We start from the raw sequence: 66,301 nt of genomic DNA on the forward strand, positions 1-66,301 counted from the left end.
TTCTGTTCTGCCTTGGCAGCATTTGTCCTTCAGGGCTCAGCCTAGGTGCCACCTCCTCCAGGAAGTCTTGTCTGACTTCCTCTGCAGAGGGCTCGCAAAAGCCCAGTGCTTTTGTCTCTGAATTTTTGGCATGCCATGGGTGCTCAATACATGCTTCATGAGCAAAATGTTGGTACTGAGCCTCCTCCCAGGTATTCCTGCTGCTACGGGCTCTCTGCCCGCCCCGCCTACCCCCAGCGCCTGCTCACTGCAGCCAGGGCGCTCCAGTGTCTGTGTAGAGCCCACGGGGTCCCTATACCCGCCCCCCCCAAAGTCCTTCCCCTCTTGGAGTGGAAACCCTGCAGGCACTGGTTTCAGCCAGGGGCCACCTTCAGCAGGGCTGGGACTCAGACTCTCCCCTGCACGGGAGGGAGGGGACTGGGCCCGCCCTGCCTCAGCAACCCACAGAAGCCTCTTCCTTCTGTTGGCTAAATGTTTGTTTTCAAATTCCTGAGGTCTGCGTCACCCCCACCCCTGTCCCCGCTGGTCCCTGGCCTGGCCCTCTGCTGCTTCCTTCCTCCTCTTGCTTGGCCAGGCTGGTCTGCAGGGTGGGGTGCCAGGCCAAGTCTCTCTGTCCTGCTGCCCCCCAGCTAGGGTCGGCACTGTGAGCTGAGGGACGGGGGGACGCAAGCCAAGGAGCTCAGGGGCCCTCCGCAGCCCCTCTGAGCGCAGCCTGGAAAGGCCACCGCTTCTCTCTGCAGGGCACGGGGGTGAGGACTGTCAGCTGGTGACCAGGACTAGTTATCTCCGGGGCTGGCTTAGCTGGCTCGGGGATCCCCTAAGCAGCCTGGTCCCCTCCCAGGAGGCCCAGCACAGATCAGAGCTGCGTCAAACTCACCCCAGCGGGGAGTCTGGGACAAGAAGGGTGGTGCACCTCAGACTGGGACTACTGTGCGTTGGAATCGTCTGGGACTCTGCCAAAATACAGACCCCTGGGCCCCCCATTCGGTGGGTGTGATGTGGAGCCTGGGGATCCCCGGCAGTTCTGACACAGGAGGCCCACACTGTTGGAATTCAAGAGGCGAAAGCTTGAGGAAGACAGGTTAGGCCAACTTGGGCCCAGTGCTCACCCTCATGGGACTGAGCTTCTAGAACTGCACTGTCTAGTTCTACACTAGCCACAGTTGCCTATTTAAATGTAAACTAATTTTTAAAAAAGATTTTATTTATTTATGAAAGAGAGAGAGAAAGAGAGAGAGAGAAGGGCAAAGACACAGGCACTGCAGTGAGCCTGATGCAGGACTCGATCCCAGGGCCCCAGGATCACACCCTGAGCCAAAGGCAAATGCTCAACCACTGAGCCACCCTGGTGCCCCCCAAATTTAATTTAAAGGGAATAAAATCAAAGCCAGTTCCTGGGGGGCATTAGCCACATTTCAAGGACTCAGTAGCCCCTGTGGCTGGTGGCTTTCTTCCCCATGGCACAGAGCAGATATGGAACACTGCCATCCGCCCCTCCTTCCATCCACAGAAGGTTCTAGAATGTCAGCTCCATGAAGGCAGAGGTAATTGCTTTATTTACCGCTGTCCATGGGCACCAGCACAGTGCCTGGAACATAGCTGGGGATCAATCGCTATTTTTTTCAATGGTTTCGTTATTGTAGGCAAATGCACACCGCATAAAATTGACCACTGCATCCATTTTTAGGTGTGCGGCTCGGTGGCGTTCCATACGTGCACGTCGCGGTGCAACCGTCACCAGCGTCCCTGGGCAGGACTTTTCCATCCTCCCAAACTGAAGCTTCTGTCCCCAGGAAGCGGTACCTCCCCGTCACTGAGTATTTTTTGAATGAATGAGTGACCGTGGTCAAGTCACTTCCGCTGCCCTGGGCCCCAGCTGTGTTAGCTCCAGAAGGGTCCCGGCGGATACGGCGGGTCCTACCTCGGAGCTGTAGGAAAGGATTGACTGAGATAAGGCGGGCGCTTAGCGGGGCCGGGCACAGCAAGCCCTCGGCAGATCCATCAGGAAGTCCTGTCGCGGATCCCACACCTCCCTGCCTTCCCAACCCTGCGTCCAGATGAGCAGAAGCAAGGACACCACCGGCAGGAATCACATGGGCGTGTTTTTCTCTCCAGGGTGTGAGCCGCCCTGACCCTTTGCAGGCCGCTGCCTACCCTGAGGGCCATGTTTGCATTTCCCAGCTTCTCTGCCCAGGGCCTCCGGGGGATCTTGGAACAGCCCCAGGTGGGGAGAGGTTAGAAGGAGCCCCCGGGGTGGCTCCCGAAGCAGGTGACCGAGCCAGGGCTCCGAGCAGAAACCTTTCCGAGACGTCACCTGCTTGGCCCGCGGGAGCCACTGAGTGAGCGGGTGGACGTGGACGGACACTGTTAGGCGGATGAGCCCCCCACACCCCCGCCGCTCCCCCCCCCCCCACTGAAGAAACAGGCTCAGGGAGGTTAAATGAGGAGCTTGGTAAATATTTATGGAATTGATCGCATGGTGTCCGAGGGCAGGGCGGGCTGGCCGGCCTCTGACCCCTCAGTGCCTTTAATCGCTGCCCCGAGGGACGAGGGACGGCAGGGACAGCTCCTTGCCCTGGGTGGGATGTGATTCTGGAGGATGAGAAAGAAGCTAACTCTTGGCATCGCGAGGGGAGGAAGAACTTTCTTTGGCTTTGGAGTCAGCCTCAGATCTGTGATGTATCTGGAGACCAGGGTGCGGTCGGTCGTGGGAAGCTCTCAAACCTAGAGACCCTTCTGGAGACGTTATAAAAGCCATGGCCTCGGGGGACCCCTGGGGGGACTCAGCGGGTTAAGCAACCGCCTTCGGCCCAGGCTGTGATCCTGGGGTCCTGGGATCAAGTCCCATGTCAGGCTCCCTGCACGGAGCCTGCTTCTCCCTCTGCCTGTGTCTCTGCCTCTCTCTCTGTGTCTCTCATGAACAAATAAATAAAATCTTAAAAAAAAAAAAAAAAGCCGCGGCCTCCAGTCACTGGTAAAGGTTTAACCACCAACTGTCAGAGACGAATATGCAAAACAAACAGGCAAAACAAACAGGCAGACAAAAAACCATGCGAAACCTTGGTTTGTGTCCCTGGCCAATTGCTGGGGTGTAAATGCTCCCAGGCACAGCTGGTTTCAAGGTGCCAGTGACCTCCGGGTCGCAAGGTTCATGAAAATTGAACACCTCACCCCCCACCCCCACCCCGGAGCTGGTAGGAAGCAGCTCCAGCCCATCGCTAGGTGCCTGCAGCTCCGTGCCTCAGTGCTCTCTCCCGCACCTCCATGTCCCGACCCAGGCCCGAGGGGACCTGCAAGACTGGGGGGGACGGTGGGAGGGCAAAGCTTTCAGCCCTGGCTGGGGCGTGTTGGCAGGGCCCGGGCACAGAAAGGGGCATCGGTGGTGGGGAGCCAGCACCTCTTCCCTGTCTCACCCCCGGCTCCACGCCTGTTCTTCCCTCCTGGCCCCTGCCCAATGACCCTGGAGTGGCCCAGCAGAGGTGACCGTGTAGCCCCCTGCCCTTCCCTCTGGGCCACTTTCAGAAGTGGGGCAGAGGGGAGGGCAGGGCAGCCCAGCGGTGACGGTGATGGCAGAGTTTGCCCAAATCTGGGAAGACAGGCTCACCTGTCCCCCCGCCCCTCCGCTAATCCCCCTCATTTACCCTGGCTTAGTTCCTGGCACTGTAGGAGAGGGGAGAAATCCCCCTCCGCCACCCAGGCAGCTCCTCCTCTTCCGACCTGGGCTTTGGCAGGACCCTGGGTGCCCGCAGGGGCACACCTTTGACAAGGGTGCTAGGTCAGGTGACAGTCCCCACTTCCCTCTCTCCTCCTGCTCCCGGCATCTAAGGCATTTGCACCCAGGGAACAGCTGAAGGGGAGCTGGTTATGTTGGGAAGGGTCCTTCCCACTTGGGGAGGGAAGACTGCATTCCTGAACAGGTGTTCCAGAAGTTTCTTTCCATGAAGGGAAACAAGAACATATTAGGGTGAAATGGTGCCTAGTGATAAAAACAAGCCTTCTCGTGCAAAGATGGGGAAATGGAGGCCAGTGAGGGGAAAGGGCATGTCCACGGTCACATGAGGACTCGAGCTGAACTGGGACCAGGACACCGTATCTGAATGTTCATCTCTCTTCTTTGCCTGGTGAGCAGCAGAAGGGGCTGGAAGGTGGGGGCCTGCCACTTCCCGGGGGGGCCCTCGTGCTGGCGACCGCTCAGCGGATGTCTGTCACCCTCTGGAGCAGAGCACCCTCCTGGAAGACCTGGGGCCTGAGAAGTGCAGTGACTGGCAGGCTGGGGTGGGACACTCCGTGATGTGTAGGCCATGCTGCCCGCACCGCTGGGGACCTGGGTCTGTCCAGCTTTGCTCCCATTTTTCTGCGTTGTCCTGGGCAAGTCATGGTCCCTCTTGGCACTGGCCTCTCTGCTGCAAAATGAGAGGTGTAGACCGGATCGGTGGCTGAAAACTTGTTTTAGCTGCAGGATTATTTCCTAGATGCCCAGCACAGAAGATGGACAGAAGAGGGCAGATCTGGGCGACGCTGGAGCTTAGGAAGGAGGAGAGGAGGGGGGAGGATGTGGTTCTGGAGCCTCACGGCTGGGTTCGGAGGCTCAAACCCGCTCTCCCCTGGGTCTGGGGACTCCGCCCTCTTGGGGTCAGAACGCCTGCCTCGGGCTGTGGAGCCCCTTGAGGATTCCATCCTCCGGGAGTCCAGGCCACACGTACCCCGGGGGAGGAAGTCAGGTACCCCTCCAGACCCCTGATAGCCGGGGTGGGGGCAGAGAGAGAGAGAGGTCAAGAGATAGACAAAGACGGAGAGATAGACAGAGACAGAGATACAGAGATAGAGACAGATAGAGGGATAAAGACAGAGATACAGAGATAGAGACAGAGATAGAGGGATAGAGACAGAGATGGAGACAGAGATAGAGGGATAGAGACAGAGATGGAGACAGAGATAGAGGGATAGAGACAAAGACAGAGATACAGAGATAGAGACAGACAGAGATAGAGGAATAGAGGCAGAGATAGAGAGATAGAGACAGAGACAGAGAGATAGTGACAGAGACAGAGATAGGGCAAGATGGAGAAAAACAGAAAAGGCAGACACACACAAAAAAGAGAAATATTTGAGAATGAAATGGGGGGAGAAAGAGAGGGAGAGAGGGAGGGAGAGAAGGAGAGACACATGTTTCCACTCAAAGTTCTTGTTTAAAATAAAACCAAACCAACAATCTCGGCGGCTGATGTTTGGCCGGAGCCCAGGCCCCAGGCAGAGCGCGACCACGGGCCTCCTGGCCCCCTGCCTGGGGGACTCAAGTAACGGCCGCCTGGGGCCTGCGTCAGCGGCCGCCTCCGCCAGAGCCAGTCCCCCCCGACGGTGGCTCAGGCCGGAGGCTCCCGGGGAGAGAACCCCCAGAGCGGGGAGAGCCAAGGCTTCTCCCATAGGCCTCAGGGCGCTGCCGCTGCCCGACCGAGCATTTCAGGCCGGAGCAACCGAGCAACCGGCCACACGAGGCCTCGGCTGCGGGTCAGAGGGAAGCCCGAGGAGGGACAAACTCAGGCTCGGCTTCTGCGCGGGCCTGGTCAGCAGGGCCCGGCAGCTGGTCCCCCGCTCAGGCCCCAGGTGCTCAGGGGGCCCCCACCCCTGTCTAGGGACACCTCGCCAGCGCCTGCAGCCCCGGGCCCGGGGCACGTGGCTGGGAGCGAGCCGTGGGCCCCGGGCATTCCGGAGGGCGTCCCGGGAGGAGCAGCAGGCGGGCGGGTGGATCTAGGGCCTTGCCCCCCAGCACTCCCGGCCAGGCTGGCTCAGAGCCCCCACCTCTCGCTCTCGCTCTCGCTCTCCTTCTCTCTTTTACACACACACACACACACACACACACACACGTATATTTTGCACTCGGAGCCAAGATTTGATCTGGCTTATACCCCACGTACCTGGGCAGGAAGAAAAGCACTTTAATAGCAGCTTCCGTTTCTAGAGCACCTGCTGCGCCCTGGCCCTGCCAAGCCCTGAAGGCATCATCTTAGTGAATCCTCACAAGGCTGGAGCCACGATAACGCCCACTTTACAGATCATGAAACTGAGGCTCAGAGGAGCTCCTGCCCTTAACCAAGTGTCACAAGTGAGTTGCAGGATTTGAACCCAGGTGTGTTCACCCAACACAGCCCCACACCCCGAGGTAGTGAGGAGCTTCTCGGGTGTGGGGTCACCCCCCCACCACATCCCAGGGCCCACGGAGGGGGCCCAGTCCATCCTGAGGCCCAGACTCCCGTCCCTTCCGGAGCTGAGAGAGGCAGGTCTGAGAACAGCTGATCCCCTGGGTTTTGTTCTTGGCACAAAGGAGTCCGGATCCGGGCTTAGTGGTGAATGGCGAGGGGCCCGCAGCCCCCTCCCGCGGGCCGGCCTGGCAGGCTCTGCTCCTGCCTGCTTCCCCACAGCCCTGAGCCCTCAGCTTCCTATTCAGAACCCGCCTGAGCCCCGACAGGAGTATCAAAGGCCGGCAGATCTAGGGGGATTACGGGAGGCAGCGGGAGGCTGGGGGTGCTCGGCTGGAGGCGCTCCCACGGGACTCCCTGCTAGGTGCTGGCCTCTTCCTGATGTTGGGCAGGACTCACCGCCCCTGGCAGTGCAGGCGGGGAGGGGAAAGGCGAGGCTAGAGAAGGCAGGGGACTGTTCCAAGGTCACACAGCGATCAGAGCCAGGGCGTGAATCCAGGTAACCCGGCTCCCACTCGGGGCTTTTTCCATGAGACGAGGCTCCTCTGTGCTCAAGAAGCCCCTGTCCTGTGGCCTCTTCCAGAGTCAGAAAAGCACAATGTCGGGCAGCCCCGGTGGCTCAGCGGTTTAGCGCCACCTGCAGCCCAGGGTGTGATCCTGGAGACCCGGGATCAAGTCCCGTGGCTCGCTGCATGGAGCCTGCTTCTCCCTCTGCCTGGGTCTCTGCCTCTCTCTCTCTCTCTCTCTCTCTCTCTCTCTGAATGAATAAATAAATAAATCTTAAAAAAAAAAAAAAAAGAAAAGCACAAAGTCAGAGGGGAGAACGAGACCTGCTGGCAGGGGCGGAGGCAGGAGAGAAAGGGCCTCCTGTGGGGAGTCCCTTCCCTGGGCCACCTGAAGGAGGCGTGGGGGGCCCAGAGCTCGGGTGAGCCGTGGGGTCTGGGGACTCGGACTCGCCAAGGAGACCAGGGTGCCATGGGTCTTGCCAGTGAGGGCCCTGGGTGGATGGAGAGGACTGGGGACTGGCTCTGCTGTGTGGCCTCAGGGAGGTACAAATCCCTCTCTGGGGGGTCCCTGGGTGGCTCAGTGGTTAAGTGCCTGCCTTCAGCCCAGGGCATGATCCTGCGGTCCTGGAATCAAGTCCCAAGTCGGGCTCCTTGCCTGGAGCCTGCTTCTCCCTCTGCCTGTGTCCCTGCCTCTCTCTCTCTCTCTCTCTCTGTGTGTGTCTCTCCTGAATAAATAAAATCTTAAAAAAAACAAAACAAAAACAAATCCCTCTCTGGGCTTCCATCTCCCTCTAGGCCCCCAGAGTCAGGAGACCTCCCTCACTCTGCAGCGAGGCAGTGGGCTGTACCCGAGGGTCCCCGTCACCGAATCCCTGGGGTTGGGGGGTGGCTAGGCTCTGGGCCTGCGTTCCTTCCACCCGTCCTGGCGGTTCCACCAGGAGGCTGCTCTTCCTTAGTCTTTCCTGCCCACGTGACGGATGAGGAAACCGAGGCTCGGGGAGGCCTCGGCCAAGTTCACACCGCGTGTAAAGGCTTCAGAGCCTCCGGGCCCTCGCTCCTGCCCTCTCTCGTCGGGGCGCCCGCGGGGCGGTGGGCTGGGACCCCCAGGGCCCGGGCGGCTGTGGGACCCTGGGCGCCCAGCCCCGGCGCGAGGCCCTCCCCGCTGGTGCCAAGGTGGCAGGGGAAGGTGCCCACCTGCCCCTGCGCCGGCAGCCCCGAGGGACGAGGAATGCAGCGGCATTCCTGTGGCGGGGGTGTGGCGCCCCGGGCCTGCGGCCCCAGGCGGTGCCCGTTGCTAAGCGAGGCGAAGCCGCTGAGTCAGCAGCGCCAGCCCGTCACTCCCTGCCAAGCACCAGGAAGGTGGTGGCGGGGGAGGAGGAAGCCCCACTTCCCTCGGAGGAGGGGGAGGCCTCGGGGTCACGGCTGGGGCCGCAGGCTGGACAGAGCGGGGAGTCGGGGTGCAGGTGGAGGCCTCCCCGGGAGTGAGGCCTCCCCGCGGAGCAGCTGGGGCGGCGGGGCGCCCCCCCCAGGAGGACTTCAGATGGCCAGGGAGCATCTTCGGGGTGCCAGGTGCGGGCCGGCTGCGTCGTCTGGGTGTCGGGGTCCTTACCTCATATAATAAAACAAATTCACCATTGATAACCTCCATTGTTCGTTATGGGGAAACTGAGGTGCAGCCAGGTCCTCGGTGAGTAAAGGGCCTCACCTCGGTGAGTAAGTGGCCTGCGAACCACACCTGTGCTCAGCACACCGGGAGTGGGGACCGACCCCGCCAGGCCTGGCTCTTGGAGCCTGGATCAGGCTGGGCCTCAGTTGCCCTTCTCTGCTGGGGTCAGCCCAAGCGCCTCTCCCTGACACGGAAGGGAAGCCGGAGGCCCCACAACTTCCTCCTCGATTAGGGACAATCCCCTAGCGGGTCTCACTCCCCCACCTCCAGCCAGACTTTGATCTGGCGGTGCCTGCCTTCAGATTTCCTTATCTTTATGGGCGATGCCTGGGCCGCCACCCTCACCCACACCCACCCCATTCAGGCATCCTGGGCTGCATGAGACAGGTGGACAGACTGGCACCAGGACAGGGCCAGGACTAGAGGGGTCTGCATGCTGACCTCCTAGTGCCAGTTCTGTTCCCTCTCGGGCCTTCCTTGGTGGGTCATGGACACTGGGTGCCAGGGTGGGGGAGACAGGGTGAGGCAGGGTGAGGTATAGGTGTCAGAAGGCCAGGACTTTCCATGTCTGGTTTTGGGGGTTTTTGTTTGAAGATTTTATTTATTTACTTATTTATTTAAGAATGAGCGCAGGGGAGAGGCAGAGGGAGAGGGCGAGAGAATCTTAAGCCGACTCGAGCCCAGGATGGCCCAACGAAGGGGATGCAGAGCTCAACCTCATGCCCTTAAGATGGTGACCTGAGCCGAAACCAAGAGTCAGACGCTCTACTGATTGAGTGGTTTTGGTGGTTTCTGATAAGGGAAGGAAGCGGAGGTGACAGGGCCAGGAAGGGCGGGTGAGGGTGAAGGGCAGCAGGTCCCATCCCCAGCAGCCTGTCCCACTGCCCTGGCTCCCTTCTCAGGCTGTGGGAGGCGACTGGAACAGAAGACAATGATTTGGGGGGTTAGGGCTGAAAGGGGCAGAGTCTGTGAGACTTCCTCTGAGAGGGAGGGGCCCCTAGGGGGTGGGGGGCTGGGGGAGGCCCGGCCTCTGCCCCGGAAATGTCTCTACTCTGGTCAGAGGGCATACACTGCATCCCCGGGAAAGGACCCCAGCCTGCTGGGGGCGTCCCTGCCCCTTTCCCTCCGGGGGTTCCTTTGCCGTCTGAAGTCAGAGGCGGGCAGGCAGGGGCCTTGTGTTCAGAGTCCAGGTCGTGTCCCTGGGGGCCTGGTCGGGCCAGCCTGAAGGTGAGAAAGGCCGATCCACCTCCACCCCGTCGGGATCAGCCTGGGGTCAGACCCTGGCTGCGGGGGAGGTCTCCCCGGCAGACTGGCCCCGAGGCACACTTCCAGGCTGTGACAGGAGGCGGATCCCCCGGCAAAACAATTATTACTGCCTGCTCCTCCAGGCCTGGCGAGACAGGGAGGCTCTATTACAGGGTTGGAGCTGCAGGCGGCCCTCCCGCCCCACCCCACCCTGCCCACCCCCACATACACCCAGGCACAGACACACACACCTGCACACGCGTGCAGACAGACACGCTCGTTGTACAAGTGAGCCCCCCCGCCTCCCTAAGCCTCGGTTTCCAGGGCTTTTATGAGGATCATAATAGCGTGCGTGCCTGAGTGTACAGTATCTACACAGGCCAGCCCACCCCACGCCCTTGCACTAGGACAGGACAAACAGACCCGGGCATGCACGCATTCCTACACACTCACCTGGGTGCTCACCTATGCCCGTGCAGCCCTGCTCGGCTCCCCACTCACACTCACACAATGTGCCCACACATTGTCTTGCCCCAAGACCTGCACAGAGCTGCATGCACGCATGGATATGAAGTTGGGGGCCCTGGCGGGGTCCCGAGGACCCTGAAGAGAGGCCCCCACAACCACCCCCAGCAGCATTCTGTCTCTGGGGTAAAGCCCAAGTCACCCAGGCCCCAGGCAAGGTCCGCAGGCTTCAGGGAGGTAGTGCATGGGAGACATATAGTTCTGGTTTCAAATGCCAACTCTGCCCCCTGAGCCTCAGTTTCCTCATCTGTAAAATGGGGATATAACCAATCATTGAGAGATCACAGGGCAGGGGAGGGATTCCACGGGATGATCTAGATCAAGTGTGACATGCATAGAGGGCCAGAATATAGTAGATGCTCAGTGAGCACTGGCTGGACTGACATAGGGACGCAGAACCTACCCGGAGCGTGGTCGATGACAGGTATTACGGGTGTATTCAACAAACACCTTGTGTCCCAGGCCTTGAGCTGAGCGCTGGGGCCTCAGATTTAAGACAAAGCAAAAGAAAACCCTGTTTTCTCCTTTCCCTCAAGATGCTCACTCAACACTACAAACTCGTGGCACCTGCCCCTTTCAAGTCCGCATGAGTTATGCCGTGAGTTGAACAGAGAGGTAGCAGGGTGCTGGGGCAAGAATGGGGTTGCCCCTTATTGGGGGTGATCTTTGTCAAGTGACTTTTCTTCTTTGAGACTCAGTTTCCCAATCCATAAAATGGGCATGAAAATAACCAGCTCACAGGGCTGGTTCAAGTTCAAGACGTGTTGGACTCATAACTCACTAAGCAGAAGGGCTCATGACTCTGGTGTGGCTGCGGCCCAGAAGGTGTTCCCTGGGTCCCTTTCTCCTGTTCTGAGCCTGGGATGAGGGGGTCTGAGGGTCTGGGGCCAGTCTGCCCCAGTCTAAATAGCACAGCCTGCATTTCCTCCCAGGAACCCAGTCCTATGGGGCCTCATCTCTGGGGCAGGGTCACCCCCAGGACGTGCTTGTCCATGGACAGACGTGGTCCACCACCTGGATCTGTGCGTCTTTGGTGACCGTAGACCTGGAGAAGTGACAGAGGTGCACTGAGCCTTAGGGACACCCAGTCTAATGGGAGAGGCATCCCGTCAGAGCGGGAAGGTAGTACGTTAAGTCACTCCCTCTTCATAAAGCCGGAGTGGGGAGGCCCCTGGGAGATGTCTCTTGGGTCCCGGGGTGGGGGGGGAGTGGCGGTGTTGGGGTGGGGATTGGCCTGGGAGACCCACTCAGGACCACAAGGCTGGGACTCACCCTGGGGCACAGCACGGGGCCAAAGTGGGGCGAGCATGCCGGTCTATAGACCTTCGGAGCCGGGATGTTACTCAGCCCAAACCCAGACAAGCCTGTGGCCAGGCCCCTGCCCTCTGACTGGTCAGCTGGCGAGATCCAGGGGCGGCCTTCCCCTCCTCCAGGTGGGGAAACTGAGACCTGAATGAGGATGGGCTTTTCTTGCTGGAAGACCTTGCGCCCACTGGCTGCCAGCCTCAGTTTCCCCATCTGCTCTCCCTGCAGGGCTGGTTTGAGGGCCAAAGGCGATAAAGATGCTGAAGGAGAAGCGGCAGCCGTGCCAGGCGCTGAGACAGGGCTCAGGGCCACAGCGATCTCTGTTCATTGTTACTGTTGAGAGGCCGCCCGGAGGTGGTAGTGGCTGGAGGCTTCCTGGAGGAGGTGACTTATAAGCGGGGCGAGCCACGGCGGGGCCCAAGGGCAAGAACCAGCAAACTGTTTGCACACGGTGCACGGGGGAGCGGCTGTCGCCCACCGCGCCCCCAGACGCCCTGTCGCCGTCCCCAGGACCGCCCCTGTTTCCACGGCAACGGGGCCCCGCGACCCTCCAGGGCGGCACCTGCGGGCGGAAGCGGGGGCGGGGGGGGGGGGGCGCGAGACCCCAGGCCCCCCCCCGCCCCGCCCCTCCGTTGCCCGCCCCCGCCCGCCGGTCTCTCCCGCCTCCCGCCTCTCGGGGTCCACGTGGCCGGGCCCTCCGGGCCTTTCCTGGGCGCCCCCGCCTCGGCTCCGGCTCCGAGGGTGGCCTCAGCTGGGAAGAGCCGGCGGGGCCCCGGGGGGCCCGGGGGGCAGGGACCAGCCGGGCCGGGGCTGGGCCGGGTCCCTAAGGTTAGAGGCGGGCACTTCGTTCAAGCTGCGGGCTCCAGTTTGAAGAGCTCATTGATGTCTACGGTGCAAAATGCAAACAGAGCACAGCAAAGGAGGCAGTCACCCCCGCCCCCCAGGCCCCACCAAGGTTCCTAGTTTCTCTCTCTCTCACGCACACACACGCCAAGCACGTGCTTCTCAAGGCAGGGCTGAGTCCAGGTCTCCGGTCCCCTCTGGCTGCGCACAGGATCCAGCACATTGCAGGTCCCGGGTCACAGGGGTGGCTACAGAGGTGAGCTCCTGTGTTCATATGCACGCCACACCCCTGCCCCTGCCCGAGGCTGACAGAGGGGCACCTCAGGGGGCCTGACCAGGGGTATGTGAACGGTGGCAAGTGTGGACAAGTGGCTGTCGGGTGATGGATAGGATGGCAGACGGATGGATGGGCTGGGGACAGACAGATAGACAGCAGCTGCCAAGAGGTGACTACCTGGCTGGGCAGGACTGTCTGGGAAGTGATAGATGGGGCCGGGCCCATGGGGGAAGAAAGGAAGAAGGAAGGATGGATAGATGGATAGACTGACAGATCAGAGAGACAGATGAGGGGGTGGAGGTGGGCTGGCGGAGGGGATGTGTGAGTGATGAGGGACCCTGCCAAAGAGAAGGGACAGGGTCTTGCTGGGGAGGTTGTGGCAGAGATGATGCAGGGGACTGGGTGAGGACGGATTGTTCGCTGCTGGGCTGCCTACAAACAGCAAGACAGACAGATGGACTCATGGATGGGTGGGTGGGTAGATGGGAAGGGGAGTTGGGAAGGAGCGACCAGGGCCCCACTGGACTGGTTGATGGAGGTGGATAGACAGATGGAAGGAGACAGGATAGGCAGGAGGGGCAGGGCTGGGGAGGGTTAGGAGCCTTTCTGTCCGGCAGTGGTTCCTACAGAGACCCGTGTGCCTGGACAGGTGTGCGTGTGTGTGTGTGTGTGTTTGTGTGTTTGCACGCACCTGCACGTGCACATAGATATGTGTTGCTGGGGCTGTGGTTGTGTTCACAGCACTTCTTAATATGTGTGTAGACTCCTGAGGGTGCAGGCCTGATGCTGGGGAGGGGAATGAGGGCCTGGAGGGTGGGGTCTCTGCTCCTCCCTTAGGAGCTGGATGGGATCCTGGGAGGTTTACCCAGGGAGCATGGCCAGAGGGAGCAGGGCTCCCAGTGAATGGGACCTCAGACTTGGAGGACCTCAGGAAATAAGCAGAGCGGCCTCCCCACCCTTCCTCCCTTCTTCATCAGAGCCTCCACCAGGCCAGCAGCCAAACTGTCAGGATGCAGGAAGGGGGGTGGCACCTGGCAGGTACTGTGCCAGCCCTGGCCCCCAAATATGGTGTCAGTGATAAAAATAATCACAGCTGACATTTATGGAGGACTTGCCATGTGCCGGGCGTTGTGCCAAGAGTTTTTCACACTTTCATGGCTCCCCCCACAACGTGGGTATTATAATATTTTTATCCTCACTTGACCAAGGAAAAAACAGAAGCTCCTCATCCGGGGCTCACAGTAAGTGGTGGCTGTGGGAAGCCAGAAGCATGCCCTCTGCCCCTCGCCACCCACGGCGCAGGGGACCCTGGTTGTCTGGCTGGACCATCACAACTCACAACAGGGAGGGGACCAGGGTGGAGAAGAGACAAGAGGATCTCCAAAGGCCATGCTTAGTTCAGTAGTGCTGAGAGCATAGAGCCCAAGGGCTTGGATTCGGATCCTGGCTTTGGACTTAGTTGTGTGACTTTGGGCAGGTCACTGTACTGGCTAAACCTCAGTTTCCTTGTCTGTGAAATGGGGATGTACTGCTCCAGGAGCTGACGTGAGGATGAAATAAGATAATGTAGGAAAAGCACTTAGCAGGTCAGAACACCCCAGGGCTACAGAGGCATGGGTGGGGGGCAGGGAAGGAACCCTGGAAATTAGAGAAGCCCCCCACCTTCTACAGCAGCAGGAATCTCCCACTCGTCCCATCAGCTCCTGTCTCCCAAATTCATCCTGGGCCACTGAGTGTGGCTGAGCACTGCTCTTGGCACGTCGCGGCAGCTGTGCCATCCTTCTGCCTCCCTAAGAGGAAGAGCCCCCGTGTAGCAGTGAGGAAAATGGAGGGAAAGCGGGAGTAACCAGCCCAGATCACACTGGATTCTCTTACCATTGCAGTAGGAAGTGTGAAAAGTAATAAAAGGGGACCCCATATATATTTTAAGATTTTACTTATTTATTCCTGAAAGACACAGAGAGCGAGGCAGAGACACAGGCAGAGAGAGAAGCAGGCTCCCTGTGGGAGCCCGATGCGGGACTCGATCCCAGGACCCCGGGATCACAACCTGAGCCTAAGGCCGATGCTCAACCGCTGAGCCACCTGGGTGCCCCAAAAAGGGACCCCATCTGAAATGGAGTTGGGAGGGGGTACCTGGGTGGCTCAGCTGTTCAAGCATCTGACTCTTGATTTCGGCTCAGGTCACAATCACAGGGTCATGAGATCAGCTCTGCGCTGGGTGTGCAGCTTGCTTAAGATTCTCTCCCTTTGGCCTTCCCTACCTAAAATAATAAATAAATAAATAGATTAATTAATTAAAATGGAGCTGGGAAGCCCAAAGGGGGAGCCTTCATGCTCTACCACTCTGCCAGGAAGAGATGCACCTTGCAAGTCGATACTACTTTACCACTCGGGCCGGCCGGAAGGAAGATTTCCTTCCCTGATCAGCAGCTCAGCCAATGAGAAACTGTCACCGCCCAGAACCTTCCAGTGGACTTTGTTCAGAACAACCTCTCTCGACGTCCTCCTTTTTCTCCATCAAGTAACATTCCTCTCCTTTGCTTGTTGGACTTGCCTATGGCTTGCTTCTCCTCAATTCCAATTCTTTGCTATTCCTGAATAAACCCATTTACCCATTTTACTAGTAAAATAGTTAGCTGATTTTTGTTTGATGCTCATCAGAGGCTGTTTTATTATTTTAAAAAAAGAAAGATTTTATTTACTTATTTATTTGAGAGAAAGAGAGAGAGAGTGTGTGTGTGTGTGTGTGTGTGTGAGTGAGGAGAGGGGCATAGAGAGAGGGAGGGGGAGAGTCTCAAGCAGGCCCCATGCCCAGCTCAGAGCCCGATGAGGGGCTCCAACTCAGAACCCTGAGATCATGACCTGAGTTGAAATCTAGAGTCGGATGCTTCACTGAGTCCCCCCAGACACCTTTTTTATTTTTAAGATCAACCGAAGCCACCACATTTTATGCCCATTTGTTCAACAAAGCTCAATGCCATGAACCAAACAGGCAGTGCCAGCTCTCCTGGAGCTTACACACTAATGGGGCAGACAACAGACCAAAAACAATACTACGTAGGGTGTGGGGCTGGTGGTAAGTGCCATGGAGAAAAACACAGCAAGGAAGGGAGATAGGGAGTCCAGGTGTGGGGGTGCCCGATGCCCCGTTACACAGAATGGTCAGATAAAGTACGGCAAGGAACTGAGTGAACCTCTAGCAGGGACCTGAAGGAGGGGAGGGAGGAAGTGAGGGAGGGAGTGATCCAGGCAGAGGGAAGGTAAGTGCAAAAGCCCTGGGGCAGGGCTGCATATTTCTGTCTTTCAAATTCCTCAATCCACAGGCCCAGAGGGGGCACCTTCCTGGTACCGACAGCCTTTGAAGTCAGAAGGGGGGAGATTCCAGGCTTCATGCTGTTTCTGTGACTTCCACCAAGGCTTCTCCCCTCTATGGGCCTCAATTTAGTAAAATACAGAGGTTGAGCTTCATCTCCTGAGATTTTCTTTTGCAGGACATGCTGTGACTGGTTTCCCACACATGGTCAAGGGTGTGTGTGTGTGTGTGTGTGTGTGTGTGTGCGCGCGGAGAGGGACTGGGAGAGCAAGGACTTTGAGGATACTTCTGCCCCTTGAGCTCCTGACCTTCAGCAAGTGACTCAGACTTGCCTGAATCTCAGTGTTCTCATCTGTAAAATGGGAGTAGTGTCCCCACTTCTCCAGGCGCTTGAGTGCATGGGATGAGGTCCTTCCTGCTGCAAAGCTCTCAGCCAGGGCCTGGCTCGTCCCTGGTACTCACAAGTGGGCACTGCTTTCACTCTGCTGTTTAAGACGCCTGGTTAAAGACCGGCACTCAGGGAAGGGAGGAAGGCTGGGGGCCCAGGATGGTCAGGGAAGGCTTCCCGGAGTGGAGGGTCCAAGCTGAGTTTGGAAGGGGAGGAGGAGGATGTGGCCAGAGAGGGAAGGAAGGCCAAGAGAAATGAGGGGTGACAACCGGGAGCAAGAGTCCGGAGGAAGGGGGCTGTTAACCCAGGTGGGAGGTGGATGGAAGGCCGCAGGGCGGGCCCCCAGCCACCCAGGCAGGGGAGCCTCCAGCGCTGCCCTGGTTGAGGCCCCGCCCCTGCCGGGCCCCCAGAGCCCTGGGGCAGGATTTGGCAGCAACCCACTTCAAAGGGTCCCCGGAAGCTTGAGCAAGCCCCAAAGGAAGCAGCACAGCCTCTAACCCGGCTCTGGGATTGGGGGAAGCCCCGCAATTATATAAGGGGGGGCTCCCTCCCACGCTGCCCTCCTCTCCTCCAAATGCGGGAGCCTGCATTCACGTACCCCCTCCCCCAATCTCAGGCCTGTCCATGGGGGTCGGGGGAGGAGAGCTCATCGAAACTTCTACTGTGGCAAGTTCACCCCAAAAACCTCACCTGATAAACAACATCGAGTCCAATTGCGGCTGCAATTGAGAAATGTGTTATTTTGAAACAAAACCTGGAGTCCGGGCCGCCTGCGCGTGCACCCCCTAAGCATTTACTGACCGCCTGCTGCTCCCCGGGGCGCCGGGGCTCTACCGGGCCTGGCAAGGTGAAGCAAAGCGGCCTCTGGCCCTGGAGGAGCGCCCTGCCTACAGGGGAGGAGGTGAGGAAGTAATTATAACATGAGAGCTGAGGTTTGTTCCAGGGTGAAACAATTTGGCCTGGGGGAGCCCAGCGGCTTTTCAGAAGTCATTTTTGATTCTGAAGGTAACAAATAGCTAAGATTTAGTGCATATTCACTGTGTGCCAGACGCTGCGCCAAGAGCTTTACATTATGTATTCTCACCTAATCCAGCGGCAGTGCTGGCGGGTGGAAACCATTATTATTGTGCCCATTTTACAGACAGGCAGCTGAGGTTATAAGGCTCGGCCAAGGCCACAGAGTTGGTTAAGCAGCAGAATCCGGGTCCGCTGGACCCACCATCCATTCCTTCATTCGCCCCTTAAATCTGCTTCTGTGCACACTATAGCCCCGCACTCCCCCACATGCGGGGTTCCAGGGTTCCTTCTCCTGGGTTGCCCCAAGGTAAGTCTTACCGGATGTGTTGGGGTTGCCGAGGTGGACAGAGCGCCATGGAGATGGGGGATACAATTTGGACAAAGGCACACAGGCTTGAAAACACGTGGTGTGTTGAGGAAAGAGCAGGGGACTGGGCTCCGGGGTGAGATGCACTTGTCTGGTTCTACCTCGGCCGGTCGCAGCTGCAACATTAGACAAGCCGGTTCTCTCTGGGCCTCAGTCTTCATCCACAGCAACGGCCATAATTTTAGGTTTTCCTTCCCGGGCTGCTGGGAGGGTGAATGAGTTCTCCTGTGTGAAGGCGACTTGGCGCATAGGAGGCCTTCGAGAAATGTGAATTGAAACAAATGAAGGGAACTGACTTAGGCTGTCACCATTGGGGCGCCTGACTGGCTCAGTCGGTACAGCAGGAGACTCTTTCTTTCTTTCTTTCTTTCTTTCTTTCTTTCTTTCTTTCTTTCTTTCTTTCTTTCTTTTTTTTTAATTTTTATTTATTTATGATAGTCACACAGAGAGAGAGAGGCAGAGACACAGGCAGAGGGAGAAGCAGGCTCCATGCACAGGGAGCCCGACGTGGGATTCGATCCCGGGTCTCCAGGATCGTGCCCTGGGCCAAAGGCAGGCGCTAAACCGCTGCGCCACCCAGGGTTCCCTTTCTTTTTTTTTTAATACTTTCTCCATTTTCCAGGTTTTCTTTTTTTTTTTTTTTAAGATTTTATTTATTTATTCATGAGAGACAGACAGAGAGAGAGAGGCAGAGACACAGGCAGAGGAAGAAGCAGGCTCCTCGCTGGGAGCCGGATGTGGGACTCGATCTCGGGATTCTGAGATCACGCCCAGAGTCGAAGGCAGATGCTCAACCGCTGAGTCACCCAGGCATCCCAGCAGGAGACTCTTGATCTCAGGGTTCTGGGTTCGAGCCCTGCCAGGAAGGGAAAGGGGTGTCGACACCTTCCTTGCCTTGGAGAGCTTATCATCTAGTTGGAGAAGCAACAAAGAGCTCAGCTGACTGAGACCAGGATCCAGGGGGGCATGTGGTGTGGGGGCCCCAGGGGCTCAAGGGAAGGCCTGATCCTTGGGGTTTCACCGAAGAGAGAGTCATCAGACTGGCCTCGGAGACACTGGCTCGGAGACACAGCAGACACTGCTGATTGCACTCAGCAGGTGCATCACTCCAAGTCAGAGAACAGCTCTGGGGGGTTCTGGGGAGTTCAGCGCTTCCAGAAGCAGCGGACAAGACAGGTACCTGTGAGGGTGTGTGCCGGATCCAGACTGCCAGGGCTAGAGTACCAGCTCCAACTATTAGGTTTGCTCCTCTGTACAATGGGGACAGTATCAGTGCCCACCCTGCGGGGCTATCCTAGAACAAAGGGGGTCAGTATAGGTCAAGTGCCTAGAACTGGGCCTGGCGCTTAAGCGCTTTACGTAAGTGTTGGTTACAAAGATCGTTTTTTTCCTGCTGCTCTTGGCCAGAGGCAGGCACAGATCAAAGGTGGGGTGGGTGAAGCTATTGTTCAAATGTTGATCTTTGTGGTCTGCTTGTCCCCAGGCCACAGCCAAGTCCCAGCCTCGGTGGACACCTGAGCCAGGCTGGTGGGCTGGAGGTGGGGAGAGCAGGCGAGGCGGCGCAGCCGCACACAGACATACCCAGGCTCAACCTGCCTGTACCCGAAGCCTTGCTTCCTGCAGTGGCACTCAGGCCCCGCGGGCTTTTTGGGGCCTTTATGGGGTAATTCTATCTCCATTAGGGCTTATTATGTCACAATAAATACTACTTTTCCGTGCCGCTGCTTTGTAAGACTCACCAAAGAACTTTCCTTGTCAGCATCCAGTCACTCTGAGCGGGAAGGACTCGGGATGGGACAGGAAGAGAGGGAAGGGTGTGTCACCAGGTGAGTGACTAAAAAAATGGAGGAGCTGCCCCCGCCCCCCCTCCTCCTGCCAGCGCACACCACACCACACACCACCCCTTCCCACAGGCCTCTGCTCACATGTCAGAGGTGAGCGACACCTGTCTCTGCACTCTCGGTCAGTCCCCAGCTGGGCACATACCTCCAGGCACATGGCCTGGCCCTCAACCGGCAGGGCCTGCCCGCACCCCTGGCACGTGGGGCCATCCCCGTGGGGCCGTGCAAGGGCACCTCCACTACATGTGCCACACGAAGGATCTGCCAACGCAGCCCACAGAGACTTTCAGGAGATGCAGAAATTACCAACACCTTCATGCACTCATTACTTCGTTCACTCGGAGAAGGTTTGCTGAACCCCTGCCGCGTGTCCAGTGCTGTTTTCTTTCTTTTTTTTTTTTTTAAAGATTTTTATTTATTTATCATGATAGACACAGAGAGAGGCAGAGACACAGACAGAGGGAGAAGCAGGCTCCATGCAGGGAGCCTGATGCGGGACTCGATCCCAGGACCCCGGGATCACACCCTGGGCCGAAGGCAGACGCTCAACCACTGAACCACCCAGATGCCCTGCTGTCTGCTTTCTACAGACAAATGTCCCCCGCACTCTTGGAGCGGGATCTTCAACATTCAGAGCCTGCATGGCATGTAACACACGTGTACGGGCAGGGTCCTACATACAACACACTTGAAATCTTGTATTCACCAAGGCCCAGAGCATCCAACACCACATGCAAAACATTTATCCATATATTTACCACACACACACACACACACACTGTCCGTGTGCCATCGAGATGCCCGGTACATGCCACAGGCCCCGCCCAGCACAGATGCTACTTCCTCTGGCCTAACCTCCTGTAACTGTAGTCACAGCTGGGATTTAACAAGTGAGTCCCACAGTTATGAGCTGTGTGCTTGACCCACGCGACCTTCCTGGATCTTCACAATAACCCTCTGAAGTTAGTTTATACATATTTCCAATGAGCAGACTGAGCCTCAGAGAAGGGGAACGTCCAAACACCTGTGGGTTAGCTCTACAGCCTATGTTCTCCACCCTTGCCACATACAGCACAATCACACACACACCAACATGTCTATATGCATTCACACACATGTTCATATGTCAACGTGCCCCCCACACCCACATGCACTCACTCACACCAACACATCTGCACGCACTCACGCCCACATGCCCGCATGTACTCTCGCACACGCTTACTCTCATGGACATTTGCACGCTCACAGACTCTCAGAACACCAAGACGCTCCTATCATCTTGGTCAAAGGCTTTAATTACGCTACCCCAACACCTGTAATTAACCCTCCTCCTTCTCCAGAGGAGGTGTCTGGACCCGCTTCCCAAGGGCAGGCGCCAAGGCCGAGAGGCCAAGATGTCCACATCTGGCAGGGAGGACGTGGGTACTGGAGCAGCCCAGCATGGGTTTTGGGCAAATAGGTCGAGGAGGATCAAGGAGAGTCAAGGATGGGGTCAAAGAGAAGGAGGTGGACAGAAGGCCCTGGAGCCTCCCAGGGAATCAGGCCGCTACAGCTGCTCCACCTGGACTGGGCAAATGGCTCTTGGGCAACAGCTAGCCGTGGGTGGCCGACGGGAGGGTGAGAGGACATTTCCCGTTTGTTTCACAAAAGTCAGCCGCTTCCGACAGGAGGGGAGATGAGCTCACCTCTGAAGAAACTTTGGGGAGAGGCTCCTTGAAGGGGCAGGTGGGAGGCAGGTGCCCTGCAAAGTGTTGAAACAGTTGGACTGATTCAGCCGCAACGGGGGGTTGGGGATGGGGTGCACCACACAGCCGCGCCCTGCCTGCCCTTCCCCGGCACCTGGCCGCTCAGCGCTCAGCGTCTGAAGCAGAGACTAGGACCTGGCTTCCAATCCTGGCTCAGCTTTGGGCTTTGCAACCTTTGGACATGTGTCCTCTTCTGTAGAATGGGGATAAGGATACCTGCCTCCCAGCTGAGAGTTACAGCAGATAATGCTTTCTGACTCATTCCTAGAGGTGGTTGCTCTTAGATTGCGGAATTCTCAAAGGCTCCTGAGCGGAGATGCTCTCCTTGACCTCCGCCAGGTTGGTGCGCCCTTCCGAGTCCCAGGAAGAAGGCCCTCCGGGTCTGTTTCGCAGCTGCGCCCCAAGGCGGGCGGCTGAGGGCGCAAGGGCCTCTGCCCTCCCAGCCCCCCCAGCCCAGGCCTGCAGGCCGCCGTGGAGCCCCCTCCCCAAGGCCAAGGGCGAGAGGGTGCTCATGGCTCAGGGCCAACCATCCCTACGTCCCGGTCTGGGCCGAGGATCCGGAAACTTGGGAGGGCCCGGGGGTGCTGCAGGGAGTCCGGGGGGGCCCCCGGGTCCTCCCCAAACCCCTCGGGACTCTCCTCCCTCCTCGCCCGGTGCCAGCCCGGCCCCTTTAAAGACATTCCTGAGGGCGTGGCCTCGGTGACGTCAGCGCGGGGCATGAATGAACACGAGCCGGTTCTCACCCAACTTCCATTAAGGACCCGGGCAGGAGGCGAGAAGTTGCGCGCGGGCCGCGGGGGGAGCCGGCAGCGAGGCGGGCGCGCGGGCGGGAGCCGGGCGCGGAGCAGCGGGGCGCGGAGCCGGCGGCGGGAGCGGGGGGCGGCATGGAGCGGCCGGGGCCCCGCGCCTGCCTGGCCCTGCTGTGGGGCTGCGTGCTGGCCTCGGCCGCCGCGGCGCAGGGCAAGGAAGGTGAGTGTGCGAGCCGGGGCCGCCGCCGCCCGACCCGGGCACCCCGACCCGGCACCCGGCACCCGGCACCCGGCACCCGGCGCCCGGAGCCCCGCGGGGCGCGCGCGCAACTTCGGAGGCCGACCCGGCGCCGCCTGCCCCGGGGCGCTGGGCGGGGTGCCGGGGTCGGGAGGGGAGGGCGCGCGCTGCCTCCGCGGCGCATCGGGGACCCCCGCCCCGGGGTCACGGGGCCTCCGGGGACTGAGCGGCCGCGGCCGGGCTCGGAGGCCGCAGAGAAGGGGCCGCGGCGCCCGCCACGCGGTCGTGGCCCCGGCGGCGGCTTCAGGGGCGCGCGTCCCGACGGGGGGCGCGGGGGTCCCTTGGACAACGGGGCGGCCGAGGGCCTTTGGTGACCCGTCCTCAGCAGCGCGCTCGCTCCGATTTTGCGGGGAAGCATTCCTACGGAGGCCCCTCATTTGCGGGGAGGGGGCTCTGGGGCGGGCGGGGAGCCCCCTGGGGAAGCCCGTGCGCCCTGAGCTGTTCTCCACGCCCCCCTTTGCCTCCAGCCGGGGCAGGAGAGTATGGAGCGGGTGGGGGGGCGAGTTTCGGGCCAACCTGCCCACGCACAGCCTCCCAGCCTTCCCAGTCCGCGTTGCCAGGCCCGGGGGTCAGGCGCAGGGGTCAGGTTCGAGGGCCGCGAGTGCGGACAGGAAGTCCCAAAGTCGAGCGTTCTGAGCAAGGGGTGACTCAGAACGAGGAAATGCGGCAGGTGGGGGCGCGGCCTCTCAAGGTGTGGAGCCGTCACCCCAGGGCCACCGCGGAGTCCGGGCATCCGGGGGTGGGGGCCTGAATCACCCGAGCGAGCGGCGCAGGGCGCAGGGCGAGGGGCCCGCAGACTCTGCCCTGGGCGGGGCAGGTGCGTGAGCGGGGGCGCCGCCCTGGGCCGGGGGCGCGGAGAGGATGGGGGCTCCTGCCCTCGGCCGAGGACCTTCCGGGCTTCGGGTTCCAGCAGTGAGAGCAAGTTCTCCCCGTGGGCCTGGGCCGAGCGCGGCTTCCGCAGGCTCCAGCAGGGGGAAGTGCAGAGGAAACCCGGGCCGGTGAGAAGTTTCCTTGAGCCTTGCTTTCTTTCTCTGCCTCCCAAAAAGGGGTGGGAGGTTTTGCTTTTGCAAGTTGGGAGGAAAAGAGGCCAGAGCTGGAGCTCTTGGAGGTGGAGGTGGAGGTGGGGGGCGCATCCTGTCGGAGTTCCTGGATGGGTCAGGGCTCCCGGTCCCAACTTGCAGGAGTGGGCGGCAGGGATTGCTGCCATCTGCAATACTCCTCTCCCCTCCCCACCCTCCAGCTTGTGGTCCTCCCCCTTCCTGGGGGACTGGGCTTCGAGGGAAGGGGAGAGACAGCTGGAATCTCTACAGGCCTTTCTGGAAGGCTGTCCTGGGGGTGAGGGGATTAGACAGGACCCACGCTACTGAGCCGCTGAGCGGGTGTGCAGCAGCCCCGGCCTCCGGCCTGGAAGCCTGGAGCTGCCTGGTCCTTGTGCCCATACTGTGCCCTCCCCAGCCTGGCGGAGTCGCAGCCCCCTCCCCCTCCGCGGGATTGAGGAGGGAAAGGGTGTGTTTAGAGAGTCCTGGGGTGGGGGAACATTAGGTTCCAAGAGCCCCTGTGAACCACTCCCTAGGTATGCCTACGGTGGTGGTGGTGGTGCTGGTGCTGGTGGTGGCGGCCCAGCTGGCAGCTGCTGGTGGGTTCTGTTCGTTGGTTTTCAGGCCAAATGTGGTAAATCTGCCTGGGAGTAGATGGGGGGGGAGTGTGGGCAGAGAGAAGGACACACAGGCCCCTTCCACCCCGTAACCCAGGCTCTGCTCACTTCCCTTCTCCTTTTTCGCCCCCTCCTTGTGGGTAGAGTCTGGATTTGGAGACCCAGATGGAGCCTGTTGGATTCTCAGCAGCCACTGAATCTGTCCTCCTTTTGCAAATGGGGAAACTGAGGGAGGCCCCGGCTAAGCCCTTGCCAGGCAGGGCCCTTTCTTTGCACAGAGGGCCAGGCCTGGGCGTCTGGCTTCTAGAGCTGCTGGAGCCCATTGTGGTTTCGTGGCTGATTTTCCTAGGAATCAGAATAGCTGGGCACGGGATGCAGTGGCGCTGAGGAGGTGGCTGATGGGAGGGGGGGGCTGGAGTGTGCTCGGGCCCTGGAAAGTCCTTGGCTTGGTTCTGTAAGAAGAGTCCAGGTTCCCCCTCTGTTCCCTTTTTTCCCCACAGAGCCCCTTGCCTTACTCCTTTCTTTAGGAATTAGCTGGATTTGGTTAAAGTGGGAAGCGGGGAGCAGGGAGGTGACTCCAGGTAGTGTCGTGTTTGAGTAAAGAAAGCCTTATGACATTGATGATGGAACGAAGGCGGAGAAATCAGAGAGGGAGGTGTGCTGGGGGTGGCCAGAAGGATTGAGGGCTCCTGGATGGGCCCTGACTAGCCAGGGCCTCTCAGTGAAGGTTCCAGGGGCAGCCAAGTGGCTCCCAGGTCCCCACCCCTTCCAGGGAACCAGAGCCCTCTGTCCCTGGAAGAGCTCAGGGAGAGAGAGCCACACAGAGCTGGGCTCCTGTTCCTGGTGATCGCTTCTAGGGAATTTCCAGGGAGGGGGCTGTGGCTGGAAGCCCCCTGGGGAGGCTCCTTCCTGTGTGAAGGCTTCTTTTCTTCTCAGATTGAGCCCCGTGATACTTGTAAAGCCAGGCCTGGGGCTGGGAGGGGGAATGTGCTCTGGCAGGGGTGGTGGGATCCCTCTGGGCCGGTTAACCCTTCAGAGCCTGGGAGCCACGAGCCCCCTCCCTCAGGGGTGCAGCCTGCAGCTTCCTACCAGTCTGGGAAGGGTCGGGGAGGGACATGTACTGGAACCGAGGGACACACTCACCATCGTCCTCCTGCCCACTCAGCTGGAGCCAGGAACCCCCAGATTGTTTCCTTTGTAGCCAGAACATTCCATTTGCTAGTGGGGTTAGTGAATTTTCCAAGCCTGGGCTCCGGGCATGTCCGAACAAATCTGTGCCCCTACCCTACCGGCTCCAGCCACCCTCCCCATCCCCATAGCCTTGGGACAGGTGCCACATCGGATTTCCTCTTCCCGGTCTGGGCTGCAGGGCCCTTCCTCGAGAGATTTGAGATTTGGCACAGGTCAGCAGCGGTGGCAATGCCTCACATCAGGCCTGGGGGCCTTCAGCCCAGGGGAGTAGGCCATCCTAACTCCAGGAGCGGGTTCCTAAGACTTCTCTCTCAGCCCCCTCCATCCCTGCCCCTAAATCAGGCCCATCTCTGCTCGCTGCCTGCCCAGGTCCACCTTTTTAGAGTCATTCTTCCAAGTCCTGGTCTTGAGGAATGCTGCTTCTTCCTCATATGCCATATTCCTCATGCTCCTAAGTCCAAGGAAGGGAGTGCTTGGTCCCCTCCGCCTCCACCTGAGGGTATTACCCTCTGAAAGGGTGGGGGTGGGGGTACAACCTCATATAGGTTCCCTGCCTGAGCTCCCACAGTGCCCGCAGCAGCTTTCTCTCTAGGGAGGGTGCCACCTATGGGCAGCTACCTGGACTCTACTTGGAAATGGAGGAGGGACACTACCCAGGATCTTGGGTCTTAGGTTTTGGGTCTTGGCTACAGCCACTGAGCCTGGCGGAGAGCCAGGGGTGAACCGATGGGATTTACCCAAGGGCAGGACTAGGTCTAGGGAAGGTGCTGGCAGTGTGTCCCTCCATCAGGCTCCAGATGCCTCTCTGGGGACAGTACGGTCCCGGTACATGATCCCTCTGGGGCTGGAAGTCCCCTCTAAAGGTTTCCAACTCTTCCCCCAGGCACCCCTGGCAGGGCAGTAGCCAGGGTGTGAAGGACAGGGCAGTGGGAGTGACTTTCCCAGGGAGGGAACCTCTCCAGCTGTGTGTATCTTTGGGCCCCTCCTGAGACCCCTATGGGTTCCGAGCTTTATCCTGCCTGCTCTGTGGCTTTTGTGGTGGGAAGATCAGTTTCCAGAAAACCCCCCACTCGTCATCCCCCCTCTCCTCCCTGGAGCTGTTCCCACCTGTTAACAGTCCTCTCTTCTTGGAGTGCCAGGAGACACGTATGGACATACGTGTGCCGCCTATGTGTGCACTACGTGGCCCGGGTGGGGTGGGGGGTGTTTCATGCGGGGGGCGCTGTGGCAGGAGCAGGGACGAGTGCCCCCGAGGCCCACGTGCATGTGTGAAGTGCTGCTGAGGGGCCTTGTTTCCGGAAGCAGACGGGGCGGGCGCGGTGTCACTTACCAGCCCTGCCCGCCCCAGCTCTGGCCAGCTGCTGTCCCCCCGCTGGGCTGAGCTCTGTCCTGCTCTGCCCAGCTGGGGGCTGACCGAGGGGGGCGGCGTGGTGGAGCTGGTGGCGTGGGAGACAGGGGGCCTGGTTCTTACCCAGCAGTTCGTGTGGTTTTGACTAGGGCCCATCCCTCCCTGTTTCCCTATCCGTCGAGGGACAGGTCTTTGGGGACAGGTCTTTGGGATACAGTGACCCCATATAGTGGGGTCTCTGAAAGCTGAGGAAGCTGTCGTCATGGCCTCTTGGGGCTGCTGGGGGACTGTCACCTTTCCTTCCATGGCCTGAGTCCTGGAGATGCCCCCAAGCTCACTGGCCCTCCTGTCTCTTCCAGTTGTACTGTTGGACTTTGCTGCAGCTAAAGGGGAACTCGGCTGGCTCACGCACCCATATGGCAAAGGGGTAAGCCTTCATGGTCAAGGGGGGGATGGGGATGGGGAAACTGAGACCCAGGGAGGATGGGGCCAGCCTGAATCTGAACAGCTCAGCCAGGGACCAAACTCCTGCCTCCCACACCAGCTCAGTCTGCCACCCCAGACAGGGTAGGCTGGGGGCTGAGAGGTGGGGAAGGGGGAGGCGGACAGGGCTGGCGAGACAGCTGGAGGCCCCCGCAGAGCAGGGCCCATGGGCGCCCCAGCGGGCCAATGCTCAGAGCAACCCCCTCTGGTTTCCTCCATCTACTCTTGGGAGGAAGGAATTAAGGCTCCCTGTCTTCAGGGCTGCAGCCCAGAGGGTGAAGGGTAAAGGAGAGACGGAACAGGGGCTCCCAGGTCCCCATAGCCCCAGGAAACCGGATCCAGGTTCTTCCTGCTGGGCCCCTGTGCCTTCTCCCCTTCCCCCGGCTGTCACTTCCCCCTCCTGCTGGGGGCTGAGTTTGTTTTCCTCAGCCCCACCCAAGTCATCCACGCCTGCCCTGCCTGGCTGTCACCAGGACTGCTGGGCAAGACACTGGGATCCTTTTCCCAGCTTTGCATGACCTTGGGGAAGATACTGCTGCTCTCTGGGTCTTGATTTTCCCCTCTGTATAATGGACCCTTGCTGAGTTTGTCCTGGGGCCCTGCACCCGGGAGAAGTATGTTTCCAGGGGGCTCCTTGGGGCAGTTCTCACTGCTGGCCAGATCTGCGTGAGTCAGCTCCTTGTCCTTGGTCACCTTAGCCCCGTGAGGGCCTGAGATACAGCTCTGTGGATCTCCAGGATCCTGGAATCCTGCTGGGAGGGAACACAGATCACCTAATCCAACCCACTCATTATACAGAGCGGGGAAACAGGCCCAAGGGCATTTGAGCAAAGCCTTGGCCAGTGTCACATGGTGTAGCCCAGGCCTCTGACCCCAGCCCCTCTGTTTTATTCATTCACTCATTCATTTGTTCATTCAACAAATCCTTTCCTGAGCACCCACTCTGTTCAGGTAGGTCCTGGGGATGCATTAATGAATTCGATGCAGTCCTTGCCGCAGTGAGCTCAGAATCTAGTATGGGAGCCAGATGTAGGTGTCACCACATAGGTGCCTAGAGCTGTGATAAAGGGGGTGTGGAGACTGTGGGGGCCAGAAGCGGGTACTTGGCCCAACCTGGGGAGTCTTCCCAGAGGACACTGAGCTATGTTCTGAGGAGGGAAGAACGTGTGCTGATCTGTTCTAAAGCCAGGATCTAAATAATGGGAAGTCATCTACTCTTTTTCTTTTCTTTTTCTAAGATTTTATTTATTTGAGAAAGAGAGAGAATGTGAGAGTATAAGTGGGGGGAGCAGCAGAGGGAGAGGGAGAAGCAGGCTCTCTGCTGAGCAGACAGCTTGACTCAGGGCTTGATCCCAGGACCCCGAGATCATGACCTGAGCCAAAGGCAGACACCCAACCAACTGAGCCACCCAAGCACTCCTCATCCATTCTTTTTGACTTAACCCTTTCCCTGCCACTCACCCCATCTGTGCGCACACACATGCGGCAAATACTACTATTAATGACACCAGCCGCCTGTCTGAGAGCTGCTTCGTCTTACGCATGCCAGGCAATGTGCTTAGCATTTTGTAGATACTCTATCACTGATCCTCACGGCACTTCTGCAAGGCAGCTCTTGTCCCCATCGTACAGATGCAGACTTTGAGGCTCAGAGAGCTCAAGTGATCCGCCCGAGGTCACACGGATCCCCCAGACTCCCCCGGCTCCCAGTCCCATATAGAGGTCCAGTACCCGGACACTGGGATCAGAGACACCAGAGGACAGGTCCTAGCTCAGCCACTTTTAGTGTGTGAGGGTGACCCGAAGCCCCTCCCTGGGCCCGCCTGCCCACACTGACCTGTCACCCTCCCGCGCCCCCCACCCCCGCACAGTGGGACCTGATGCAGAACATCATGGACGACATGCCCATCTACATGTACTCCGTGTGCAATGTGGTGGCCGGAGACCAGGACAACTGGCTTCGCACCAACTGGGTGTACCGCGGCGAGGCCGAGCGGATCTTCATCGAGCTCAAGTTCACCGTGCGTGACTGCAACAGCTTCCCCGGTGGCGCCAGCTCCTGCAAGGAGACGTTCAACCTCTACTACGCCGAGTCGGACGTGGACTATGGCACCAACTTCCAGAAGCGCCAGTTCACCAAGATCGACACCATCGCGCCCGACGAGATCACGGTCAGCAGCGACTTCGAGGCGCGCCACGTGAAGCTGAACGTGGAGGAGCGCTCCGTGGGGCCGCTCAGCCGCAAGGGCTTCTACCTGGCGTTCCAGGACATTGGCGCCTGCGTGGCCCTCCTCTCCGTCCGCGTCTACTACAAGAAGTGCCCCGAGCTGCTGCAGGGCCTGGCCCGCTTCCCCGAGACCATCGCGGGCTCCGACGCGCCCTCCCTGGCCACCGTGGCCGGCACGTGTGTGGACCACGCGGTGGTGCCGCCCGGGGGTGAGGAGCCCCGCATGCACTGCGCGGTGGACGGCGAGTGGCTGGTGCCCATCGGTCAGTGCCTGTGCCAGGCGGGCTACGAGAAGGTGGAGGACGCCTGCCAGGGTGAGTGGCCGTACGGGCGCGGCCGGGGTGCGGGGCCGGGGTCCCGGGTTCTGCTGTTGGGCCTGGCACCGCTGGGATCTTGGTAAGGCCGCCTCTGGCCCTGATGTGCGGTGGTGCTGTTAGTGGAAATCACCGATCCTTCCTGGATTTCGGTTTCCTTGTTGATGGTTGGATTCACTCATTCACTGACAATGGGCGTGTTGAAGCATAGTGTGGCGTGGAGGTTAGGAGCAAGGGTTCTAGGACAAAAATGCCTGGGTTCAAACCCTTGCTTTAAAAAAAAAAACAACAAAAAAAACAAAAAAACCCTGCTTTACGTGTAGCTGTGTGACTTTAGGCCAGTTGCTTAACCTCTCTCTGTTGCCTGGTTGCCTCATCTGTGAAATGGAGATGAACACAGCTCCTATCTCATAGGGTTGTTATGATAATCAAATGACCTAATGCTCGCGAAGTGCTTAGGTCAGTGCCTGACACATAAGTGCTTTTAAAGTGTGGTTGTTATTTTTGATTCATCCCGCAAATGTAACTTCGGTATCTGCTGTGTACCAGCCCTGTGAACACATGGGACAGTCCCCGGGGCTCGTTCCATCTCTCTTAACTCACTGCGTGACCTTGGGCAAGCCACTTAATCTCTCTGGGTCTCAGGCGGCCCTTTCATACATGGCGGTGGGGGAACCAGACCTGGGATTCACATCCCCTGGCTGCACATGAACCATCAGCTTTTGAAAAATGTCTGCATTGAGGTCAAAGTGGAAGGCAGGTGCAAGGTCCGTCCTCCCTGCCCGGCCTGCCCCAGGGCCACCGACTCAGCTTCCCCTGACCAATCTACTGATAACAAATAGAGGCCGATTCTCTGGGACTGTGTCTGGGGATGGGGCCTGGGCTTTAGTGAGCTCACATCAGGAGGCTGTGGGTTGGCACGGCCAGGGCCTGTGACAGCGGAAATCCCTACAGCAATGGGGATTTTTTTCAATGGGTGACTTTTTCTAGAAATGGCTGTGGGGCAGGGCATCTGTGGAATGCAGGCCAACCGTTGGAAGGCCAGCTCATCCTCTCTCTCTCGCTCTCTCTCTGGGAATTTCTTTGCTGAGATAAGCAGGGTGTTGAGAAATCGGGGTTCAGCCCTGCAGCTGGGTGATCTTGGGTAAATTTCTCTTCATCTCTGGCCTCAAATAAGAAGGCTTTCTACTTGGTTTTTTTCAAGACATAGATCCTGCAACACACGAAGTAGGTTGAAATGTCAGAGGAGCCTGAAAGCCTTTTCTGATAGGTTCTATCTGGCTCCTCAAACAAATCCTCAGAACCTTGCTTAACACAGCCTATAAACTCCTGGATGAGAAGTTCCTGAGTAGGCCTGTGGTGTAGTCCCTGCTCCGGTCCTTCCTACCACCCCATTGTCCTTCCAGCTCTCTTCCCGAGGAGGCCGCTGCTTTAGGTGACCTCCAGTGCACACTCCCAGTTTCAGACAATGACTGCGGGGTGGGGGGGGCCGAGGCAGCCCAGTGGGTCGAGCACGCTCCTCCCACATGACATCCTCACACAGGAATGCAGGGGTGGGGGGTGAGGGGCAGCTGAAAACTTTCCACAGGCTGGTGATTCAGGCCCTGCAGAGATAAGTGGACCTTGGGGTTGCAGGGGGGTGAGGGTGGGGGAGAGACTCTCTCCAGGAAGGGGGGGCAGCCTTCCTTCCCCTAGAGGCGGTCAGCGGGGGCTTTGCCTGTGAAGCGCTGAGTAGGCCCCAGATTGGGAGGACTCATTTCCAAGACCAAAATCTTTGACTTTACTGGTGGAAACCTCTCAACTGCCAGCCACCTGTTGCCCTGCTTTTTCCTCCTTGAGATCCCTCGACCCAGATTCCCTTCATTGTGCTCTTAGGGGCCCTCGGTGTAGCTGGGAAGCCCCAGCCCGGCTGCTCTTTATCCCTGCAACATTCCCAGCAGCACCCCCCTGACCACAAGGCCAGTGGAGAGAAAAACAGGACCTCCTGCGGACAGGTGCTCCCCGCGGGCGCTCTGTGGGAACGCTTGCTGAATCGGGGCCCACCTGTCTTCGAGGCACGGACGGGAGACTGAGGCTCAGGGAGGTGAGGAGACTTGCCTGGAGTCACACAGCAATGCTGTGTGGTCACACTGGGATTTGAATCCAGGAGATACGGCGGCGCCCAGGCTGGAGGATGGGTCAGGAAACGGGGCGGGAAATGACCAGTTCCTTTGGAATCCCTGACTCAGCTCCTGGCGGGGGGACGGGGCACGAGCTCTCTGGGCAGCCCCCAGATGACGGAAGGGTGGGTGATCGGGGGCCCTTACTGAGCACACTGAGGGAGAAATGGAGGCAGGTACAGGGCCGGCCCTCCCCGCCCGCCCCTCCGCGGGGCCGAGGACCCAGATCCTCCCACTGGGGCTTTTACTGATGACACATGGCACCCAGAGAGGGGTGTGGATTCCCTGAGGTCGCCGAGCACTTGGTCCGGGTCATCTTCAGAGTTCACTGCTTTTTGGGGTTCTTTCCCAGGAAGCCTGGCTCTCAGGAAAGAGTTAAATGGACAGCAGAAGGGAGGCACCGCTCAGGTGCTGCGATCGGACAGGTGGGCACGCTGCCCGGGGAGCTCTCCGAGCTATGTCAGGAATGAGCCAGCTTCGCTCCAGTCCCCCGCCCTACCCCCGGCCTGCCTGGGGGACAGTGGAGTCGCTCAGGCTGACCGTCATCTCCCCCGGGGCGGCTTTGTCTCTGCTTCCTGTCCTGGCATCGGCGGCGGAGCTGCTGGGGCCCTGCCTGGCGCCTCGGCCATGGGCTCTGCCGGCCAGGTGAGCAGGTGGCCGGCGGCTTTGGCCAAAGGCTCGGCCCGGCAGCTGGGAGGCTGGCGCTGGAGTGGGTACCGTGGGGAATTCCCTCTGTGGAGGCTCCTGCTCCTTCAAGGGCCCAGCCCCCTGGGGACGTCTCCTAATTTCTCTGTTCCCCAGTTCACAGGGACACCCCCAGTCCAGGCACCAGGCTGAGCATTTCTTGTGGTTTCCTTCAGGCAAACAAACCCCAAAAGGCTGAGGGTGGTAGGTCCATTTTATAGATGAGGAATCTGAGGCCCAGCAAGAGGAAACAGTGACCAGTGACCAAATGAGCTGGGGCCTGGCACAAGGAGGGCCAGTGTGCTGTCCCCAGCTAGCTGCCCCTGGCTGGTGTCCTCTCCATAAGCAGTGTGACCTTGGCCAGTCCCCTCTGGGTCTCATTCACCCCACCTGTGAAATGGGTAGACTGGACCCTTGCTAACCTAGTGATCAGAATCTATCTCCTGGGACTTTCCTTTTTTTAAAAAAAGATTTTATCTATTCATGAGAGACAGAGAGAGAGAGAGAGAGGCAGAGACACAAGCAGAGGGAGAAGCAGGCTCCATGCAGCGAGCCCCATGTGGGACTTGATCCCGGGCCTTCAGGATCATGGCCCGGGCCGAAGGCAGGCACTCAACCTCTAAGCCACCCAGGCGTCCCATCCTGGGACTTTCTACTGAGAGCCTGAGAACCCGGATTGCCCCGGTAAGCTGTTAACTGGGTGATCTCACCATGTGGGGCAAGAAGTAGGGTTCCAGTACTGGGATCCTGAGTGGCCCAGGCCCAGTCCGGTCAGGGGACGGCTCTGGTTAAGGTGGCCTTGGGGCAGGTTGGCTCCCGGGCTGTGTCAGGAGCTGTGGGCAGAAGCTGCGCTTAGGATGTGACTGGTCCCCAGGCTGGGGGCTCTGTGAGCTGTTGACTGTTGGGCGCGTCCCTGCCTGGGGAGTGCCACCCGGTGTCCTCTGACGCGTGGGGGGGAGCCGTGGATGGATGGCGGCTCCCCACGTCGTCTGGGCCCTGCCCTACCCGCCCCGCCCCGCCCCGCCTCAGTTCACACCGGGGGCAAATTCACACCCTGGCAGCCCCATGCGGTGGCCCCTCCCGCCCTCACCGGAGGTAAGTGGGTCCCCAGAACGGAAGGAAGGAGGCAAAGGGAAAGCAAACAGAAGATAAAAGGCTGGTGGTGGGGAGACAGCAGGAGGCGGAGGCTGGGGGGGAGTGGCGCTTATCTCAGGCCGTGGAGGAATGTGCCTGAAGATAATTCTCCAGGGTGTGTGTGAAGGGGGCAAGGTGCTAGCGGCCTGGGGACATCCCCACATGGGGCCGCGGGCCTGCTGGGGATGAGAAGCCCCCCGGGTCTGGAGCTCTCTCAGTGGCCCTCATTGGCAGGGTCGATGACTTACAGGTCACCATTTGCCGCCTGTCAGGGCACAAGACAAAGTCCACACTCTGTCCCCCTGGCTTGGGGAGGTGACTGGCCCCGGGTGAATTGCCACCGCGATCTCTTGACCCTGTGACCTCACCACGACCAGTTGGGGAGGTGGTTGGACCTGGGGGGGAGGGGCTCTCCCCGGGGCTAGATTTGCGTCACTCCAGAGGGCGGGTGTCCCTAAGTCACTCCACGCTGCCACCTGAGAGGCGGGCATCGGGAACTGGAAAAACCGGGGTGCAGCTCTGGGTGCAGCTGCCGTGCCCCAATTCCCCTGCCCCCCCTGCATGGGGTGGCCCGGGCCCGCCAGGGAACCCCGGGCCAGAGAAGCCTTCCATAGGTGTGCCCGGGCCAGGCTCTTGTGCCAGGCAGGTGGACATCCTGGGGCGCCATCCCCGTAGGGTGTCCCAGGACTCTTCTGTGGTGAGTGTTTAATGCACACGTGCTAAGTTTAGTCGTTGACTCACACATTCATTCATTCATTCATTCATTCATTCACCTGTCCGTCCACCTAGCCAACCAACGTGACCTGTACCCCTACTGTGTGCTGGACCCTGTGCCGGGCCATGGGCCACAGAGAGATCAGACTCTGTACCTGCTGCCGCTCTCACAGAAGATTCTAATAGGAGCAGAAGTAATTTCAAAGGGAGCATGAAAGCCAGGCTGTGAATTCCCCCGAAGCAGTGACGGTGTTTATCAGTCTCACCATCATATCCTAGATGGTGCCAGACACGTAGGAAGTGCTCCATTTCTATTTGGTAAACAGAAGATTGAGTAACAGATGCCCCGGTGGGGCAGAAAAGGGTCAGAAGTTGGGCAGCCCGGGAGGGCTGCGGAGAGGAGCTCAAGCTGGGTATTGAAGGATACGTAGGAGTCCCCTGGTCGGCTAAGGGACCGTGGGTATTCTGTGCTTGCTGGTGTGTTTGGGTGTGTGTGAACACCCGACGTGCCCAGGACGCCAGGAGATCCAGCCAGGCAAAGTCAGGAAGACACGGGGGCTTGCTGGTGTCCTACCCGTGGACTCCGGGGCCCCTGAGCCAGGCCCACTCCGCCAGGGCCCCGGGGACAGCCCCGTGTGCTTGTAGGGTTGGGGGGGGCAGCGCATTCTCGTCAGGCAAGCACATGCCCTGTTGCCGCCGCCTCTCCACTGTATTATCTGGCATATCCGCAGCGGAAATCTCTCCAAATTCCCTCTTTCCTGCCGGCAGCAGTCAGGCCACCCCCGGGCTCTGGGGCCAAAGAATGGAACGTGACTCTTCCCCCCCCTTCCTCCTCTTGGCATGGGACTGGGAGGGGGGCGCTGGGGAGCAACCACGTGGCGGGGCGCGGGGGCATCGTGGGGGTTTGCAGGTGGCTAAGGCCTTCGGTAGAACCCAGCCCGAGCTGTGGGGGCTTGTGTCCCCTCCCCTGAGCCTGAGGGCCCGGGAGGGAAGGTGGTTCTGGGGGCCCCTGAGCACCCCGACTCCCTGGGCCTGGACACCTGGAGCCAGCACTTACCTGGGGTATCGGCCCCTCCAGCGACAAGTCAGGGCACTGGGGGGAATTGAAATCCCAAGATCAAGTGGCCCAGCTCTGCAGAGTCTCCTTTTCATCAAAGATTTGGGGAGGAGCGAGCTACTTTTGTAATGTGACATATATATAAGGAGGAATGCAGGGTACATGAGGGGTGCCTGGCCGGCTTGGGCGGTGGGTCTCGGGTTGTGAGTGTGAGCCCCACGTGGGGTACAGAGATTAGTGAAAAATAAAATCTTAAATACACGTGGATTGCTAAAGTACGATAGGAGACTTAGTTCCCCAGTCGATGTTCCGGGGTTGATTCTACTCTCTCCTCGAAGAGGCCATAGTGTGCCCCGTTTGAGAAGACCTATGTCGGGAGGTGCCACACACGTGCCACACCCCCGCCCCCCCCCAGCTGCTCTGAAATTAGTCTTGGGATCTTCTGGCTGGTGAAATGGGTCAGGACTCATCTCCGGTCTCTTCGGGCTCATTTTAGAATGTTGATTTCTCTTTGCTCTTTTTTTTTTTCTTCAAGATTTTTATTTATTCATTCATGAGAGACACAGAGAGAGAGAGAGAGAGAGAGAGAGAGAGAGGCAGAGACACAGGCAGAGGCAGAGGGAGAAGCTGGCTTCCTGCTGGGAGCCCGATGCAGGATTTGATCCCAGATCCCCGGGATCATGGCCTGGGCTGAAGGCAGATGCTCAACCGCTGAGCCACCCAGGCGTCCCGATTTCTTTGCTCTAATGCTAGATGCCTGTGGGAGGAGAGGGACTCAAAGTCCGGCTTCCTGGGTTTAGGTTTGGGTTTTGGGTCTTAGGAGCTCATTGACCTTGGACAAGTGGTCTTGCCTCTCTGGGCCTCAGGTTCCTCTCCTTGAAAGTAGAGTGAATGATACAGTGCCCAAGTGTGCCAGGTTCATTGTGAGGACTAAGTGAGTGTGAGGTACGTGGCCTGGGAGCTGCATACAGTAGGTGCTTATTCAGCAGTCACTGTTTGTGTCACTGCACAGAGCAGGAGTTGGGTCCCAGGCCCCCTCTGTCCTGGACGAACACCCTCAGGGCCTCTGCTGAGGTTTGTTTGTTTTGTTTTGTTTTTTAATATATTTAATTTATTTATTTGAAAGAGAGAGAGAACGAGTAGGAGGAGGGGCAGAAGCAGAGGGAGAAGCAGACTCCCCACTGAGCAAGGAGCCCCACATGGGGCTTGATCCTAAGACTCTAGGATCATGACCTGAGCCAAAAGCAGATGCTTAACCGACTGAGCCACCCGGGCGCCCCTCTGCTGAGGTTTTGATGTGGTGGCAGGACAGGCTGCTCACTCACGGTGGGCGAGGGGCGTCCCCAGTCCTGCTCCCCAGCTCTACTCACACAGGGAACTGGACAAGGAGGAAGACTTTGTCCGAGAATTTTCTTGACAGTGTGGATCTGACTGTGCCATTGGCTCTACATCAATCCATCAGTGGCTGTTTTTGCCCCTGGATAAAGTCCTGGCTCCTTGGCCTAACATTAAAGGCCTTGCTCAGTCTGATCCCTGAAAACCTCTCGGCCTTCTTGCCTCCTGCTTCCCCCATTTATGCCCAGAAAGCCACTCATACTTTCTGTGTGGATCTTTCTCACCCCTACCTCCTCCTTCCAACCTTTCCATCCTGCCAAACTCCTACTCAGCCTCCAAGCCCCGGCTGAAATATCCCCGCTATGACTCCTCAGCCTCCTTAGCTCTTGCCTACCCCTTTATGGGAGACATAGTCATGCGCTCCCATGCCCTGAGTTCAGGGGCTCTGTCCATCTCAGGGTCCATGTCACAGAGCAATGAACATGGCACTGAGGTTGGAGGGTCTCAGGCTGCTGTCCACAGAATGAGATGGAGGCGGGTACAGTAATGGTGGGGTTGTAGAAGAGGTCCCTAGGGTGATCCCACCCCACCCTGGCCCTTCTGGCAGTTGTCCAAGCCCTGAGCAGCCCTGCACGGTGGGCCCCGTGTCTAGGCAGCTTCCTGCCTGTGAAGCCAGGAAGGGGCTCGGGGCAGGGGCAGGATAGGGTGGTGGGAGGAAGAAGCCTCTGGAGTCAGGTGCCTGAGCCCCTCGTCATCCTGGCGAGGACAGGACCTTCCACCGGGGAGGAAAAGCTGCTTCCTGGCTGCCCTCCTGAATGGCCGAAATGACCTGTCCTGGAAGTAGCTCCACCGATGATGCTGGGGGCCTGGCCTTTCCTGCTTCCTGGTGGGCCAGCCCCGGAACAGGAAGGCGGTCGGGTCCTGGGGTGGGGGAACACCTGCAGGGGTGGCATCCTGAGCGGGTGTGCCTGGCTGACGGGCTGTGGTGGTGGTGACAGTGGGTCAACAGAGGCCAGCGGGGAAGATGCAGTTACTGCCCTGGGCCGCTGGAAGCCTGGGTGGGGACCCATCAGGCTGGTCTGCACAAATTAAAGGCAGGCGGGCAGCAGGCTCCATCTGGGGCCGAGCCAGGTGTGAGATAGGATTCTCGGGAAGCTGAGAGGTGAGATGTAAGCCTTGAACGCCCGGCTCGGGTGTGGCCCTGCCTGCGAGAGCTGGTGGGGAGCGTGCAGAGGTTTGGAGCACACGGGCGAGGCGCGTCCTGGGTGCCCAGCGTGAGCTAGGTGCTTGCCATGCACTTTGTCATCGCAAGATGCCTTAGGGATGAGAAAATGGGCCCAGAGGAGGTTAGCAACCTGTGTGGGGTTCTGGGACGAGGTCCCGCTGGAAAAGTCGCTTTGGGTGGGAACTTCGGGTTAAAATGACGTCTGTCCCTGTGTCCACCAGCCTGCTCGCCTGGATTCTTCAAGTCCGAGGCATCCGAAAGCCCCTGTTTGGAGTGCCCCGTGCACACGGTGCTGTCCTCCGAGGGGGCCACCTTCTGTGACTGTGAGGAAGGCTACTTCCGAGCCCCCCAGGACCTGCTGTCCATGCCCTGCACTCGTGAGTTTTGCCTTGGCTCAGGGAGGGTGGCTGGGGTGGACGTGGTGTGCTGGATGACACGTCAGGCTGCCCGGGTCTGAGCTCTGCCCTCTGCCCTCCATGCAGGCCCGCCCTCCGCCCCGCACTACCTCACGGCTGTGGGCATGGGCGCCAAAGTCGAGCTGCGCTGGACGCCTCCCCAGGACAGCGGGGGCCGGGACGACATTGTCTACAGTGTCACCTGCGAGCAGTGCTGGCCCGAGTCGGGCGAGTGCGGGCCCTGCGAGGCCAGCGTGCGCTACTCCGAGCCGCCGCACGCGCTGACCCGCACCAGCGTGACGGTCAGTGACCTGGAGCCGCACATGAACTACACCTTTGCGGTGGAGGCCCGCAACGGGGTGTCGGAGCTGGTGGCCAGCCGCAGCTTCCGCACCGCCAGCGTCAGCATCAACCAGACAGGTGAGGGCGGGGGGTCAGGTGGGGCTTCGGGAGGGTGGCCACCCAGGGCTTGGCTGTGTCCAGAGAGAGGCCGCAGCAGGTGGTGAAAATCAGTCTGGGTTTCTTCCGAGCTCTGTGACCTCTCTCAATGCCCTCACCTACAAAATTGGAGTAATAACAGGGCTATCCAGAGGATTCAATAAATTATATATAAGGCTCTTAGGACGGTGCCTGTCCACAGAGAGGATAGAGCAAGAGTCAGCTGTTGTTTTACTTTTATTATTTATGCACTCATAAATAGTCACGGGGTGCCCTACATGTGCCAGCCCTTGGGGTCCAGGGCCTGCGGCTGTGTGCTGATGTGGGCTTGGGATCTGAGGAGCCCCGGCTGTGGACGGGACTGGGTCTGGGTCTGGGGGCATTCACCCCACCACCCACCCCCAGCCACCCCCGACATGGCTCCTCACACCCCTCCCCCACTGCCCCCCCCAACCAGAGCCCCCAAAGGTCAAGCTGGAGGGCCGCACCACCACCTCGCTGAGTGTCTCCTGGAGTATCCCCCCACCACAGCAGAGCCGTGTGTGGAAGTACGAGGTCACCTACCGCAAGAAGGTAACAAGGGGTCGGAGCTGGCCCTGGCTGGGTGGCAAGCAGAGGGCTGGCTGGTCACAGACAGATGCTTACCACGTTCTGCAGATGAGGACACTGAGGTCTGAGGTCTTCCTGAGAGTCACCTCTCCCAGGCCAGCACAGCAGAGAGTTGTGGGAGAGGAGACACAGTGTTCTGGAGTCTCCCCAGAAGAGATAGTCGGGGTTGGGGAGAGAGCCGGGTCTCGGTGATCAGACATTGCTGGTGGTCGTGCATTTGCAGGCAGTAACCTTGAGTGACTCACTTCATTTCCTTGAGCCTCAGTCTCCTCACCTATAAGAAGAGCATCCAGGGGCACCTGGGTGGCTCAGTTGGTTGAGTGTCTGAATCTTGGTTCCAGCTTCGATCATGATCTCAGGGTCCTGGGATGGAGCCCCACGTTGGGCTGCACGCTCAGCAGGAAGTCTGTTTTCTCCCTCTGCCCCTCCCTCTGCTTGTGTTCTCACACATGCTCTCTCTCTCTCTCTCTCTGATAAATAAATAAAATCTTTAAAAAGAGAGAGAGAAGAGCGTCAAGTTTGCTGATGTAAGCGAGCTGCCTTGCTAAACCAGGCTTGGGGGAGCCTCTGGTGGGCCCAGCTGATGCCCTGCCCTCACCCACAGGGGGACTCCAACAGCTACAACGTGCGCCGCACTGAGGGCTTCTCCGTGACCCTGGACGACCTGGCTCCGGATACCACCTACCTGATCCAGGTGCAGGCGCTGACGCAGGAGGGCCAGGGTGCCGGCAGCAAGATTCACGAGTTCCAGACGTTGTGTGAGTTGGGCACCAGGGCCTGGGCAGGCCCTGAAACAGAATAGTTGGGACATCTGGGAGGAGCAAATGGATCAGAGAACTTAAAATGCCCCCTTCCTGGTCAGCCAGGGCCTAGGAGAGCCCGGTGGGGGTTGGCCCCAAGTCTGGGGGAGGGGGACCAGGGACATGCATTCAGGGCAGTGTTGCAAGAAGGAAGGACATGGGGCCTGACACTGGCGGACTGGGTCATGGAAAGTGTCCCACGCACCTGGCCGCACCTACCATATTCCCTAGGGCAGGCCTGCTACTTACCATCTATGAAATGGGAATAAATATTCTCATGAACCGTCACAAGTAAAAGCATCCGGCACATGTCTCGGGTCCCTAAAGTGGGCCTTGGATGCAAAGGGGACATTGCCAGTCTTTGGAGTTGGGGGGCTCCCTTGTCATCAGCCGGTCTCCCCTGACAGCCACGGAAGCATCTGGCAACTTGGCAGTGATTGGCGGTGTGGCCGTTGGCATCGTCCTGCTTCTGGTGCTGGCAGGAATCGGCCTCTTCATCCATCGCAGGTTGGTTGGAGCCCACGCCTGGGCTCTCCGAGGGCCGAGGTGGGCTACAGCGGGGCGGGACCGTCGGTTTCCTGTCTGCAGAATGGGGCTGCTGGTGATCTAACCCCGGCCCCCCCGGGGCCGAGAGGACGCAGCGGGCTGTAAAGTGCCCAGCACAGCGCCTGGCACGCCGCGGGGGCTCAGGACGTGGCGGTCATCATCTGTGCCCTCGTTAGTAACACTGCGTCCACACTTCCTCTGGACACGCAGGCAGGAAGCTCTGGGAGCTCTAATGAGGAAAGCCCTCATTATGGCCACTTAAGGGGCCATTACGGGGTGTAGAGCCCCGGGAGCGAGCCCTGCTTGCTCATTTCCTCCCCGCCTCTCACTGCCTGCTCAGCAGAGCCCCCGGCACACCAGGCCCCGCTCAGGACCAGAGGGAGGTGGGGGCCGGGAGGCTCATGGCCAGAGCAGGCCTCTGACCTCCCCCATGTCGTGGGTTCCCCGTGGGGTTCTCTCAGGAGGAAGAGCCTGCGGACCCGCCAGTCCTCGGAGGACGTTTACTTCTCCAAGTCAGGTGAGATGCAGCGCCCCCCGCCGTCCCCACAGGCTGCCCCCCAGCTCTGCCCTCCAGCTCTGCGTTGGAGACGGGATAGCTGGGCGCTCCCAGGGCTCTGTGGTGGGCTCAGTGATGCCATGGCCTCCTCCTCCTCCTCCCCTTGGGCGACCCCTCACAGGGGGCTCCCCCAAACCGTGACCCTGCCCCTCCTCCTCTCGTCCAGAGCAACTGAAGCCCCTGAAGACATACGTGGACCCCCACACATATGAGGACCCCAACCAGGCTGTGCTTAAGTTCACCACTGAGATCCACCCGTCCTGTGTCACGCGGCAGAAGGTCATTGGGGCAGGTAAGTGCAGTGCGCCTGCCCAGGGGGCCTGGGACTCGTTGGGGGCACCTGATGGCCAGGCTGACTGGGTGCTCCTCACACCTCGTCTTCCCGCAGGAGAGTTCGGGGAGGTGTATAAGGGAACACTGAAGGCGTCGGGGAAGAAGGAGGTGCCCGTGGCCATCAAGACGCTGAAAGCCGGCTACACCGAGAAGCAGCGGGTGGACTTCCTCAGCGAGGCCAGCATCATGGGCCAGTTCAGCCACCACAACATCATCCGCCTGGAGGGTGTCGTCTCCAAATGTGAGCGCGGGCACCAGGGTGGGGGCGGGAGACCCACCCCATCCCAGGGCCTGATCACCCGCAGTGGGCGTAAAGAAGGGCCACCCAACAGGGGCTCTGTCCGTAGCAGTGCCCCCCCAGCCCCCCGCTCCCCGCACCCCCATCTACAACTCTGGCCACCCCCTCACGCCTGTGCCCACCCTCTGCAGACAAACCCATGATGATCATCACCGAGTACATGGAGAACGGGGCCCTGGACAAGTTCCTTCGGGTGAGGATGTGGGCTGGGGTAGGTGGGGAACCTGGGGCTGCTCGGGGTGCCCTGGTGGCTGAGGGCCTGTGCTCTGGCAGGAGAAGGACGGCGAATTCAGCGTGCTGCAGCTGGTGGGCATGCTGCGGGGCATCGCGGCCGGCATGAAGTACCTGGCCAACATGAACTACGTTCACCGCGACCTGGCCGCTCGCAACATCCTTGTCAACAGCAACCTGGTCTGCAAGGTGTCGGACTTCGGCCTGTCCCGTGTGCTGGAGGATGACCCCGAGGCCACCTACACCACCAGTGTAAGTGCTAGGGCAGCTGTCGCCCCCCGGGATGAAGGGCTTGAGGGTGAAGCGGCCTTCATGCTGCTCCAGGTCCTCTCACCTACGTACCTGAGTGTGGACCTCAGGCACACAGGTGAGAACACCTCCAGGGAGCATGGACGAGGGACCCTGACTCTATCTGGCCTGGCTGCGATCGTCCTAGGGCGGGCCAGAGGGACAGTAGTGACCGGGCCTGGGTCCCCTGCAGGGTGGCAAGATTCCGATCCGCTGGACAGCTCCGGAGGCCATTTCCTACCGCAAGTTCACCTCAGCCAGCGACGTGTGGAGCTATGGCATCGTCATGTGGGAGGTGATGACGTACGGCGAGCGGCCCTACTGGGAGCTGTCGAACCATGAGGTAGGCCCCATCACCCTGCCCAGCCCTCTCCTGACCTGAACGGAAGCCCTCTCGTTTCCACACCCCGATGGCTGGGCAGAGGAGAGTTTGGAGGGGCTAATCTTCATCTGGTACATTCAGTACATGTCTATTGAGGGCCCCCTATGAGCCAGGCTTGTGCTGGGCCCCAGACCCAGTGTCTGCTTATGGTCAGTGGAAGGACAAGGAAACAAGGAGTGGGGAGGAGGCGTGCATTCCTGCGTGCATGCACCTGGGTGTGCATGCACATGTGCATGTGATAGATGCATCTGTGTGTGAGTGTGGGTGCCCGGCGCTTCACGCAGCCTGGAGACTAAGGCGCAGTAAGTAGCCAGGTGAAGACACGGAGCGGGAGGAGGGCTCTGGCTGCAGGGAGTGGCTGGTACAGACGTCCCCAGACTGGACGGAGGCTGACTGCAGGGTACACAGCGGGGTCAGGAGCCCCTTCCTCCATGGAACTCCGGGGACAACCCCTCAGCACTTGCCCTCTGTACCTCTGACACTTGTGTATCGGACTCCAGAAAGAAGGCTCGTCCCCACGTGTGTCTGGGGTTCCCTGCCCTCCTCGCCCGCCTGCATGGCCGGGGCCTCCTCAGGGAGCCCGCGGGGGTCTGGCGGCCGTGCAGGCGGTGCTGACCATCCTGCCTCCCCAGGTGATGAAAGCCATCAACGACGGCTTCCGGCTCCCCACGCCCATGGACTGCCCCTCCGCCATCTACCAGCTTATGATGCAGTGCTGGCAGCAGGAGCGCGCCCGCCGCCCCAAGTTCGCCGACATCGTCAGCATCCTCGACAAGCTCATCCGCGCCCCCGACTCCCTCAAGACCCTGGCTGACTTTGACCCCCGGTTAGTTCCGTCGCCCCCGTGCACAGCGGCCCCCGGTTTCATGGCCGGCTGGGGCCAGTGGGTGGGGGTGGGCACCCACACGTGGGCTTCGCTTGCCCGGGGCGGGGGCTCCAACCTGTAGCAGCAATCGGCATACATGGGAAACGCGCCGGGCGCTGCGCTCGGCACCTAACATGTTTTAACTCATTCAAACGACCGATGAGATGGGTCCTGTAATTATCTGCCTTTTGTTGATGAGGAAGCTGAGACAGGGCGATTAAGTATTTTATGTGCTGGCAGGTCGCCAGGCTGGGGCTGTGCCTCCAGGAACCTGAATCTTAACATTTTGTTATTCTGTGGTTATCGGTGGTGGTGTTGCCAGGGGGGAGCGGGCGGGGCGTGGGGGGCGCAGGAGCTGTAAACACTGAGTGCTCATGACATGCCAGCCTGTCTCCCTGAAGCCTACCTGATTGGGCTCCCCTGTTACCCACATAAGGAAACTGAGGTGCAGGGTGGTTAGGGGGAGCGGCAGGCCTGGGCCCCCCCTGGGGCGGGCTGGGTGCTGCAGCCGCTCACCTGCAGGTGGGTGATGCCTGTTTCAGGGTGTCCATCCGGCTGCCCAGCACCAGTGGCTCCGAGGGGGTGCCTTTCCGCACGGTGTCCGAGTGGCTTGAGTCCATCAAGATGCAGCAGTACACAGAGCACTTCCTGGCGGCTGGCTACACTGCCATCGAGAAGGTGGTGCAGATGACCAACGAGTGAGTCTGGCCCGGCCTTCTCCTGCCTCCAAGGCCACCTCGGCCACCCACTGCTCCCCTCTTCTTCTTTCTCTCTCCTTTTCTTTGGGGAGAGGCTTCACAGGAAGGGCAGAGCCAGGCCAGCAGCCAGCAGTTCTGGGCACTCACTCCTGGCTCCCCCCTCTTCCTGCATCTTTTTCTTTCCAGAAGGGGAAAATAATAGTAATTGTCATAATCAGAGCAGTGTTGGTGGTGGGCTAACTGTGTGCCAGCTGTGTGCTTGAGCACTTTGAATCCGTCCTCATCCACCTAACTTGGCAGGTGGGCCTTGTCCGTATATCCGCGGACAGGTGAGAAACGGGAGGGGGGGGAGTGCAAGGACTTGCCCAGGGTCCCACAGCCACTAGAGGCCCAGTGGGATTCCAGCCCTGGTCGGTCGTTGAGGGCCCGGAGCTCGGGGACCATGGAGGTCAGTAGTGGAGAAACAGACTGGGAGGTTACGTAGCCTGCTTGAGGTCACACAGCGGTTAGGGGCAGCGTTCCTCTCCGGGGTGCTGAAGAGAAATGGGCAGAGCCCTTGGACTTCTAGGCCGTTGCCCGGGAGAGAGTGCCCTGGGCCATCCCCTCCCGGACACCTCTCCCCGCGTGGTTGACTCTCAGCCCTGTGGTCCAGCCTGGCAAGAAGTGCCAGTTACCCCGGCCCTAGCCCTGGGTACAGCCCTTTGTCAGGCGGCCCTGTGGGAGCTCCGCTCTCCCCTCCAACATTGGGGACCTTTCCCGGCACGGCCTTGGCACGGACACCTCTTCCCATCCCAGGAGGGAGAAGACGTTATCCTCTCAGCCTTTTGTGCCTCTAAAAATAGTGTTAGGCCCCAAGAGCCCAGCATGTACAGGGTCCAAGGTCAGGGCTGGAATGGGCCCTGGGGGCTGGGAGGTTTTGGGAATCACACGGAGGGGGTCCACCCGGGCTTCCCGCAGTTCTGGGTCACAGAAGTTCTGGGAGCTGGGCCTAAGCAGGAACATTCTCCAGGGCCCCTGAAGACCGCTGAGCTGGGCTTCTGATTGCTGGTCACAGCTTCTCGGGCCAGGCCGTGGCCCATCCCAGGGGACGGGGAGTCAGACAGGGACGGAGCTGGCCAGAGGGAGGCCTGGAGAGAGGAGATGGGTCCCAGGATATCTGTTGTCTCCAGCCAGCGGCAGGATTCCAGGCTCGGGCTCTGCAGTCACACTTGGCTTCAGGTCCCACATCTGACGCTTCCTAGTGGGAGACCTTGCTCAGATCAGGTTCCGTCCTTGAGGCTTGCTCCCTGTTTCCCTGCTGTGCAGATTGCATGGGTGCAGTGCAGGTGACATGCCTGGTACCTAGTAGGGACTTAACCCATGTCACTGTCCTCTTCTCCTCGGCCCCCTTGCTTTCAGCCTGCAGCCTGTGGGCAAATGCCAGGGTTCCTGGGCCCCTTCCTTTCGCCCGGGAACCTAGAGCAGCCTCTTTGTGCCTCTGGGGGCTCCCGGTGGGGACAGCACAGCTACTCTTGTGGGTGAGCAGAGCAAGGGGCAAGGAGAAGCGCTTACAGGAAACACATGTTCTTAGAAGCTTCCCGAAATAGCCCGGGGTGCTGCTTGGCCAATTCCTTTCCCACGAGCAAGGACAGGGCTGTCTTGGATGGATGGAGGCTGTGTGTGTGTGTGCATGTGCGCTGTGTTTGGAAAGGTCTGAATAAAGGCAGGAAGTCATTCTACGCTCCCTCCGCCTCCTACCAGCTGGGTGGTGCTCAGAGCTGGGGCCTGCGTGACTCACCACCCCTGCCTCCTTCTTTAGTTCAAATCAGTGAAACAAGTGGGGATCTTAGACCACTTTTTTACCCCAAAGGCTGTGTCTGCACATGCCGTGAGTCCCAGTGGGAGCCAGTGAGCTGGTCTCAGAACTCAAGCACTTTCCCTGTGGGGTTGAGGTTTAGGCTTCAGTGTCCCCTCCCTGCTCTTCCTGGCCCCTGACCCACTGCTCACTCCCCTGCAGGCCCTGGGCCATCCCACGAAGGCCACATTTTCTCACATTGAGCGTTCACCACGTTATTTCGGAGTCGCTTGAGTCTCTAGCTAGACTAGGGTTTGAATTGTCTTTTGAGGAACTAAGGAAGCAGTGGATGTTGTAGCCCAGAAAAATGCCCAGTCCCACCAAAGGCACTGTCCAGTGTCTGGGAGGGGGGCACAGGCCGCTGGGCCTTATGGTCACTGCGTACCCTCAGCATAGGCTTGGTGCTGATGCACTGTTTGCTGAGACAGTGAAGCATTGACATGTGAGGCTCCGGGAGGCCTCTCTCCCTCCTTGTGCCCAGGGCCAGCGCATAGGCGGTGCTTGCTGGGGATGTGCGGCCTCTGAATTTCCCAGGGCCTGGACCTGCGCTGAGAGTGCTCAGAGGAAAGGTAGCCTCGGTCAGGTGTCTCCCTACCCCTGTGATGAGAGTTGATGGCAGTGACAAGAGGGAAACCGAGGCTGGTTCAGGAACAGTCTTGGGCTGGTCTGCTGCAAGGGCCACAGGGACCAGGCTGGCCTGTGAGTCTCATCTTGTGCGCCTCCCGGGTTAGCAAATGAGGCAGGGAAGGCGGCGGGTTTTTTTTGTGTTGAAGAAGAGCGGAGCTGGGGTAGGTGGCTCGGGAGCATCTAAGCAAAGCTTCCCACTTTCCATGTACAGAAACTGAGGCCCAGAGGCAGGACAGGACCTGCCGAGGCTTTGATGACATCCCAGACTAAAATTTGGCCTCTTGCTTCCCGGCCCAGGGCTTTTGCTTCCTAGACGGGTCTCAGGAGCAATCTCAGCTCCCACCCTGTCAGCCTAACTACAGCAGGCTGGGAGACAGGCCCACGGCGGCCCCATGTCCACTAGCAGCCGTTCATTCCTTCAGCAGATAGTCCTCAAAGGACCTACTATGTACCAGGCCCATCCTGGAGCCCAGGGGACAGGTCTCTGCTGTCACCCTCCTAGCACTCACTTAACCCCCTGCATCTTAAGCTGCACATCAGGGTCTTTGGGACCCAGTAGGATGCAGACTCCCTGCCCCACCTCCAGAACTTCAAGGTCAGTGAGTCTGGAGCGAGGCCCAGGATCCTGCTTTTCAGTAGCGCCTCCTTCCCCGGTGCTGTGAATGCTTCCCTGGGAGCCACCCCAGGTGCGGGGGAAGTGGCGCTGCTTCCTCGACAGCCCCAGCTGTTTCCGTTGGACTGGCCCACGGCGGTGGCTTAGGAAGTTCTACCTGCTGTCCAACTGCTGGCCTTCCTGCTGCAGTGGAGCAACCAGCCCCTCCTGGAGCCCCCCCCAGCCCCCCTCCCCACGCATCCGGGTCTGCCCTTCCCTGCCCAGCGTTTCTCCTCCGAGGGCTCCCAGAGCCTGTGGGAAAGTCATGTCTCCGGAATTGCAAACAGGAGCTCGCACCGTATAATTAGTTTCATTTACAGCCAGGAGACGGCCCATAAAAACCTGGGTGTTTTCATGGGTTTGGGCTGGTGGGTGAGGGTGGTGGTAGAGAAAAGTCCCAGAGTGAGCAATAAACGTCCTGCTCCAGGGCTCCTGGGAGCATAAGTGGTTTTACAAGGGGATGGAGGGGCATTGGGAGGGGGGCAGGAGAGGGCTCTAGGCTCCTGGGCACATCTTTCCATTCGGCACGGAGGCCGCCTTCCGCCTCTGCCACCTGTGTCCGGGGGTCTCCCACCCTCCACCTTCCAGCTAGACACTCATCCCATCTTACAGGTGAGGAAATTGAGGATCCTAAAGGAAGAACACCTACTTAGTTAGTTCCGGTGTGACCTGGTCACCTGCCTGGTGACCCGCCAGCCTCTCCCTCTAGAAGAACTCGAGCAGAACGTTAACCCTTGAGGTCCCACTGCAAAGTGTGTCCTGAGTTCTTCCTCAGTTGTCAGCAGTGGGCGCTCGGAGTCGGGGTGGAATAGAGCAGTGGCTGGGAAGAGGCCTAGCAGGGAGAGCTGAGAGCAACACCCCTAGGGGGTCCCTGGCCGCGCCCCCCTGCACCCAGTGATGGCACCAGTGCTGCCCAGGGAGGAGGCCTTGGCTGGGGACAGGGAGGACAGATCCAGGCCGGGGGAGAGCAGGCGTGTGTTCATAGCTCTTAAGATTTCCAGCCCCTCCACCTCCTGGCTGTGTGACTTTGGACGAGTCCCGTCCCCTCTCTGAGGCTCAAGTTCTCGAATCTGCAAAATAGTGGGGAAGAGAGCACCTGCTTCACAGGCGGTCATGCCGGTTTCATGGGGGAGGGGAGAAGCTTCTCACAGCGTGGGCCCTTCTCTCCTTTCCTAACTGTTGATGTCAGCAAGCTTTCGGGATGTGGCTCCTCTTGCCAAGCCTCTGCCCCCCACCCCTCCCCGCCTCTCCCGGCCAGCCCCTAACTCCCCCCTCTCTCTCACCCACAGCGACATCAAGAGGATTGGGGTGCGGCTGCCCGGCCACCAGAAACGCATCGCCTACAGCCTGCTGGGACTCAAGGACCAGGTGAACACAGTGGGGATCCCCATCTGAACCCCGGCAGGCCGCAAACCCCCTTGGCCAAGAATACTTGAAGAAACAGAGTGGCCTCCCTGCCAGCTCTGCACTGGGCCACCAGGGACCTTATTTATTTCTAGTTACTCCTTATTGATGCCTCCCTGAGGCCTCTGCTGGGGGGGGGAGCGTCTTGGACGACACCTTGGCCTAAACCGGGGAGACGCTCAGGGACCCCAAGCCGGGGGCCTCTTCATCTACAAAGGACAGTCCGCCAAGCACTTAGCAGGCACCGCCGTGTTCCCAGCATCCCCTGGGGCAGGAGCCCCGCCAAGACATGTGGACAAACACACAGGACATTTCCAAACCCCTTCGCCGTCTCGGGAGGTGGAGGGGTTGGCCTGTGGCCCCGTGAACAGGGTACCTCCAGCCTCACCCACAGATGAGAAGAGGACAGCCAGCAAACTCAGCTGGGCAAGACCCAAAGTGGTTCCCCTGTCCCTCTGGTGCCTTCCTCAGCCCCCCAGGCCCTGTCCTCGGCCCCAATGGGCCAAATCTCGCTTCCCCGGGGCCCTCGCAGGATGCTTGGTTGTGTTGAGGTTTTTTTAAAAAATATATATTTTGTACTTTGTGGAGAGTATGTGTGTGTGGCAGGGGGCTCGGCTGGGGCTGAGGGTACACAGTGGCCTGTGTCGGACATTCCCAGGCTGGGGGCCGGTCCGTCCGACCTCCCTCCCCTTCAGGCAACATTCACTACTCTGTCAGTGTTACTGATTTCGTTTTCGTTGGATATTTTTTTCGAACCTTAATTTATTATTATTTTTTTTATATTTATTGTTAGGAAATGACTTATTTCTGCTCTGGAATAAAGCTGAAAATGGTTCAATCTGATCATGGTTTTGAGTCTTTGGTGGAGCAGCGGGGCTGGAGGGCCCGTATGTGTTGGAAGTGGGGGGCGGAGAGCTCACCCCGAGCACCCAAACAGAGCTGCTTGCCCGAGGCACACACGTTGTGGAACTGTGGGAGTGGGGGTGCGTGGGAGGTGGGCAGGGGGCCAGGGAGCAGGCCCTGCTGAGCCTGGCCTCCATGCCAACAGGCCTCTGTCATTGTTGATCTCTAGACTTCTGGAGGGCGGGCGGGCGGGCGGGGGGGGCAGGTGGTGGCAGGAGAACAGTGCCTCCTCCCACACATCTCTGCAGAGCTTGTCGAAATAGATTCTTCGACCATCCATGCTAGGGCTCTGAGGTTTGCAAAACCTTTTTACAAGTTTTGGCTTGTTGGAGCCTCACGACTCTTCTGAGTTTTTGTGGGCACCCCTATTTTACAGAAGAGGAAAACCGAGGCTGGGCCCAGGGACAGGGCTTGCCCACGGCCACACAGCAAGTTAGAGGCAGAGGCCTGAATTGAAAGCAGGGCCGGGAATCCCAATCAGATGCTTTTCTCACAGATGAGGAGACTGAGGCTCAGACATGTGCAGTGACTTGCCCTAAGTCACACAGCAGGAAGGAGCAGAGGCCTTCAGGGAAGCTAGAGTCCTTATTTTTCAAACCCTGAGCCTTCTCCAGGATACCACGCTGCGGAGGCCCCGCATGCCAGAGGTCATGCACAGTGAGCCTTAGGAAGGTGTCATGCACAGGTGACCAGGGACGTGGACCAGGTGAGCAGAGACGGTCTGGGGCAGAGGAGGAAGGCTTCCTGGTGGTGGCGGCCCTGGAGCTGAGACAAGTAGGGATTAAAGGGACGAGCGGGAATGAACCGGTGCAGCAGCGGGAGAGGACAGCGCAGGCTGAGGGAACTGGAGGGGTGAAGCCACGCAGGTTTGCAAGCAGGAGCCACAAGCACTTTGCTATTAGTAGGGCATGACGTGGGGGGGCTGACATGGTCTCCAGGGCCTCGTAAGGCAGGTCCAGGAGTGGGGACGTTAAGTTGAGGGCAGTGGGGAGCCATTAAAGATTTTTAAGCAGGGTGAGGCGTGATTACTGTGCCTCAAACAGAAGGCACTGGCAGGGGTAGGCCCGGAACCCCTGCTTCCTGACTCAGCTTGGAGCTGGACGATGGCAAAGTTGTGAGGATACTCAGCCTGCCTTGGGATCTCAACCCCGGCCTGCTCCGCCCTGACCCCCTGCCGCGGCAGGAAGGTGGCCTCTGTGGGGAGCCCGGTCTGGGTCCAGCCCACTGAGCATCAGGGAGCCTTGCAGCGTTGGGTGGGGCTGGGGGGTGGGAAAGGGAAGGGAGCAGGGGACCAGCTCGGCAGGCCTTCCTCCGTTAGTGCTAGGCCACCTGGGCGTGGTAGACGTGGTGGCTGAGTCAGGGTTTTCCTGGGACCTGACCCTTGCTGGGCCTGCCCGGCTGGCCACCGTGGCTCTGTTACTGGACTATGGCTACTGCCATCACCACCGACAGAAGTGTAGGTCCAGCAGGGAGCAAGCCTCAATCCTACAGTGATCTGGGCCCTTGAGGGCACTCGAGGTCAGGCATGAGTCCCATTCCCAAAGCAACTCAGCCCCCCGATGGCCCCACTGGTGAGCAGAGGTGGACATAGGAAAGTGGCTGAGCTTGGGAGGCCGATGGCCTCATGTGTTCTCTGCCTCAGGGCCCGGATGGATACGACGCCCTCCAAGGACACAGGCCTCTGAGCTGCAGGCAGGGATCTGTGCTCAAAGGCCAGTGGGCAGCTGTCTGAAGCTTCCAACGGACCCAGTGATTGGCTATAGGGGAAATCTAAAAAAAACTTTAATTTTTATTTTTTTAATTTTTAATTTTTTTAGATTTTTATTTATTTATTCATGAGAGACAGAGAGAGAGGCAGAGGGAGAGGCAGGCTCCTGCAGGGAGCCCGATGTGGGACTTGATCCTGGGACCCCAGGACCACGCCCTGGGCCAAAGGCAGGCACCAAACTGCTGAGCCACCCGGGGATCCCAAAAAAACTTTTTAAAAATGTTAATTAATATAAACCCAGCTCTGCCTTCTAGAAGACCTAGGAGCATTGACACCCCCATAGCAATAAGCACATCCAGCTCCCAGATGTTGACTCCTAAGCACCACTCTCTAACAAAAGAGCCCAGGGCTCCTTAGAGAACTGGCTGATTCCAAGGCTGAGGCAGGGATAGTACAGGATGAGCCTGGAGCTGCCTGTAGGGATAGAAGGCAAGGAAATGCTCAAAAAATAAACAGATCGGGGGGGATGTCAGACCCAGCAGCCAGCCCGAAAGAGAACCCAATGGCCAAACCTGGACCAACCAAGTCAAAGAACAGGACAATAACATAGTCATAAATTTCAGCCCCAATAAAATGAATATTCATGAGTCCAAGCTGATAGAAATAGGGATTGAAGAAATAAAGAGGGGTGGCTAGACAAATTTCCCTTACGGAAGAGCTCTGCATAATCCGTGCAGCTTCTCACCTCCAGCAGGTGGAGGTTAATTCCAAATTCAAGCACTGAGTGTGAACTGGACCTAGTGACACCCTTCCAAAGAAAGGAACCCCAGAAATGGTTAAAAAAAAAGAAGATGGAGAAACAGAAATTTTACTGTGGACAAACCCTGCAAGCACGACTGTAACCAAGTTGACATCATCAGTGAAAACAAACAGAGCCAGGGCGGCAGGGATATGTTGCTTGAACTCAAGGTCAGCTATCAGCAACTTACGTGGGATTTCCCGGGTGCCAGCCACCGCTCTCCCTGTACCGAGGCGCAGGGAGGTTAAGGAACTTGCGGGAACCGCCCTGCTCATGCGCGGCAGGGGCAGGGATCAGGCCCAGGCAGTCTCGGTCCCATGCCACAGAGTCCCTAATCCAATGCTCCTCTAGGGGTGCCCGGCTGGCTCAATGGCTCTTGATCTCAGGGTCGTGAGTTCGAGCCCCATGTTGGGTATAGAGATTACTTAAAAAAAAACCTTGTTTGCCACTCTCCACTGCCTAGACAGGACATTCTCACTGCCTCTGCCATGTTGGGCCTCCCTAGATATGATCTGAAAAGCACTGGTCCTGGGGAAACTGAGGCCAGGGTCCCCAAATACCTCAGTGCCCCACGCCCCAGGCACTCAGACTGGGGCCGGGGGAGGAGAGGATGGAGATGGGTTTGCTGCTTCCCCTTTTCCTCAGTGGGCAGTGGCCGTGGGTGGAGCCACAATCAGGCCCCTTTCTCAGCTGAGGGCAGCAGTGGCCTCACAGCAGGACCCAGGCTAAGAGGGGGAGGAGTTGGGTGTGTAGGAGCCAGAAGGGGGCACCTGACCCAGCCTGGGAGGTTCAGGCAGGCTCCCTGGAGGAGGAGGAGCCATCCAAGCTGAAACACAGGTCAGTGGGAATCTACTGGATGAGGTGGAGAGAAGTGGCCCCCAAAAGAGCCTGTCCCCACGCTCCAGACTCCAGACCTCTGTGTGCAGGGCCCGAGTCTCCCCCATTTGGCCAGGACAAGGCACGCTCTGGTCCCAACGCCACCCTAGCCCCTGCTGTCAGGCCGTGAGCAGCCCTATGATGCCAGCCCCGCTCGCGTTCCCACCCCAAGCAGAACCTCATCTCTGACCTCAGTTGCCTGGGCTGGGAAGTGGGCTCTCGGCCCGCCGCCCTCCCCCGGCTCTGAGCTGCAGGGCCCTTGGCAGCCCTTTGATACACCCAACAAAGCCCTGCAGAAGGTGAAGGCAGCAATTAGGAGGGAGCTGGGTGGGGGCTGCCCTCTTTCTCAGCTGCTCCCAGTCTAGGTGGCAAGTTAAAACAGTATCACCGGCCCGGGGCTCAGATTCCCTAATTAATTAGCGAATCCTAGAGGAATGGGCAGGCTCCCCACCCTCCTCCCCACCGGTTCCGGGCCCCAGGACAGGGCCTGCCGCACAGCAGATGCTGCTACAGCAGAGGTTGAGGAAACGGGGGCCTGACGTGCTGGAGTTCTCAGCTCTGCACCCCCCCATACCTTCACCCATGTGGTGCTTCACGCCTGGATCACTTGCTCCCCAGAGCAGTGCCAGGCACCTAGTAGGCCCTCAAGAAACACTAGCTCATGGGGATCCCTGGGTGGCTCAGCAGTTTAGCGATTGCCTTCGGCCTGGGACGTGATCCTGGAGTCCCAGGATCGAGTCCCACATCAGGCTCCCTGCATGGGGCCTGCTTCTCCCTCTCCCTCTCCCTCTGCCTCTCTCTCTCTGTTTTTCATGAATAAATAAATAAAAAATCTTAAAAAAAAAAAAGAAAAGAAAAGAAACACTAGCTCAATAAATGAATGATGGTGGAGGTGGGCTGGAACCATGCAGGCGGTAAAGGAGAAGGGATAAGCGTTTCTGGACAACTACTATGTGCCAAGCCCTAAACCCATGTTGTCCCGCTGAAGGATCACAATGACCCTGCAAGGCATGGATTTGTCCCCACTTTAGAGATGGGGAACACTGAGGCTCGGCTCCGTGATGGTATCAGGCCAAGATCCCTCAGGGGCTGTATCGGGCACCTATTGATCTCGCCGGGGGACCCTGAGCATGTCCCTCGGTGTCTCTGGGTCTCAGTTGGCCCACTCATGGAAGTCCATCCCGGCAGGGGTGAGGGGCTCCTGCCCCCCCCACAGACCTGCCCTGGCCGCCTTCCCAGGTCATCCGCAGCAGCAGGCCCCACTCCAGCCCCTCGGGGTCTGGCTTCCCGATCCAAACCTTGTCAGCCTGTCTCAGTCGGCAGAACCAGACCCCAGTTTCTGGGAAGCTGCGGCCGCATCCCAGCCTTCCAGGGCCGGGGGGCCCCCTCTCCCCCCCTGGGCCTGGGCCCCATTTCAGCAGCCTCATCACATTCCCCAGTGGCCTCCACAGCCTGGATGGACGGATGCAGTTTCCACACTGGTCTGGCAGAGCCAGGCGGCTGCGTGACCAGGCCTCCTGCTGGGCGGAGGGGTCCTCCCCTCCCCTCGGGGGTCAGTCACATGCACCCCAGCATCTGGGCACGGACTGCTGCACCCCCACAGCCGCAGGGCACATGGAGCACGCCCCCTCCTCGGACTCTACACCCTCCCAGCACACTCTTGCCCAGCCTGGCGCCCCAACCTACCCTGGGTTCCCCATCGGAGCCTCTCCCCCCCACGCCCCTTCCCTATTTCTGTCGAGAAAACTGTACTCAGCCTTCCAGGCCCAGCCGGGATTCCCCATCTTCTGAGGGACCTCCGGAACCACCCCTGCTCACTGAGTTGAGGAAAATCAGCCCCAGGCCTCCCACGACCCCCTTCAGCCTATGGCACACAGGTGTGTCCGTCTGTCCCTGACACGTCCTCGGAGCAGCCTAACTTCCTTTCCTCAAGAACTCTATGAAGGGGAGCTGTTAGCACCTACTCCGTGGGTGGGGGGCACTGTGAACCCCAGTAGTCCAGGACCCGGCTGACAAAGATTGTCCTATGTAATTAGTAGTAATGTTCCTCTTCACCTCTATTTTTTTTTAAGATTTTATTTATTTATCCACGAGAGACACAGAGAGAGAGAGAAAGAGGCAGAGACATGGGCAGAGGGAGAAGCAGGCTCCCTGCAGGGAGCCCAATGCGGGACTCGATCCTGGGGCCCCAGGATCACGTCCTGGACCGAAGGCAGGGGCTAAACCGCTGAGCCACCCGGGCTGCCCTACTCTTTGCCTCTATTTGGATGATAAGTTATTTGGTCACCCTATTGTGAGACATGGAGAAGGGAGGGGCTTTCCCAAAGCCCTAGAGCTAGCAAGTGGCCGTCAGGATTCGAACCCGGCACCTTGGCCCAGAGCCTCTTCACTCGTGCGTTTGGGCGTGAATGAGCCCAGGCATTCTCCAGGGCCTGCTACGCGCCCTCCGTTGCCTGGAGCTCTTCCCCCCACCCCGGGCCGGACACCCCAGTTTCCTCTTACCTTTCTGCTCAGAGAAGCCACCCTGTTCCCTTTCCTAAAGATGCCCTGAACCCCCTACTGTATTTCTTTCCTGCACTTTCCATTCCTCTTGGCTATGGGCTCGCATGATGTGCTAAACACCTGTCACTGATGCTTACCTCCTACCCAGCGGCCAGTTCCGTGGGTGAGGACCAGTCTGTTTGGTGGCTCCTGGATCCCCCCCAGGGTACCCCCACATATTTGATGAAGGAATCCATGGATGGTGCTTGGCACCAGGGAGACAGTCGGGATTGGGAGAACCCAGGCGGTGCCCTCACAGGCTCCCAGTCTGCTGGGGAGAAAGACCCAGGGGAACGCCAAGAATACCCGAAAGATAAATCCTGTGGTTTGACAAGCATGGGAGCCCGGGCACCCAGAGAAAGAGCCGCTTGCTCAGTGTAGGGCAGGTCAGGGGAGGTTTCCGGGAGGAGGTGGTGTCTGAGCTGACTTGAAGGATGGGGTGGGAGGGTGGAGAAGGAAGGGGCTCCGAGGCTGAAGGCCTGCCAGTGTGACGGCAGCGCTGAGGGCAGGGCGGGCAGCAGGGAGCGTCGAGCCTGCAGGGGTGTGTAGGGGTCTGAGCGCAGAGGGCCTTGTTGCCCTGCTGGGGATTTTCCTCTTATCCTAAGGGTGGGCACCAGGGAGCAGCTCAGTGGTTTTTGTCTGGAGGAAGGGGGAGTGAGGGTAGGCAAGAAAAATCTCAACTTGCATGATTTTCAAAATTGTGCTGTCCCCTTGAAAAAAAATGTGTGTGTGTGTGTGTGTGTGTGTACACATATCGAAGGGTTGACCTATAAAAAGAAAAGGTGATTTATTTTGCATGCCACTGTGGGACCAGAGCCACTGCCTGACTGGCCCTCAGGTCTGCTCTTCAGACGGCCCCCAGGACTGAGCCCCGGAGCTCGCAGGTGTCCCGGCCCCATCCCCCACCTCCCCATCCCCAGCCATCTGTCTGGGAAGGTCCATTGTGGTGGCCTCTGACATCACAGCAGGGGGCAGCGTGATGTCACAGGGCCCCATTGTGGCCTTGGAAGGCGAGGTGCCCCCCACCAGAGGCCCCATTCCCACTCCCGCCCAATCCTATTAAGCATGGGCTGGGGACAAAGGAAGGCGCTTTGTGTTTTAACCCTGACTGAAGTGAGTCACAGGCTGTAGAGGGAGGGGATGGCAACAAGAGGTTGTACATTCCGGAGCCTGCCACCTCCCCCAGCTGGGCCTGCAGGTCAGGCTGCAGGCCCTGCTGTCACCACCAGCCACTGTCCCCCATGCCAGGGCCTGTGCCCCTCATGCATCTCACCCTGGGATCTGGGGCCAGAGCCTGTGATGTGAGGCTGCAGGCTGCACCCCTCTTGTGTCCACTCTACGATGAGAGCTCAGCCTGTGAGATGAGGGAGGGCCTGGGGACTCGAGGGGACCCCGGGCTGGGAGAAGGAGGCCGAGTCAGCTGGAGCCACAGAAGCCAGAAGTCCCCGGAAGGCAGCTTCAGGACATAGATGGCAGATCAAGGCCCAGAGAGGGACAGGCCTGCCACCCGGCAGATTCAATGAGCACTTATGATTTTTTTCTTTTAAAGATTTTATTTATTTCTGAGAGACCCACAGAGAGAGGCAGAGACACAGGCAGAGGGAGAAGCAGGCTTCATGTGGGGAGCCTGATGCGGGACTCGATCCCAGGACTCCCGGGGTCACAGCCTGAGCCAAAGGCAGATGCTCCACTACTGAGCCACCCAGGTGTTCCCCAGTGAGCACTTTATAAACTCCTACTGAGAGCCGTACTGGTCTCTGCTATGGGTCATCTGATCCCTGAAACTCTGGAAGGTGACAGCCAGGACCAACCCCACAGACCTGGCCACTGAACAGGCATGCAGAGCAGGAGGCCCAGCAGCCTGGGGACAGCTAGGTGGCCCATCCTTCTCCCAGGTGTCTCCGAGGGAGAAGGGGGCAGGACTCCCTGAGGTTCGAGCTCAGGGGTCAGAGGGCCTGATTTGCAGCTCTTCTTCTGCAGTGAACTTGCAGGCCCTCCCCCCACAGAGCCTCTGTTTACTCGTCTGTAAAATGGGACTAACAGGACCCTTCTCCCAGGGTTGTAGTGACGACTGGAGGAGACACAGTGAGCGCCCAGACGGGGGTGGGGGGCAGGGCCTCTCAGGGCTGGCACTACCACCCCCACCCGCCTCCTTGGGGATCAGCCCACAGCCAAGGCCCCTCCCAGGCTGGTAGCTGGACCCTTTGAAGGACGTGTCTGGCCCCAGGCTGGGAGTAGGGTGCAACCAACTGGAGATGCCTAGGCGCCGACAGGCGGCAGCTTCGGGAGGGGCTCAGTATACCCTAATACCACCCGAGTGGGCTCGCCATCCTTGGCAGGGTACTCGGGCATGCAAGGAGGCTGGGGGTGGCTCAGTTTCAGGCAACAAAGCCCCCTTTCTCCCCAGCCCGAGGAATGCCTGGCACCCTCTCACCGCCTCCGTCTATGTGGAGACCCAGACCCCAGGGTTGACTCTGTGGGGCCCAGGCTGGGCACCGGCCCTGCCCAGAGCCTGTGAGGCAGCCCTGGCCCTTTATGGGATGGGAGCTCCCCTGCCCGCCTCCACACACACGCCCCCACATCTATACCCACGTGCACCCCCCAAACGGCTCAGCCCTCAGATGGGAGCCCTGAGCTAAGTCCAGAATCCCAGGCAGTCTGGAGCGCAGATGCCCACAGCTGGCTGGGCTGGAGAAAGGGCCAGAGTGCGAGGGCCCTGCCTCACCTTGGCCGTTCCCGTGTCTTAGTGCTTCCTGATATTTTTAAAAATACCCTAACTTGACAAAGCAAAAAGTCACAGCTCCACCCACCCCTGCCCCAGTTTTTGAATCCTCCCAGCCTCTGAGCCCCTGACTCTGTTCAAACCTCGAATTTTGACCAAAGAGGGTGCAGAGGCCACAGAGCTGGGCCAGGCTGGGACTGGCGCGGTGGTGGGGAGGGGGCGCCAGGGGAGCGGGTGGGGTCTCAGCCCAAGCCTCGCCAGGGCTAGGGGGGAGGACTGGCCTGCCTGGTGAAGGTTGAACCCTTTGTACAGATGAGAACACTGAGGCTGGGGGTGGGGGAGCCGCATGTTACCCAGTGAGGAGCGGGGGGAGGAGCCGAGCTCCAGCTCTGAGGCCCCCATGGGTGGGAGGGATGGTCAGAGGTGCCGACCCCCCAGACACCCTCCCAGCCACAGCAGCCCCAGCCCAGCCCTAGGCCTCAGCTAGGGCAGGCCCAACCTGGAGGCGGGTGCTCAGGCCCAGGCTGCTGCCCTGGTCTTGACCCCCAGGGAGGATCTGCCCCTCATGCCGCAGCCCTGGCCAGACTTTGCCCAGACACCTCAGGAATGTGGGGGGAGGGGGCTCAGGAAAGATGGGGCCTGGGGTCCAGGGGCGGATAGAACAAAGAAGCCACGTGTCTGGACTCTCCTTGCACCCCCAGGGCTGGACCACAGCTGGCAGAGGGCCCCCCCGAGGGTGGCTCAGGCATGTGTCCCTGTGTGCTGTGTGACCTGGGTATGCTCCTGCCCATCTCTGGTTTCCTGGGCTGCAAGACGGAGATGGAGCGCAGGAACAGGGGTGTAAGGCGGAGAGCCTGCTGCAGCCTGAGGTTGGGACTTCTGGCAGAGGGTAGAGAGAAGTGGGGGGCCAGCCCTGTGGTGGGCTCCTCTCCTGCCTCCTCACTCAGCCTCAGGAATCGCCTTAATTACAGCGTCAGCTTCCCTGCGCTTCCTGCCATAAACCCAGGAATCTAAATTAGAAGGCAGGAGGCCGGCTCCCCCTTGCCTCCGACCCCCCAAGTCTGCCGGGAAGTTCTCCTGGAGACAGGCCGCCAGTGGGGGGCTAACTACAGAGGTGCCCAGGCCCAGACTGGGGGAGTCTGAGCGACCAGGCGGGCGGGCGTGTGGCTCCGCAGAATCCTCATGCCCGTCACTGCTGAGCGCCTGCTGCGTGCCAGGCACGGGGCTAAACAAGCCCTTTTGATCCTCCCAGTATTGCAAGGCTGACGTCAAGATTCCCTTTTCAGACGGAGAAACTGAGGCACGAGTGCCAGGTCACCCAGGGTCTCGGTGGCCGATCCAGCTGGACCCAGGTGTCCGGCTCCCAGGCCAGGGCTGGCAGCCTTTGCAGGAGGCAGAGGGGAGGGTGGGGAGCAGTGGAGATGGCTAGTCCATCCTGGGGTGGGGGGGACCCATGAGTCAGCCCCCGAGCCCCAGGGGAAGACGGGAGGCGGTTGATGGGAGGGGGCCGAGGGGCTGCTTGGCAGAGACCCGCGGGGTGTAGGCAGGGCCCTCTCCCAGGACCTGGCCGCGTGGGGCAGATGCGGGCAAACCCAGCCCGAGAGCAGTGTGCGTGCGTGTGCGTGTGCACGTGCTTGGTGTGTGTGCCATTCGCGCCTGTGGGGACGTGTGTGACACGGAGTGCCTGCGTGCATGCGTGTGGTGGGGAAATGAGGTCACTGGGCAGCAGGGAGCTGAGCGTGTCCAAACCACTGGAGCCACTAGAGGAGAGAGAGACAGACTGGGGGGGTGGGGGCGGGTGCCTGGGGGAGGGGGGAGGGTCCGGAGAAGGGAAAGAGACCAAGGCCGAGAGATGTCCAAGGACAGAAGCAGAGGCAGAGGGTGGGATGTGGTGGGATGGGAGGCAGACAGACAGACAGACAGACAGGCTGATGGAGGACGTGGGCCCCGTGGGGAGGCGGGGAGAGCCCCAAGAGATGCCCAGACAGAGGATGGGGGTGTGACAAAGGGGGAGCCAGTGAGCAGAGCACAGGGTGGAGCAGCCCTGGAGGGGAGGGGGCTCGGCTGAGGCTCCCTGCTCTGCTGGCCCGAGTGGGGGACAGAGGGAGGAACCCCGATGTCTGGGGCTGCACATCTAATAGATTTTTATTTATTTATTAATGAGAGACCCAGAGAGAGAGAGGCAGAGACCCAGGCAGAGGGAGAAGCGGGCTCCATGCAGGGAGCCCGACGTGGGACTCGATCCAGGGTCTCCAGGATCACACCCTGGGCCAAGGCAGGCGCCAAACCACTGAGGCACCCAGGGATCCCCAGGGGCTGCACATCTAGACCGCGCATCCCTGAGACAGTTTTCTGAGGCCCTCTTGCGCGTGCATCCCAGAGGGGGGTCTCCCTTGAGGGAGCAAAGCTCAGAGTGGCCCCCCCCCACGTCTGCGCTGAGAGCATGTGGGCCAGGAGGGGGGGGAGGCCAGGAGGCTGACTTCCTCTGGGGGAGCAGCAGGAGGCTGCAGTTAAGGAGGAGGCTGGGCAGGGCCAGGCCGGGACGGGCCCACCCATCATCCAGGCCCTGCATCTGGCCCACCTCACCTCCCGCCATGCTCTTCCTAACCCAGTGGCTCTCAGCCTGTGGGGATTTTGTACCGCCCCCACCCTCACCCCCACCCCCACCGCAGGACATCTGGCAATGCCTGGAGGAGTGTGCTCCTGGGATCCAGTGGGTAGAGGCCACGGGTGCAGCTAAACATCCGATAGCACTCAGGACAGCCCCTCCAACAGGGTCGTCCAGCATACTCACCTCCGCTCTATTCCCTGAGCAAGCCAAGTCAGTTCCTGCCTCAGGGCCTTTGCACTTGCTGTTAGTCCTGATTAGAAGAGGATCTCCCCAGATCATCGTGCAGTTTGTCTTCTCATTCCTCCAGAATCGCTCAAACAGCCCCTCTTTAGAGCAGTTTTTCCTGACACTGCCACCCCCTTCTGCACTCGCTATCATAAACCTCTATTTGTTTCCCACCCAGCACTTAGGTCCCAATTGTGACAATTTTGTTTTTTTATTCAAATCTTTATTATAATTTGTCTGCCCTCCCCTTGGCTGTGAGCTCCATAAAGGCTGGGGACTTTGGCTTTCAGCAGTACCCAGACCCTGAGTACTGGGTGTTAAAACTGAGAGCTCAGAACAGCCAGGGGCTATTTTAAGGACTTTGCTTAGAACTCTTTGCATATATTACTTTATTTCAGTCCTAAGAGGTAGGCACCATCGGTATACCCATTTCACAGACGGGGAAGCTGAGGCTCAGAGATGTCAAGTAACTGGCCCAAAGTGACCCAGCCAGTCAGTGCACGCGCTGAGATTTGACAGCCTGGTAACCCAGAGCCCCATCTCTCCCTCCGCCTGGCCCTGCACCCTGGCCCTCTCGCCTCTCCCCCGGCCCGGAGCTGGGTCAGAACCGAGGTTCTGAGAAGCAGGAGGCCCAAGTCTACAGGGAGAGAAGGCCGCCATGGACAGATTCTGACAGTGAGGAGACTCGGGGATGTGGGGTTCCTCGGCCAGGGGATCCCCGACCACAGCCAAAGCCCTGAGGCCACAACCACTGCCCTGAGTCACCGTTGACCCTCCCAGGCACCCCTGGGAGCTGCGGAGGAGGCGTGCCCCTCCCTCTACCTCCCTGATAGGGTCGGAGGGGGGGGGCTGGCATTGGGGTGAATCCCTCCGTGGCCCAGCTGGCAGCGCCCCCACGAGGGGCTACAAGCAGGAGGGCGGCCTGCGCAGGGACAGCGGGGAGCTGTGGGTGCCCCTGCTGGCTGCGGATGGGGAGAGGGCCCAGAGGGGCTGCCTGGAACCCTTTGCCAGCCCGAGTCCCAGCCTGGCGGCCACTGGCACTACCCACCACACCCCCCACCCCTTGGCACAGCCCAGGCCCCTCCGCCAGGCTCTCTGGTCAAGCCGGCAGCAGGCCCAGCGCCCCTACACGGCCTTCCCTCGCCCCGGGCCCTCTCCCATCGTCCACGTCTCCCATCGAGGGGCAGCCTGGACCTGGACCTGCCAGGAGGTGCTTGAACTCCCCTCCCCCGGCCAGCCTTGCACCCTCCCAGCGTGCGGTGGTCCCAGCTCAGACGCCAATCTCCGCGGCCGATCGCCACTCAGCAGCTGTGTGATCGCGGGCAAGTGTCGTTGTCTCTCCGAGCGCCCGGTTTTCCCACTTGGGGACGTACACAGGGCTTTGGGAGGCTTCCCTGGGATGAGGCATCAAGGTTGAGCTCAGCTTGTGGTAAGTGTTCGACAATGGGAGCTGTTGTTGACCTTTATTCTTTTTTTTTTTTTAATGCTTTATTTATTTATTCATGAGAGACACAGAGAGAGGTTGAGAGAGGCAGAGACACAGCAGAGGCAGAAGCAGGCCCCATGCAGGGAGCCTGACGCGGGACTCGATCCCTGGTCTCCAGGATCATGCCCTGGGCCGAAGGTGGAGCTAAACCACTGAGCCACTTGGGCTGCCCGTTGACCTTTATTCTCACGAAGGATTTCCGGAGGCCCCTAGAACACACAGACCCCCGCTGACGGCAACCCCCAGCCCACACCTGATTCCGAGGGCCTCCTGCGGGGACCCAGACAGGAGCTCCGGATTCCCATCCTGGCTGTGTCATCGGGTTGCTGTGTGATCTGAGCAAGTTGCCGTCCCTCTCTGGGCCTCAAGCTCCCGATCTGAACAATGACCAGTTGGCTTGGATGATCAAGGAGAGTCGGTCCTGCAAAGACACCCACGTGTGAATCCTGACTCTGCCACTTACTGTGACCCCCTGCAAGTGCCCCCTCTCTGCCTCAGTTTTCCCCTGTAGAATGGAACAATAATCGTACCTACCTAGGGAATAAGTGAATTAATACATGTAAAGTCTGGTATGTGGTTAGTGCTTAGCAGATATTGGTCATTAATATCAACTAAAATTAACTAAATTAACTAACATTAACTGAGGAATTTTTTTTTCCAATTGAGATATGATTGACATACCATAAGATCACCTCTTGAAAACATGCACTTGAGTGGTTTTGAGTAGGCTCACAAGATTGTATGGCTGTCAACACTGTCTGATTCCAGAATCTTTTCATCACCCCAAGATGAATCACTTCCCATCTCCACCCCCCCACACCCCCCCCGCCCCCTGCAACCTCTAATCTACTTTCTGTTTCTGGAGCTTTGCCCATTCTGGACATTTCATATAAATGCAATATGCAGCCTTGTGTCTGGCTTCTTCCACTTAGCGCACTGTTACCAAGATTTGTTCCCAATGTGGCAGCACTTCATCCATTTTTTCTGGCTGAATAATATCCCACTGTACAGATGGGCCATATTTGTTGATGGACACCTAGGTTGTTTCCACTTTTTGGCAATTTATGAGCGATGCTGTTATGAACATCCAAGTATAAGAGTTTTTTTGTTTTGTTTTGTTTTGTTTTCCAGTGAGCTCTACCGCCAGTGTGGAACTTGAATTCATGACCCTGAGATCAAGAGTCGCTCTACCAGCTGAGCCAGCCAGGCACCTGCGACACGTTTTTTGTAAACAGGGACGCCTGGGTGGCTCAGGGGTTGAGCGTCTGCCTTCAACTCAGGGCATGATCCTGGGGTCCCGGGATTGGGTCCCACATCGGGCTCCCTGAGGGGAGCCTGCTTCTCCCTCTGCCTGTGTCTCTGCCTCTCTCTCCATGTGTCTCATGAATCAACAGATAAAATCTTTTTTAAAAAAGTTTTTTGTACACATGTTTTTCATTCTCTTCAGCATCTTCCCTGGAGCGGAATTGCTGGGTCATATGGTAACTCCACAGTTAGCTTTGTGAGGTGCTGTCAAACTGTTTTCCAAAGCGGCTGCACCATTTTACATATTTATTTTTTAAGTTTACTTATGTCTTTGTTTGTTTATTTATTTATTTTTAGTAATCTCTCCACCCAGTGTAGGGTTCGAACTCACAACCCTGAGATCAAGAGTCACACGCTCTTCTGACTGAGCCAGCCAGGCCCCCCTGCTGCACCATTTTATATTCCCACTGGCGGTGTATGAGGTTCCAATTTATCCACACCCTTGCCAAAGTGGCTAATGTCTTCTTTTGTATTGTAACCATCTTAGTGGGTGTGAAGTGGTATCTCGTTGTGGTTTTGATTTACATTTTTCCAATGACTAATGATGTCAAGTGTCTTTACATGTACTTATTGATCATTCACATATCTTCTTTGGAGAAGTGTCCATTCAAATCCCTTCTCCATTTTTTTAAAGATTTTATTTATTCATGAGAGATATATATATAGAGAGAGGCAGAGACACAGGCAGAGGGAGAAGCAGGCTCCCTGTGGGGAGCCTGATGCGGGACTCGATCCCAGGATCCCAGGAGCATGATCTGAGCCAAAGGCAGATGCTCAATCACTGAGCCACCCAGGCGTCCCTACATACTACTTATTTCTGTTGTCTTTTAATTGTGCTGATTCTTGCTCATGGTGTCTTACTTCCTTGTATGTCTGCCTATCTTTGTGTTCTGCTCAGTATTTAAAAATTATTTGTGAAAATAACATGAGGCCTAAGATGATGCTTCTACCAAACAAGCACCTGGAGACACTATTAATCCAAGGCCACTTTAATTCAAGTTCAAAATTGAGTTTCCCGAGTCACACAGGTGCCTGAACTCAAGGCTTGGTTTTCTTTTGGTTCACCCTCCTTCCCCCCCGCCCCAAAGATTTTATTTGTTTATTTAAGAGAGAAGGAGAGATAGTGAGAAAGAGCATGAGCAGGGGGGAGAGGAAGAAGCTCTGACACGGGGCTCAATCCCAGGACCCTAAGATCATGACCTGAGATCATGACCTGAGCAAAAGGCAGACATTTAAGTGACTGAGCCACCCAGGCACCCTGGTTCACCCTTATTCTGAGGATATCTCAGTTTCAAGATGTCGAGTATCAGGCTCTCCATCTTGGACAAAAAGCTGGGCTTACCTTTCGTCCTCCCTCCTTCCTGGCGTCCCTTGAGGCTGTCAGATCCCAACTCTGATTCGAAGCCCTGTCCTCCAGATTGGCAAATGCATTTGGGACAAATGTGTTCTTCTACCCTGGGCTTTCCTCCCTGGGTTCTTGCCTTCTCCTAGATTCTTGCTGGGGAATTTTTTGCCACCTAGTTAATTCTTTGATGGTTTTAGGCAGATGATCTTTTTGAATTGGCTCTGGAGATTTTGACTGTCTTCAGGAGAGGGTTGGTTCAAAATATCTAACCCCCCATTACTGGAGTCAGAAGCTCCCGAAAAGCCACAACTTCCCACTGGCATCTTGTTGCCTTTGCCCAGGCTATGCCCAGAAGACACCCTTCCTCTATTCATCTCAGGCTCTCTTAACCTCAAGGCCCCACACAGAGCTTTGCCACTAGAAACTCTCCCAGCTCAGGGTCCCTTGCTCTCAGCCATGGTCCCCTGGAATCCACATCTCCATTGCTGTATGTTTATCCATCATCAAACATTTATGTTTCACCCGCTGTATGCCAGGCCCACCCCAGGCCCTGGGGATTGCGCTGTGGACAACACAGAGGCTGTCCCTTACCCTGGAGGAGGGTGATAGATGGCTGGTTGCAGCCGGGCCGTATCAAGGTTGGGAGAGGGAAGCAGAGTACTTTGCAAGGAGATCCAACCAGGGGAGGCCTCCAAGAGGAAATAATACTTAAACTGAGGCTTGAAGGATGTGTAGCAATTACCCAGCACAGGGGTGGGGGAAGGAAGGGCGTTCCAGGCAGAATGAAAATCTGTCTTCAGACAGATGAAGAGATGTCTTTGCCGAGAGGTGCTGGTGAATCAGGAGTGGGGAGGAAGAGCCAGTGGGTGAGGCTGGGGGGGGTGGTTGGCACCTGTCTCACTTTCTGGACAGAGAAGGGGCTACACTTGAAGGAAAGCAAACTTCCTTGACCTTCTGTTCTAAAGAGTTCCTTTCAGGAAAGGTCCCAGTCCCTGGCTCTTTCCTCAAGTGTAG

The 66,301-nt window shown here is 58.8% G+C and overlaps 1 protein-coding gene across 2 annotated transcripts; it reads left to right on the plus strand.

The window, feature by feature from the left end:
• Positions 1 to 22,073: 22,073 nt before the first annotated feature.
• EPHA2 (EPH receptor A2) lies at positions 22,074 to 49,609 on the plus strand. Of its 2 annotated transcripts, none has more exons than XM_077899489.1 (17): positions 22,074 to 22,207; positions 26,838 to 26,905; positions 28,833 to 29,502; positions 38,032 to 38,187; positions 38,293 to 38,625; positions 39,101 to 39,216; positions 39,857 to 40,010; positions 40,460 to 40,559; positions 41,060 to 41,115; positions 41,321 to 41,446; positions 41,543 to 41,728; positions 41,917 to 41,978; positions 42,059 to 42,268; positions 42,498 to 42,647; positions 43,319 to 43,512; positions 44,094 to 44,249; positions 48,652 to 49,609. In XM_077899489.1, the coding sequence occupies exons 1-17, from the start codon at positions 22,123 to 22,125 to the stop codon at positions 48,755 to 48,757; spliced, it is 2,928 nt and encodes a 975-aa protein (XP_077755615.1). In that variant the 5' UTR covers positions 22,074 to 22,122; the 3' UTR covers positions 48,758 to 49,609. The 2 variants fall into 2 exon arrangements, with proteins under 2 accessions (XP_077755615.1, XP_077755616.1); XM_077899490.1 differs by lacking the exon at positions 22,074 to 22,207 and adding an exon at positions 23,109 to 23,283.
• Positions 49,610 to 66,301: the final 16,692 nt, after the last annotated feature.

Source organism: Canis aureus, chromosome 5, assembly GCF_053574225.1.
Source record: "Canis aureus isolate CA01 chromosome 5, VMU_Caureus_v.1.0, whole genome shotgun sequence".
In the NCBI taxonomy this organism is placed as follows: domain Eukaryota; kingdom Metazoa; phylum Chordata; class Mammalia; order Carnivora; family Canidae; genus Canis; species Canis aureus.

Coding starts and splice junctions, on each gene's coding strand:
- EPHA2 (XM_077899489.1), top strand. CDS start 22,123: ATGGAGCGGCCGGGGCCCCGCGCCTGCCTGGCCCTGCTGTGGGGCTGC. Junction 41,447..41,542: donor GCAGAAGGTCATTGGGGCAG/GTAAGTGCAGTG, acceptor GTCTTCCCGCAG/GAGAGTTCGGGGAGGTGTAT. Junction 41,729..41,916: donor GGAGGGTGTCGTCTCCAAAT/GTGAGCGCGGGC, acceptor CACCCTCTGCAG/ACAAACCCATGATGATCATC.